The sequence below is a fragment of the Lactuca serriola genome, chromosome 5 (assembly GCF_051521515.1).
Source record: "Lactuca serriola cultivar US96UC23 chromosome 5, Lser_US96UC23_V15, whole genome shotgun sequence".
Classification (NCBI taxonomy): Eukaryota; Viridiplantae; Streptophyta; class Magnoliopsida; order Asterales; family Asteraceae; genus Lactuca; species Lactuca serriola.
Genome location: NC_136412.1, coordinates 301880316 through 301952404, shown reverse-complemented (window position 1 = coordinate 301952404; position 72089 = coordinate 301880316). Strand labels below are relative to the sequence as shown.

Here is a 72089-nt window from a genome sequence, read left to right as displayed (position 1 = left end):
CGGGAGTTGAATAAGCTAACAGTGAAGAACCATTATCCACTCCCAAGGATTGATGATTTTTTTGACCAGCTTGAGGGGGCATCTTGGTTTTCCAAGATTGATCTGCGTTCGTGTTACCATCAGATGAGGTTCAGAGAGGAGGATATGCAGAAAACGGCCTTTTAGAATCATTATGGTCATTATGACTTCGTGGTGATGACCTTCGGGCTCACCAACGCTCCAACATGGACCTCATGAACCGCGTATGTAGGCCGATGTTGGATCGGTCTATGCTTGTATTCATTGATGATATCATGTTCTATTCTAAGACACGGGAGCTGCATGAGGAGCACTTGTGAGAGGTTTTGGAGACTCTATGGAGGGAGAGACTTTTTGTGAAGTTCTCCAAGTGTGAGTTATGGTTGAGCGAGGTGCAGTTTCTGGGGCACCTTGTCAACCAGAACGGTATTCTGGTCGATCTGGCCAAGGTCGATGCCATGATGAGATGGGAGGTTTTGAGGTCTTCATCTGAGATTTGGAGTTTCCTTGGTTTAGCAGGTAACTATCGGAGATTCATTCAATATTTCTCCAAGATAATGGTTCCTCTGACTCGATTGACAAAGAAGACAATCACTTTTCGCTGGGGGCTTGAGCAATAGTCAGGTTTTGAGACCATGGTGTTGAGGACTTTTTGGTTTATTGTGATCCATCGGTCTCGGGTTTGGGGGCAGTTCTGATGCAGACGGGTTGCGTGATCGCTTACGCTTCGAGGCAGTTAAATCCTCATGAGGCGAATTATCTGATGCATGATTTGGAGCTAGGGGTTGTTGTAACATCCCAAAAATCATGACCAAAAATGTCATTTTTATTTATTAAAATAACCATAATTATCATAATCATTTCACCAAAAAACATAAGTCATAGTATCGAATCAGAGTATCTCATCAAAACTCATATCAATATGTCAGAGTAAAAACATCCCATGCTAAACAAATGATGTGTACACTGTAGTCATCCTGAGCTCTTCCCCTTGCTACCAGAGGTACCTGAAACTAAAACTGAAAACTGTAAGCATGAAGCTTAGTGAGTCTCCCCAAACTACCACATACCATACACATAATCATATTACTAGGAGATACGGGCCCAACCTAGACTCAAAGAGATATGGACCCAGACCACACTCCGTTGACTATGAGATACGGGCCCCGCCCACACTCGGCTACTATGAGATACTGGCCCCGCCCATACTCGGCTAACTATGAGATACGTAGCCCCGCCCACACTCAGATAACTATGAGATATGGGCCCTGTCCATACTCGACTAACTATGAGGTACGGTCCCCGCCCACACTCAGCTACTAAGCATACATACAATTGTCACACAGACCACAAGTATAGCCAAATCTATCAATCAGTCCTATATCCATATTCAAATAATGCTATGAGATACGGACCCCGCCCACACTCTACTATCTATGAGATACGGGCCTCGCCCACACTCGGCTACTAATCAATATAAATAACATATATGGGCCGGCCTTGGTGCCTTCGACCCGTTCAAACTAGAAGGAAACTCACTCACTGTCGGATGATAGCTGAAACGTCTCTGCCAAGAATCAGCTCTACTCACTCCCTGAACCAAAACAACCCCTTAGATACCATTCCATACTCATAACCCTTAAGGGTCAACTTTGGTCAAGTCAAAGTCAACGTCAAGTCAAAATCAATGCTTCGAGTTGACTCAACTCGTTGAGTTTACCCTTTAACTCGTCGAGTTCCCATGATTCACAGAATCGTGAAATCGCGATCTAACTTATCGAGTTTTCCTCCAACTCATCGAGTTCCTCCTTTTCAACAGAAACGAGACTTTACTAGTGCAACTCGTTGATTTCCCTTGTGGACTTGCCGAGTTCCATTAACACAATCGAGAATGTTCGACCAACCTCGTCGAGTTCCTCTATGAACTCACTGAGTCCTTGCATTTCTAGTTTATTCAGCCCTTTCCTTAGATCTAAGGTTCCATAATACATATCTATATTGTTCCCATGGCATATTCTTGTAAATTCGACAACTTTATGGCTTTGCATGCCTCAAATGGACCAAATCGCGAGATATAGCAACCTACTTCTAGGGACATGGTCTTTTCTTGGACAAGAACGGGTTTAAGCCCCTTTTATGAATCTAAGGACCAAATAAAAGTTTTTAGCATCAAAAACTATGGAGGTTATCAAGCTTCCAACAATGGGGTCAAAAAGACCCATAAAACAAGACTAAGAGGGATCTAAGCTGTGAATTATCAAGTTAGGGACTTTTTACCTGAGAAAGCTGCCAAAGATGGACGAGAACCCAGATCTAATTCTTCTCCTTAAGCTCAATGACTTCTAATTCTTCCAAATCCTTCACCAAGCATAAAAACACACAAAAATCCACTAAAGACCTCAAGTTTCTCACCAAGGAGCTCACAATATCATTTAGGGTTTCAGGGAGGCTGATGAGAGGTTGTGGGAAAAGGTTAAATCCTTTAAATAGGGTGCAAAACCCTGGAAATTAGTGTTTCATTCCATCCGATCTACTCATCGAGTTGAGGCCTCTCAACTCGTCGAGTAGGTCACTTAAATTACGCAGTTCTGACAATCTATACTCGACGAGTTTAGGGCTTCCAACTCGTTGAGTTGCTCTGTGAATATGAATAAATTATAATTGAAATGAGTACTAGGAACTAGGCGTTACACGTGTGGTTTTCTCCCTCAATATTTGGCGAGATTATCTTTATGAGGTCCGTTGTACTATTTAAACAGATCACAAGAGCTTGAGGCATCTGATGGATCAGCCGAATCAGAATATGTGGCAGTGTGGTGAAGGATTATGATTGTGAGATCCTGACCATTCGAGGAAGGCCAATGTGGTGGCCAATGCTTTTATCCGCAAGGTGGTTGTAGCTCCAATCATGGATATTTGGTTGAGGATGACCATGATTACTCCGCTTTTGGAGTGGATTCATGAGGCTCAGATTGAGGCTATGAAGGAAGAGTACCGGAAGAGTGAGTGCATAGTAGGTCAGGTGGCTTCCTTTGATTATGATAGTCGAGGGTTATTGACTCTTCATCGGAGAGTATGGGTTCCGTATTGGGGTGGTTTGTGAGAGGTTCTGATGGAGGAGGTGCACAAATCAAGGTTCTCCATTCATCCTAGGGCGAAAAAGATGTATAGAGATCTTTGCACTAATTATTTGTGGCCCTACATGAAGCGGGATGTAGCTTGGTATGTGGAAAGGTGCTTAAATTACAGGAAAGTCAAGGTTGAGCATCAGTAACCCTACGTCAAGATACAGTCGTTGGATATTCCCGTTCGGAGATGGGAGGAGATTTCCATGGATATCATAACGAAGTTGCCTCAGACTGCGCGCATAGTGGATTCGATTTGGGTTATCGTGGATCGATTGACTAAGAGCGTACACTTGATCCCAATTCGGGAGAGTATCTCTACGGAGAAGTTAGCGGAATTTTCGTATAACAACAACTATCACGCCAACATCGACCGTCCTCCTTTTTGAGATGATCTATGTGAGGAAATGTAGGACGCCGATTTATTGGGTTGAGGTTGGTTAGCGAGTCATGGGGAGTAACGAGGTGGTACTCAAGACTACGAAGTTGATTCAGCTAGTTCGAAGTAGACTCCATACAGCTCAGATTTGGCAAAAGTGTTATGCCAATAAGCGTCGATCAGATCTAGAGTTCCAGGTTGGGGACATGGTTCTCCTGAAGATGTCACCTTGGAAAGGTCTCATCCGATTCCTGAAGATGGGAAAATTGGGCCCCAGGTACATCGGTCCTCTTAAAGTTTTGGTTCGGGTGGGCTGGGTTGCTTATCACTTGGATCTTACTGAGTAGCTCAGTTAGATCCATAGCACATTCTAAATCTCTCAGTTGCAAAAATGTTAAGTGGATGACTCCGCAGTGGTACCATTGAAGGGTATTAAGGTGGATGATCGTCTGAATCACATGGAGAGAACGGTATTGATTCTTAACCAGAAGACAAGAACTTTGAGGAACAAGCTTGTTGAGTTGGTGAAAGTCTAGTGGCAGCATCACAAGGGTTCAAAATGGACGTAGGAGCCAGAGGACGAGATAAGGGAGCACTACCTAGCGTTATTTGAGGTAGCTGGCTTCGAGGACGAAGTCTGATTCAAGTATGAGAGAATTGTAACATTCAAGAATAAATTGGTATGTTTCCTTTAACCCTTTTATTTTAAACATTTCATTTTATGTTGGGCTTTGATACGAAATATAAGTTTGGTTTTAACAAAAATCGGCAATATAAGACTTTAAAAAATAACAAGTTTAGTTTTATTTCATGGATCCATTTATAGAGGTTATAATGATATTAAAACAACAATAGGATGTTTTAGAGATAACCTTTGAAGCCTTTGAACCCACTTGATTTTGGGGTGTTGATGAAGATGTAAGGATCAAAGAACATGATCTTCTCTACAAGTATCCACCATCAGGAGTAAGTCACTTGGAATGCTAGTTTCTTCTTGTATTCTTGAGTGTCTTAAGCCTTTAAGTGCTTAACTCAAATAAGCACTAAAGGAGACAACTCAAGAAGGCTTCTAAACCACCAAACTAGCTTCAAAAGAGAGAGAGGAAGAGGAGTAGAAAACCCATGGTTTTAGAGAGAAAGAAAGGAAAAAAGATTGTTTTCTATTAGCAAAAACACAAGCCTCATGCATCTCTTATATAGTACATGAATGGTAAGGCCTAACATTTAAAATACTCTAAAGTAATAGCTAGCCATTAGAAGCATGGGAGACAAAGCATGGTGGTTGAAAAGCAACTGATGTGCATGGAAGTACCCACTAATTTTAATATTTATAACCTAACAAACTTTGACTAACTATGCACTTATAAGCAGTGTACCTAGTCAGATTACAGTATAGCTTAGGTAAGTCGGGTGTCGATCACAGGGAACGGTGGTGAATTAATTTAAAATATTTGATTATAGGTTAAAGGACACATGAAAGGAATAAAGAAATGGTTATTGAATCTCAAACGAACAATTAATTAACAAATCTCGATAAACTAACAGGAAAACAAATCTCTTCAGGTACTTTGGTTTAGATAAATTACACCTTAAAAGCATAAACAATTGCATACACAAATTCATTTATTCATGTTCACCGATTCCTAAAATGATTAGATTCGCACTCATTATTACTAATCCTTTAGAAAACAAGTCAATTCGAACAATGATTAGTTGATTAAACTAACATGCTTCCTAGTGTTCAGTTCATATCAATCAAGACTTGTAATAATAGTTAATCAAATTGGTCGTTCAATTAACCTCTTGTTGATGGTCATCAAACAAGGCTCACACGTTAACTTATTTATTCCCAAGTTAATCCTAGTTTCGCATTCGCTATTTCTAGACTTATAATCTTGATGGTCATCAAAGTCATAAGACACAAGGAATCAAGCAGATGTTCATACAACTTAATTTAGTTGACAATTAACAGCAAATAAATATCATTTACACATAAGGATCTTTTAACAAGCTTGGCAAGATAAATTAAACATAAACAAACAAATCAATATAGCAATTAGTCCAATAATCAAGGTTTCATTCAATCATAAACACAAAGTAAAAGGTTTTTACACCTAAATCAGAAACTAAACACATAATAGTATCACAATGGAATGCTAAACATGGTCACGTTAACAACCCATATGATTACCGACACGTATCCACTCTCCAATCCTTCCGATCTTCGCTCCCGTTAGCTTAACGGCCTTCCGGTCGCCTTCTAGACCCTCAAAATGGCTTAACAGAAGTTAATTATCAACAAAATTAGGTTAGAAGTCGAATCCTCCCCTCTGGTTAGTTGATAATCGCTTTTTATAACCCTTGGAACCGACTTACGTACGCTGGGCGTAAGTCGGATTACGCTGGGCATACTTAGAAACTTGTCGCGAAGAGGTTACCCGGATGCAAGCAGTTACGCTGGGCGTAAGTCGTATTTGGCTATTACGCTAAACGTACATGTAAATTACGCGGGGCGTAATTGACTCTTCCAACATTTTTTTCTTTCTTTTAGCTTCTAAGTCCTAATTCCGCTCCAGTCTTTTCTTTTGTGCTCTATCGACAACTAATAGCTGCAAATCATAATTCAAAGCATTATAAGTACTTTTTAGTTCTAAAGAAAATAATAAAGGCTAAAATATTAAGATATAATGCATAAAAATATATATAAAAATACACCTATCAAAATACCCCACACTTAGCCTTTGCTTGCCCCCAAGCAAATTTACTTTTATTTTACCAGTATTGTACTAAACAATCCATTTTAAACTCAGCCATTATGTCAAGACCGCAACGCATGCATTTGTGTCTAGAATTTTCCTAAAGTACCCCCATACTTTAAATACTCACAATCTTCATAAACACTCGCCCACTTCTTTCGAACAATGCTCATTTTATGCATCCCTCCGAATCCATCTGCAGAAAACCTCCTAACCTCAAGGTGTTTTTGGTTGAGCAACCCAAGCATACATAGTCTAGAATTACAGTTTATGATACCACTATGGAGCTCTTTTGAATTCTTCACTTCCTTGATAATTTGATCTTTGATTTCTTTGAATTCACCACCTTGTTTGATTTGATTTATGGTACACCATCCTCGCCCCGCTCAAGTACATGCATCAACTCCAATAACTAAAGGCTCATCGGCCTCATATCATGAAACACCATCGATCTCGTAATCTCACGCGTCAACAACTGATAGGATCGACCTAATCGCGTAATAAAATGCCCTCCGCAAATCGGGCTATCCTCCTGAAGTCCCCTGGCCCTCCTACCCAAATAAGTGGCTAAAGCAACTGGAAGGTTCAGGTGCCTCCCTGGAGTAACAAGTGCCCATAAAAAATACAAGTCTGTCGAAGGCACTCTCTCACTGTTCTTATGGTGCGTGAGAGATATGGAAATCAAACGGTGCAGCAATCTGTATGTGGTAGACCGAATCATCCTCCCCGTGCTGTAGATGGTGTGTATACTCCCCCTGTAATCTCGGCCCAAAAGTGTTTTCATTGTAGTCATCTGGCCGGCCCGTTAGACAATCAGCAAGGAATGTCGGGAAGTGGACGCTCCTCGTCTCGTCTGCTGTATATATCCCAACTCGAGTGGCAAGCTCAATCACACTTCACTCCCGACTCACACCACCCAGTCTGAAGGAAAAGGCTGTCCTATCATCGGGTGTCTTCCTAGGGTCATAGGAAACTGTAGCATAAAACTCCAGCAAAAATTCGCGATACACAGGCTCCTGGATCTTGAACAGTCTTGCCTATCCCTGACATACGAACAAATGCACTCCACTCGCGTCCGAGTGCGTGTATTGCAAAAAATCCTAGATCAGCGCAGCAAGTCCAGTCTGGGTCGCCAATTCCCAGTCGAATGAAGGTGCTATGTCGATCTCCTTAGTGAGCAGCAGACTCAAATTGTTAATATATCGGGCCCGGGTTGCATTGTTTAGAGTTTGCGGGAATTGTAAGAAACGGTGATCGTTCACGTCCTCGGGGGGGTTGGTCCCTTGATTTCTTCGGGCCATAATCTGCACAAATAAACACCAAACACAAAACCCAACAAAATAATTCCAGCATTAACAGATTTTGACTAAAAAATAATGGTCCTTAGGCATGACTGTACGTTGGGCGTACATCCAACATACGTTGGGCGTACGTCCAGATTCTCGAAGCTGTTTTATGCTCGTTCAAAGGGCATAAGCTTCAGCAAAGTACGCAGGGCAATCAATAAACACAGTATAGTCAAATATGCGGGACCAACCCTAGGCGTATGTCCAAGACTGCGTATCACCTCCTGTCCTTCCTAAAGTCATAACCCATAACAAAGCTTTCAGATTAAGCACATACGCAGGCAGTAAACAATCCAGGGGTCAAACACATGGGGTCATACACAGACTAATCGTCTAGAACGCTATGCGTTCTTTCAAATCCTTAAATCTAAGGTTCATACACAAGTTTAAAGGCCAAATCGATTTCAAGGGTTTAGTCTATTGGTCTGAATCGGTGTATTTAAGCCATAATCAAACATACATTTGTCGACAGGCCAAAATTTGGGACAGTATTCGAGGCAATCAAAATACGAACACTAAGCTTGTCGTCCAGGAGACAAAATCGTTGATTAATTTACGAGATTAAGGTTAAATGAAATCAGAGGGCTTATTCTAACAATCGAAATCGATCTTATTGAAACATAATCAAACTCATATTCATGTGAAATCGACCCTCATTCAAGATGTAAATAAACCCTAGATTTCGACTAAGGCATAATGCAGTAAATGTCATGAAACTAATCACAAATTAAAGTAATATGGTATCCGATTAACATACCTTTATGTTGATTTCTACAAGAAAGGAAGAAAAATCGAAGCTTTGTGAAGAACTTGGCCGTCACAGCGTATGCGCAGGAAGAGAAGTTTGAAAGAATAACAAAAAGTCGAAGGGTAAAAAGATATAACATGTCGTCAATTTACGCTGGGCGTAAATTCACATGTACGCGGAGCGTACCTCCAATTCCGAGAAGGAGTCATCCGCGATCAAAGTTGAGTACGCTTCGCGTAATTTCATTTACGCTGGGCGTAATTTAACTGAATTTTTCCTTTTTCATATTTGAAATTCCTTTTTCCAACTAATAAATATGGGAAATTCAAAATATAAAAATTTCAATTGCCTCAACAACAACCATGACTTTCCGATGAGTGACATAAATTTTTTTTGAGACATCATGATCAATTATCTTTGTCGAGACCAAACAACATTAGCTGATTAAAACCCTTGCACACAAGAAATGGTTTGTGAAAACAACAACTTTCGGGACCCGTTAGAATATTTCCTTTGTTTTCTTCGTACCTTTAACTAAAAGTAGAACAAGAAGTGACCTTAACTAGTCAAGAACAGCAAGAGCTCGGTCTTCTACTTAACCACCACAATACGCCTTGCTATACTACGCCCCATGGATTAAGTTGGACAAATCAACAAAGTAGTAGGCTAAGCAGGTCAAGAATTCCCTAATCGCTTGCATTCTCGAAACTCATGCAAAAAGTAAAACCAAGCAATGTGTATGATCCCAAATTCTTGCAAATAACAACAAGAACCTTCCCGACAAGTGAAATGATATCATCAAAAATAAAAATAAAATAATACTAAAAAAAAATAACGAATAATCAAATAAACTAAATTAATTGAAAACCGTTCCCCGGCAACGGCGCCAAAAACTTGAGGTGCACGGAAGTACCCACTAATTTTAATATTTATAACATAACAAACTTAGACTAACTATGCACTTATAGGCAATGTACCTAGTCAGATTACAGTATAGCTTAGGTAAGTCGGGTGTTGATTACAGGGAACGGTGGTGAATTAGTTTAAAATATTTGATTATAGGTTAAAGGACACACGAAAGGAATAAAGAAATGGTTATTGAATCTCAAACGAACAATTAATTAACAAATCTCGATAAACTAACAGGAAAACAAATCTCTTCAGGTACTTTGGTTTAGATAAATTACACCTTAAAAGCATAGACAATTGCATACACAAATTCATTTATTCATGTTCACCGATTCCTAAAATGATTAAATTCGCACTCACTATTACTAATCTTTTAGCAAACAAGTCAATTCGAACAGTGATCAGTTGATTAAACTAACATGCTTCCTAGTGTTCAGTTCGTATCAATCAAGACTTGTAATAATAGTTAATCAAATTGGTCGTTCAATTAACCTCTTGTTGACGGTCATCAAACAAGGCTCACACGTTAACTTATTTATTCCCAAGTTAATCCTAGTTTCGCATTCGCTATTGCTAGACTTATAATCTTGATGGTCATCAAAGCCATAAGACACAAGTAATCAAGTAGATGTTCATACAACTTAATTTAGTTAACAATTAACAGCAAATAATTATCATTAACACATAAGGATCTTTTAACAAGCTTTGCAGGATAAATTAAACATAAACAAACAATTCAATATAGCAATTAGTCCAATAATCAAGGTTTCATTCAATCATAAACACAAAGTAAAAGGTTTTTACACCTAAATAAGAAACTAAACACATAATAGTATCACAATGGAATACTAAACATGGTCACGTTAACAATCCATATGATTACCGACACGTATCCGCTCTCCAATCCTTCCGATCTTCGCTCCCGTTAGCTTAACGACCTTCCGGTTGCCTTCTAGACCCTCAAAACGGCTTAACAGAAGTTAAATATCGACTAAATTAGGTTAGAATTCAAATCCTCCCCTCTGGTTAGCTGATAATCGCTTTTTATAATCCTTGGAACCGACTTACGTACGCTGGGTGTAAGTCGGATTACGCTGGGCGTACTTAGAAACTTGTCGCGAAGAGGTTACCCGGATGCAAGCAGTTACGCTGGGCGTAACCATAGATTACGTTGGGCGTAAGTCGTATTGGGCTATTAACCTAAACGTACATGTAAATTACGCGGGGCGTAATTGACTCTTCCAACATTTTTTTCTTTCTTTTAACTTCTAAGTCCTAATTCCGCTCCAGTCTTTTCTTTTGTGCTCTATCGACAACTAATAGTTGCAACTCATAATTCAAAGCATCTTAAGTACTTTTTAGTTCTAAAGAGAATAATAAAGGCTAAAATATTAAGATATAATGCATAAAATATATATATAAATACACCTATCAAAATACCCCATACTTAGCCTTTGCTTGCCCCCAAGCAAATTTACTTTTATTTTACCAGTATCGTACTAAACAATCCATTTTAAACTCAGCCATTATGTCAAGACCGCAACGCATGCATTTGTGTCTAGAATTTTCCTAAAGTACCCCCATACTTTAAATACTCACAATCTTCATAAACACTCGCCCACTTCTTTCGAACAATGCTCATTTTATGCATCCCTCCGAATCCATCTGCAAAAAACCTCCTAACCTCAAGGTGTTTTTGGTTGAGCAACCCAAGCATACATAGTCTAGAATTACAATTTATGATACCACTATGGAGCTCTTTTGAATTCTTCACTTCCTTGATAATTTGATCTTTGATTTCTTTGAATTCACCACCTTGTTTGATTTGATTTCTGGTACACCATCCTCGCCCCGCTCAAGTACACGCATCGACTCCAATAACTGAAGGCTCATCGGCCTCATATCATGAAACACCATCGATCTCGTAATCTCGCGCGTCAACAACTGATAAGATCGACCTAATCGCGTAATAAAATGCCCTCCGCAAATCGGGTTATCCTCCCGAAGTCCCCTGGCCCTCCTACCCAAATAAGTGGCTAAAGCAACTAAGAGGTTTAGGTGCCTCCCTGGAGTAACAAGTGCCCATAAAAAATACATGTCTGTCGAAGGCACTCTCTCACTGTTCTTATGGTGCGTGAGAGATATGGAAATCAAACGGTGCAACAATCTGTATGTGGTAGACCGAATCATCCTCACCCGTGCAGTAGATGGTGTGTACACTCCCCCTATAATCTCAGCCCAAAAGTGTTTTCATTGTAGTCATCTGACCGGCCCGTTAGACAATCATCAAGGAATGCCGGGAAGTGGACGCTCCTCGTCTCGTCTGCTGTATATATCCCAACTCGAGTGGCAAGCTCAATCACACTTCACTCCCGACTCACACCACCCAGTCTGAAGGAAAAGGCTGTCCTATCATCGGGTGTCTTCCTAGGGTCATAGGAAACTGTAGCATAAAACTCCAGCAAAAATTCGCGATACACAGGCTCCTGGATCTTGAACAGTCTTGCCTATCCCTGACATACGAACAAATGCACTCCACTCGCGTCCGAGTGCGTGTATTGCAAAAAATCCTAGATCAGCGCAGCAAGTCCAGTCTGGGTCGCCAATTCCCAGTCGAATGAAGGTGCTATGTCGATCTCCTTAGTGAGCAGCAGACTCAAATTGTTAATATATCGGGCCCGGGTTGCATTGTTTAGAGTTTGCGGGAATTGTAAGAAACGGTGATCGTTCACGTCCTCGGGGGGGTTGGTCCCTTGATTTCTTCGGGCCATAATCTGCACAAATAAACACCAAACACAAAACCCAACAAAATAATTCCAGCATTAACAGATTTTGACTAAAAAATAATGGTCCTTAGGCATGACTATACGCTGGGCGTACATCCAACATACGTTGGGCGTACGTCCAGATTCTCGAAGCTGTTTTCTGCTCGTTCAAAGGGCATAAGCTTCAGCAAAGTACGCAGGGCAATCAATAAACACAGTATAGTCAAATATGCGGGACCAACCCTAGGCGTATGTCCAAGAATGCGTATCACCTCCTGTCCTTCCTAAAGTCATAACCCATAACAAAGCTTTCAGATTAAGCACATACGCAGGCAGTAAACAATCCAGGGGTCAAACACATGGGGTCATACACAGACTAATCGTCTAGAACGCTATGCGTTCGTTCAAATCCTTAAATCTAAGGTTCATACACAAGTTTAAAGGCCAAATCGATTTCAAGGGTTTAGTCTATTGGTCTGAATCGGTGTATTTAAGCCATAATCAAACATACATTTGTCGACAGGCCAAAATTTGGGACAGTATTCGAGGCAATCAAAATACGAACACTAAGCTTGCCGTCCAGGAGACAAAATCGTTGATTAATTTACGAGATTAAGGTTAAATGAAATCAGAGGGCTTATTCTAACAATCGAAATCGATCTTATTGAAACATAATCAAACTCATATTCATGTGAAATCGACCCTCATTCAAGATGTAAATAAACCCTAGATTTCGACTAAGGCATAATGTAGTAAATGTCATGAAAATAATCACAAATTAAAGTAATATGGTATCCGATTAACATACCTTTATGTTGATTTCTACAAGAAAGGAAGAAAAATCGAAGCTTTGTGAAGAACTTGGCCGTCACAGCGTATGCGCAGGAAGAGAAGTTTGAAAGAATAACAAAAAGTCGAAGGGTAAAAAGATATAACCTGTCGTCGATTTACGCTGGGCGTAAATTCACATGTACGCGGAGCGTACCTCCAATTCCGAGAAGGAGTCATCCGCGATCAAAGTTGAGTACGCTTCGCGTAATTTCATTTACGCTGGGCGTAATTTAACTGAATTTTTCCTTTTTCTTATTTGAAATTCCTTTTTCCAACTAATAAATATGGGAAATTCAAAATATAAAAATTTCAATTGCCTCAACAACAGCCATGACTTTCCGATGAGTGACATAAATTTTTTTTGAGACATCATGATCAATTATCTTTGTTGAGACCAAACAACATTAGCTGATTAAAACCCTTGCACACAAGAAATGGTTTGTGAAAACAACAACTTTCGGGACCCGTTAGAATATTTCCTTTGTTTTCTTCGTACCTTTAACTAAAAGTAGAACAAGAAGTGACCTTAACTAGTCAAGAACAGCAAGAGCTCGGTCTTCTACTTAACCACCACAATACGCCTTGCTATACTACGCCCCATGGATTGAGTTGGACAAATCAACAAAGTAGTAGGCTAAGCAGGTCAAGAATTCCCTAATCGCTTGCATTCTCGAAACTCATGCAAAAAGTAAAACCAAGCAATGTGTATGATCCCAAATTCCTGCAAATAACAACAAGAACCTTCCCGACAAGTGAAATGATATCATCGAAAATAAAAATAAAATAATACTAAAAACAAATAACGAATAATCAAATAAACTAAATTAATTGAAAACCGTTCCCCGGCAATGGCGCCAAAAACTTGAGGTGCACGGAAGTACCCACTAATTTTAATATTTATAACCTAACAAACTTAGACTAACTATGCACTTATAGGCAATGTACCTAGTCAGATTACAGTATAGCTTAGGTAAGTCGGGTGTTGATTACAGGGAACGGTGGTGAATTAATTTAAAATATTTGATTATAGGTTAAAGGACACACGAAAGGAATAAAGAAATGGTTATTGATTGAATCTCAAACGAACAATTAATTAACAAATCTCGATAAACTAACAGGAAAACAAATCTCTTCAGGTACTTTGGTTTAGATAAATTACACCTTAAAACCCAACAGTGGTATCAGATCCTAGGGATGTTTTTTAGTGAATTTGATGCTTATTTGATTAATATTTGACTGAAAATCGGATTTTTTGGGGCTTTTCAATTGGACTCGCCGAGTCCAAGCCTGACTCGACGAGTCAGCGATTCTGACAGCTTTTATTCGCGATTTTCTTCCTGATTTGGTTGTAGATAATTACCTAAAACGTTTTATATTAATAAAATCCGATTTTTATCAATATTTGGAGTTTATCCTTGCCAAAATTGAAGATAATTGTCAAATTTAGATAATCTTTTGTTTTATTAGATAAATATTGATTATTTGTAATTTAGATTTGAATTATCTTATGAAAAAGTTTCAATTTCACCCTTTAGGTTTTATAGTTTAAATTTGAACTTACAAGTTTTGTTTTTGAAATTTTAAATAGTTAAACCCTAATGTTTTGAAAAGTTTCAAAACTTGCCCTCTAGTTTTGGAATTTAACTTTTTTGATTAAAAGTTTAATTTTGAAATATTTAAATTCTAAACCCTAATGTTTTGAAATGTTTCAAAACTTTCCCTCAAGTTTTGGAATTTAAAAGTTGATTAAAAGTTTAATTTTGAAATGTTATATTCTAAAACCCTAGTAATTTGAAAAGTTCAAATCACACCCTTATGGTTTTATTAATTAATTAAAGTGTATAATTAAAGGAGATTTAATAAACCCATATAGTTTTGGTTTACATTTAATTAAATTAAAAGTATAATTTACTAAATTGAACCACCTAGTATTTTAAAAGTGTAAAATACACCCTATACTATATATAACATTAAAAGTCTAATATTATATATATATATATATATATATATATATGTGTGTGTGTGTGTGTGTGTGTATGAGTAACCAGTCATTCTTACCGTTAGTAGGCCTCATTCACGAAGCTGGTATATAAGAGGTGTTTAAGGAAATTGCCTATAAAATGATGATTGAATGGGTATCCACTCTTACCCACCGCACTCTTGACTAGTGGAGGGTCGTTAGCCGAACGGGTAGGATAGGACAGAAACCTTCCATTATAAGTATAATGGCGTACAAAGTAACTAAATGCTTATACAAATTCCCAAATCATAGTTACTTTAGGCAAAATGTGAAATTGTATGCTAATCCATGGGATTACACTTCGTACCCTTGTCAAACGTTAGTGGAGCATGTGTGGTTAACAGACACACTAATTTGGAGATGACATTGGTAGCGAAGGGTGGCTTAATGTTTATCATAGATCAATGGAGCGTGTTTGGCTAACCGGAACATTGATTAGGTGATAGTAGCATTGGCTGCACCACGTGATTCGTATGGTTATTCACGCCTTGTTTGTGATCCTCGGCATCCCAGTCACAAATAGTAGGGCATAATTGAGATTAAACATGCCATTGAAAAGTTCAATGAATCTCAAAAAGATCTAGGAGTTTCAATTCATTTAAAACTTAAACTTCCTTTTCGTTTTTCATGGTGGAAATTGGTAAATCGTCATTTACCTACCTTCAAATATTCTGCGACTAGATTACGGCATCCCTCTTCTGGGTTGTAGAGTATTGTGTTGGATCCTAGCTTGATGTTTCATTTGGGTGTTACATCAAGAATTCTAATCAACTTAACTTGAATTTTCTCCCGTTTTGTAGATGTCAAACAACTATGGTTTTCCTAAATCCCTTGGAACAAGTTTTCCAAACGAAGATGATATTCCACGATATAATCAAGGAAAAAGAGATCATGCTTCACTTCCTCCACCTCCTCCAATTGTTCTCCCTAACCCACAAGTTCAAAGGCTTGAAAAGTTCAAGCTCACTCAAGCTCTATTGGCAATTAAGCATGAAGATGGAAAGTCAGTGTGTGCACACGTCTTAGAGATAAAGTCACTCATTGACAGGTTGGGTATGTTGGGTGTTGTCGTCCCCAAGGAGTTGGATGTTGACTGGGTTCTTCAGTCACTTCCTGAATCATATAGTGAGTTCGTTAGAGAGTACTATATGATGGACCACGACGTGACCCTCATTGATCTCACATATTTGCTTATAGCTGCTGAATCAACAATGATTTGGCATGCTGGTCAAGCAAATTTGTCTGGTGAATCAAACTCCCAAACTTCAATGGACACTGGCAACATTGGAAGTCCAGAAAGGACTAAGTCTGTGATTGTCCGATGTGCTGTGCCGAAGGAGTCCATTTGCTTTTATTGCCAAGAGAATGGGCATTGGAGACGAAGCTGCCCAATTTACCTGAGAGATCTATGATATGGGAGAGTCAAGACGTATGGCTCTACTTCAGGTAAAATCCATTATCTAACTCTTTTAAGTTCCTATTCTATATTCTTAATACATGATGTGATAAGATTACATTTTGATGTTTTGTAGGATCGAAGAAAAGAGAGGAATCTTAAGGGAAGAAGTGAGCTGAATCTAATCGTGAAGAAATGGATTTGATCGCAATGCTTGAAGATTAGATTCTTGAGCTACTACTTGGAGTTAGAATAGATTGCTAAGAAATATGTAATAACATAGTTTTTCAATTGAATTGCATTGTAAGGACAAATTTTTCCGCAATAAAATAAATTTTGATTTTATCTTATTTATTTATCCTTGCAATAGCGTGTATGAAAAATTGATGTTTGAAGATTTCTATTGTTAGCAATAATGGATTTGATTCTTAATTATGTTATTTGTGGAGATGTCAAGAATTTACCAAATAAGGAGAGTTTCTCATCGCCCAAGTTTCAATTGGACAGAAACTTGGAATCATGCAACTTGGTTGCGTGATGAATGAAAAACTTTCATATTTGGAAATTAGACTAATTCTTTGACAAAGTGTCAAGTGAGGGACTAGGAGATCGAGTACACTAGGTTGTGCGTTGATCAAGTCCACCACAAGATGGATAAGATATTAGTCATGATTTACTAAAGTTTAGTAAATATGATTATACTTATAAGATTAAGTGTAACTCTGAGTTGATTGAAAGAGTTTCAATCAATAGAAGAACGAATAAAGAAGAATCAAGTAGGCAGAAAGATAAAAGTTTCTCTATTCTAAGGAGAAGGGATAGTACCTTTTATTGTGTTTTATGAAAAGTCTTAATGATTAAGAACCATATCTCAATTGATCCTCTAAGTGAGTCGTAGTACATTTGTATTTCTAAAAGGAGGAATCGGGAATTGTGGAAATGGTTAAATCAAGAAGTCAATCATACTTCGTTCCAATATCGAATCTTAGAGTCATACTCCAAGATTGCGAATTGAGTGACACGTCTTTAGTAGGTTTATAACACTCAACAAATGTGGAATTTGGAAAAGTTTTCTTATTCTTGCACATTTGAAATTGGTAAGTTGTGTTGTCTTGGATAAGTCAAAGACCAACTAGAACCAATTATGTGAAGTGTTTTGTCTTGATAATAACTACACCAACTCTTGAATATTTGGTTGTCAAGAAATGTTTCTTGACGAGAGAACCTTATATGTCAAGGAGTCAGTGGGAGTTTTAATGATCTTGGAAAAGTTTCAAGAACAGATCAAGAATAAACCTTATCGATCACCACTAGCTCACGACTTGAGGTTTGCAACCTATCTTGTTGACATTATTTTGTTTATATTCCATTCCAATTGAGTTAATTATGTATGCGAGTTCTATGAGTTCTCATTTGAATGAATAAAGACAAAGCGCATTGATCGATGGAAGATACATTGATATGTAAGGACAAGTTGCTAAACTACTTGGAAGACATGGTGGGCACTCGTGTTACCATAAGGCTAGAAGTCAAGAAATTTCAATCCATATGAGTTTGGATTTGTCGCAAACTTGGTTTTGGCAAATTCACATGGATAGGAACTCATACACCATAAAATCTAAGTGTCATAAGATTCCCTCCTTCATGAAAATGACTATGAGGAAATGCATTCACTAATAGAGATTTTAAGAAGATAGCAATTGTGAAAATTGTATTCTCAAATTCGATTATGGTTACGGCATCCCTTTCCATAGTTCGAATTGTGAGATCTGGCAATTAGTCTAACATTTGGGACTTATTGATATAAGTTCTGAATTGTTTAGACACACATATGAGCTATCTAAGGCAAAGGTGTGTAAGTTTAAGAAGCTTAGATAAAGGCTTATGGAAGCATCTGGTATTAGAAATATGAACTTCAGAAATTCAATAGGCATTGTTTTCTAGAAATTCAGTTGTTTTCTGAATACATGTCAAAGCTAGTGGGAGCATAAGTGTTATGCTTATATGGTAATAATCATCATGATAGTGGGAGCATAAGTGTTATGCTTGTATGATTATTATGGCAAGTATTGCAGGTTAGCAATATTAATTATAGAAAAACAAATATTCAATTTGCAAAGTTGCATGGGTTGAAAAGTTGTTTTGCTATAATTAAGGGAGAGAATATTATACTTCGTTTCAAAATCTAAAGCTTAGATTGAGAAATTTTAATAAATTTAGTCAAAGGATACATAGTGTGTTCTTAAATTTCGATTATGATTACGACATCCCTCTTCATATTTCGAATTGTGAGAACGTGACACATAAAAATATTATGGTAGAAGATTGATAAAGTATCATATCTTTATGTAAGACGTTACGCATCGTGTCCCATATACTTCGGGTATAGGATCGATTGCAAATGCTATAATATTTGACAATTCTAAAATTTTCCAAATGTCTAGCGCATTAAGAGGGAAAAAGGACTAGAATCGGTTTTGACTAAAATAATTAAACAACTATCAAAGGACGATCCAAAGTTCGTTGAGGATTGGTCGCTTGTGAGTAATTGGAAGTATGGTATTGGATGGACCATATCGACATTATTATGAACAGATAAGATTCTACTAAGAATGAGTTGTCATATGGCAAATATGGAAGTGTTTCCATATTGGGAGTTGGATATTGAGAGTCTATGTCTAGATTAGAAAATTTTATGCGAGAAGGATGTTCAAAGGAATGTACTTTGAATGTGAGACTTCACGTCTATGGAATTGTCTTGTAACAATTTCTGATAGAGTACTTTGTAATTTCATTGGCCAAGTCTTGGTGACTTTTGTGCTATGACTTTGCAAAAGGATCATTGTAAAAAATGTTAGAATCTAGCATATTCTAATAGTGGCAAGAACCTTGTGTTCTAACACTAATGATAAGGATTGGGAATTGTGAAATGCGCATCATTGGAAAAGTTTTTCAATTGATCTATTTCACAAAGTAAGGACCATATGAAACATAGTGTGCATGCTTTGTGCATGGGACAACTATTGTTGTAATTTGAGAAATAAGTTGATTTTCTGAAATAGTAAACAATAAATAATGAGTAATCAATATAGTGGTTAAATAGAAGTGTTTTATTTAATCTCACAAGTTTGGGGGCATATAGGATTAACTATTATGGTTGTGCTTCAGTTTGCATGTTTTGACTTCCAGAATAACTGGGTTATTCGAACCTCCATAGTCGGTCATACGTTGGAAGTAAGTATGAAGGAAGACTGTCATGAAGAGTTTGTAGATTGTTTGAAGAGTTTAGACATAGCACAAGTTTGCTGCAGGGTTCATGAGTGATTTGATAAGATTAGAGTATTGGATTAAACCCACGCTCACTTGTATCACTTCATGGATTTATCACGAGTGATTAGTGAGACGATAATATTGTATATTCTTGAAACCGAGACGTGTTAGTTGTTATTTGTTGGCCGGTTGCACATTGATAATAACTAAACACACCAGTAACTTGGTGTTATAAAACTTATTGTTGTGTGTGATTCGATCAGTGAATGCAAGCAAGCATACGGATCAAAGTTTATCCATTCCTTTTACCCAAAGTGGGATAAAAGAGATATTTGTGGGCCTCTCGATGATTTAGTGATGACACCTAAGCGCTTGGCCAAGCCAGGACTAAGTTGATGTGTTCAATTGTAGTCTGTTGTCAGTCGTCATAAATCGGAAGTCGGGAAACAGTATAGAGAGAATGATTGAAACTTATGTCTTGTGTCTATACGATATCTTGAGAATGGAGGAATATACGATCCCTTATCTAAAGGACACGATATCTGATAAGATCAGAGTTGACAACGGTTTTTGAAAGCTACAATTGCTGATCAGGTTCTGAAGTCATACGGAAAATAGTTATTAGACTTATCCAAGTGGGAGACTGTTGGATTAGTGTCTAAGTCCATAACTATTTTGGTATGTACTTGACCCGATTATGAGCATGGTCCTTTTGGGTTGCCTTCACCATAGCAATATGTAGGATGAATTAAGGAGAGAAAGGTTTAAATATGATTTATTAATATATTATGAGAATAATATATTAAAAGAGAAATCATATTGTTTAATTAATATTAGTCAAGAATTAATTGATAATTAATTTTGTGGCTTAAAGAGATTAACTAAATGTAGGGGACTGGACTGCAATTGTTGGATAATTGAGTTAGTGGGCTAAGGAATGCTAAAGGAAACCCTAGCAGCCCAGAAGGTTCCATGGCTGCTTAGAGTTTAAGTTGTCCATTAGGGTTTTGACTGAAACCCTAGCAGCCCACACAAGTATATAAAGGACCCTTTAGGCCCCAAAAACGTGTGTAACTGAATCCTTAGGGTTTCTAGACGTTTTTAGGTGCCTCCTCTATTCTCCTTCTTCACCTAGTTGCTTAATGGTGTTTGTGACTCCATTAGAGGTGCAACACTTGAGGCACTAAGCTTTCTGACGCAAATCAAAGCAAGTAATTTATTGTTATTACTATATAACAATCAAAGGTAATTACTAAATCCTTATTTCAGTTCTTTTATGATAGATCTAGGGTTTATAGCTTTGGATATTCAATTGCATGTTCATTAGACAAACTAGATCCAAAAGCTATTAGGGTTTGCATGTACACCATAGGAATGATATATTAGTCAAAACACGATTCATTATAGACTGACATAGACAGTAGCTGACATATAGCAACGTGCTACTGCCCATAACAACATATGAAGGGTGCCATTTCATCAACAGCCAATTCCAGGAGCTCTAAGCTATAATTGTTACTAAAGGTGTGCTATGAATTATTCCCTTATCTCATACATCATGTTGAACGTGAGATATGGATCGCGATCAATCTCATTTAGTGTTCAACTTTTAGTAAGGCCCTAGATGTCTAACTCTCAAATAATAAGAGGGAAAAATCCCATCTCGACTACATACGCCCATAAATGTAGTTCATGTCATACCCATCGATGGCCCTTATAACTGCTTTTATGAAACATCGTTAAACCATGTCAAAGCACTACAATTCCTACACTTCTAGTCCCAAATATGTATCTCAGTTCTAAGAATACAAAGATCATCTTAACTACATACACCTATCAATTTAGTTCATGTCATACCCAACAATGGCCCTTATGACTGCCTTTTACGAAACAACGTTAAACCATGTCAAAGCACAACAATTCCTACACTTCAAGTCCCAAATATGTATCTCAGGTCTAAGAATACAAAGATACAACCTTGATCAAAACATCACTCTTGACTACGATCCATAAAGTGATTTTGATGCAGGTTAAGTCCAATACTTATTCTCTTAATCAAGTATCTATGAAGTTGGTAGCAGCTCTTGCTATTCTCATCTCCATGAGAATCCATCAATCCACTCATATTAGTCTTACCTCATAGATGTTCCCACAACTATGAACGACTATGGACATTAAGAATAACCTAGTTATTCAAGGAATTAAACATGCTAATATATAACACAACGATTATTTAATGAAAGACTCATATCCAATAAATCATTCATTATAATATATGTTGCTTGTACGGTTCCAATATCCAAATACTAAATTTTAATCAAATACATCTACTTGTATCAACAATGCCCTATAGCACCAGCTTGAGTTTCATGATTTAGTTAATGAAGTAGCTTTGTTAAGTAGATATGACAAACTTGATTTTTATAATCTTTGCAAATACAATCATTTTCGATTTTATATATAACTCAGGTATAAAGAAAAACTATTGAGAATGAATTAGATGCTTAAATATGACTTGGATAGCAATACTTGCGTAATAGGATTACTCATAGTCATAAGGAACTATACATTAAGCATCTTTGTAGGAGGTTCTCCAAACCACAATGTACTCTAACGGTGATGTGTAACTGTTATTAAAATCTACATGGAATCACTATCCGTGTAACTATCTCTTTATTCATAATGAGGACACGCCCGATTGTGATTGAGAGTCATCTCAATCTATTTGAAAATTTAGCACATGTGTAACAACTTTAAACATAACTTTCTTTCAAATACTCCACATATTAGGAATATTTCTCTAGTTTTCGTAAGTACTTTAGAATGCTCCTATAAGTCACACAATGATTTGTTCTCCGATTATACTGGTATCATTCGACATTCTCTAAGCATACGACGTATTTGGCCTTTATGCATAATCATGACATGTATGATTTCTCCAATTGCAACAGCATATGGAATACAATCATGTTATCTAGTTCAAAAACATTTGCACTTGGATTTTTCTCAAAATCATGTCATGTGGTATTTGACAAGATAACTCTCTCAGAGTCCTTTATCTTAAGTTACTTTAAGATCATTGACAGTTAGTGCAATATTACTTAATCCTTTAAGTTGCCATGATTTACCTATATAGATATGTATTCATAGAATTAGTATGTTGACTACATATAAGGCTAGGAATGTTACTGCGCTCCCACTAGCTTTGTTGAAAACACAAGAGTCATCTATATTCATAATTAAATCACAATATATAATTAACTTATAAGAAATAAGATTCTTACGTTGAGATGTTAGCTTAAATCGGAGAAGATTTTCAATCATGTATGTTTTCTCCCTTGAAAACTAGCTTACTCTTTATAGTCAAACTATATCAAGGAAGATTAATCAAGCCCATACTTGATAATCATTCATGAATTCGTCTCTATGTGTTTTATTAGTTTCTGATCAACTATTGAGCAGATTCAACAACAGTTGAAAACTTGCTAGTTCCAAACTATGATGCATTTAGCTTATGGATCTTTAGATCTTAAATCTCAAAATTGCTCCCACTTAGAAAAAGCACTTTCTAATCACTTGTCTTATGGAATGACAATTAGTAGGATTTGTAGAAACTTCATCTTAAATAGTCATTAGGATATTCTACATAAATGCAGTTAGTAGATGCTAGAGTGGTTAAGCTTATTGTCTAACATAAGCTCTATAACTCTATACCTTTTAGATAAGGATAAACCATTTAATCATTAGTCTAATATAAGTATCTAATCAACTTGTTTGGTTGGAAATATATATCCAATATATGTTTGTTGCAGTGAGCATAATTCCAAAATTTATAAAGTAAATTGATCTTCTAAAACATCATATAATAGACTTTAAGGTCTACGTTTTATCCTCTTCAAAAACTTGTACTATCGGCATTCAACCATGTGATCCTGTGCCACAAAAACCATACTAATGACAAGTGAGTATTTTTGTCGGAATGAGTTGTGAATCAATTCCGTAACTCCTAAGATGTTCCAAGAAGACATGGTTTACAAAAACCATTTTCTTTATCACAATGAAAGGTCAATGATCATCTCGTTAACTTGTATTTCAATCTTCACTATGAATCAATTTGAGCAAATCAAAGGTTTCAACAATAACAAATAAAAGTCGTCAGTGAAATTGACTAAGTATCTATCACCAAATCTATTCATGGATTGAAAATGATTACATACATCACTTATGTATAACTCTTTGTCAAGCCTTTTGTTCCTTAACTACTAATAGATAAAGACACTTGTGAATCATCTTCCCATATAAATACGATTCACATATATCAAATGAATTAAGCTCATTTGCCTTCAAAAATTCCATCCTTTTGAAGTTGGTATATGTATTTCTTATTTATATTGTCATGATGATTATGACATAGATAAGTTTCAATCAAATATCATTTGATTATATAGGTGTTATGATCAGAACTATTAATTTAATGAAAGATTATAGATTTACTTAATAAGTAACATTATGAGAAAATATTCTTTAACACATAATACATTGTTTCAGAAAATGAATGTGAACATCCATTAAACGATAAGTAAATCTATATTTATTCATATATTACAATGTTTACATGTCTCTATAAGGATATGTAAGAAACATCTATTGTTTAAATAAAAGACTAGAACAACACTTGTTATATCTACAACACGAAATACTATTCGTTTGTAATCAGTTGATTATTTCTTCCAATCATCAACACATAATATCAATTATTAGTGTCACATGAAGTATTACATACTCAAGTGAATGATGGAGAAATAAATAGTTCTATCATACAGATATCTGAAGTCATGTCCAAGTCAGACTTCTTCAGCTCGATGAGATGAGGGGAGTAATTCCTCCTTTAGTGTCCAGTTTCTTCCACAATAGAAGCAACACTAATTATTTGCTTCTTTCTTGATTTATGGGTTTATGTTGTATTTTCCTTAACTAAATTATAAGTCTATATGAGTGCACAATCTCTTAGACTTCCTTTTATTCAATGCTTGAACAGAATTTAAGCTTTTTCTAGTGTTTTGATTGAATATATGCTTTACTTGATGAGGCATCTGATATATTTCATAATTATCCAAGACTTTCTGCAAGTCATGGTTAATTTCTTCAGTATGATGTGAGACACATCAATATCATCACAATAATACTTCCATCAAAGTATCATGATCAGACTAATTGGTTGCAGAGGTTATTCAGGTATGGGATCTTTCAGTATATATAATTTCTAATTATCTTAAAGATAGAACCTCAAGATTTTATACCAGTTATACAAATTATAACCATCAAATGTTATTGTCTCTTGAAACTCAACAAGAGAGAGGTTTTGCAGGGCGTAAAATTATTAACAATTATCAACAGAATTTAACAAAGTTTCATTTAGTATTTTCAATATTTAGTCTTTAAATTAATACCTTTTATTGTTTCTTAAAACATTAATTTATTAAAGTTTAGGATCCAAGTAACGAAACAAGTAAATTGTTAGGTGACATTTATCCCATAAACTTAATCAACGCGGTAGGTGGCGATTATCAATTGCATATGATATATAACTCCTAGATTATGAGATCCTAAACAACTATTGCTTAGCTTGCCATGTTTATCCCATCTATGCCTCGTACCTCTTATGCTTAGGTGACCTTTATCACATAAGATTTCAATCAAGTAATCCTACTTGAAACAACATGTAACCAGTAACAAGGTGACCCTTTAAAAACCAGAAACTACAAAACTACCCCGAACATCAAAATCCAATCCTAGGCCCATGTGAACCCGTGACGCTAAAACCCTCAAATGATAACGAGTGTTCTTCAAAAGGACGAAAATGACTTGAATTTTTAGAAAAAGGTTTTATATATGTTTTACAATTATAGTTTATAAAAACATGGTTTCATGAATATTGCATGCATCCAATAATTCATGTACCATTTTGTAAAATTCATATCACTTGTTATGAGTTTCTTTTGGTGCCAAATAAAACTTCATTTTATTTGTAATTAACCGCGATCAATTATAAACTAAAATCCGATATTTTAAAGTTTAGTCGTAGATCAGTTTTAAGAACCGGTAATAGTCTTAATAAAACTTTATTTTATACTTAAGAATTGAGGTTTTGGATGAGTTATAAAATAACTATTTTAAACTTCCTTTTAACAATCAGAAAAAAAAAATTTAAAGAAAAAAAAAACTTATGACTTCAAGAGTTTGTAGAATAAACTCATTTTATTTTATAACTTCAATTTTATGCATCTTATGATAAAAGTTATATTTTGATAAACCAAAACTTGGATAATGATACTTATACTTAAATCTCATTTAGTATGTATAAAACATAATATCAACATGTTGCGTTATGTTTAAAACACCAATATCATATACTAAGTTTTGACGCGAAAAATAATCACTAGTTTCATTATATGTTGTTATAACGCTATAAACCGATTTTAGTCTTTTTAATAAAACCTCCTTATTTATTATAAAGACATGGAGTTTATATAAAGTTTAAAAATCTTTTAAACCATTTCAAATATTTTAAAGTTGGGTATTTATATGTTTTACAATAAAACTATTTTTTCTACAAAAAATAGAGTTTTAACCAGTAAACCGGTAACCGGTAAAATATTTTTATAAATATCCATTTAGAAACATCTTATGCTATCTTTAGATATTTTTTACTCAAACTCCAAGTGATATTATCTTATGAAAAAATGTTATTTGACATGTAAAAATCATTTTTACACATAAAACATAACATACATTTAACATAAAATAAACATCACAAGCATGCATTATAATGTGTATAAACCAAGTCATGTCTAGTAATAATTTCTATGAGCGATCACAAGAATTATTTGCCAAGTCAACTCTTGTTTGCAAAAGGACTTCAAATCTTCATGTTGTGAAAGTTGCAACACTTAAAACATTAAGACTATAATTAATCCCAAAACCAAAAGTGGAAGCTTATGGTTTGGCTTATGGTCTTAAATGGTTAAGTCATCTTCAAGGAGGTCATTTATTTATCTTGTTATATTTCAAAGGAATACAGGTAGTCTAACTAAAATATTACATCAAGTCAACAAATGAAAAAAATACATATTTATCTATTACATCTTTTGAATAAATAAATATCAACCAAACACAACACAAATGTCCAAATGACTTGTTTATACTCAACAACATATCAAATATTACAACAAACAACTTTTTTTTTCTAATACAACTTTTATATAACCAAAATGCATGAAAAATGGTTATATATAAAAATAAACAATTTTAACCAAGAATTTGTCAAAGAAGACAAATATAGATTTTTATTAACCAAAAGAAAGCCATGCTTGTTTTCCAAAAACCAAGAATTATCAAACATAAAAATCAATCTAACATATAAAAGATGGCTCTAATACCACTTTTGGGCTTTGATACGAAATATAAGTTTGTTTTTCACAAAAACTGGCAACGGAAGACTTTAAAAAATAACAAGTTTATTTTTAGTTCATAACAAAACCAAACCATCATGGATCCATTTATAGAGGTTATAATGATATTAAAATAACCATATGATGTTTTAGAGATAACCTTTGAAGTATTTGAACCCACTTGATTTTGGGGTGTTGATGAAGGTGTAAAGATCAAATAATATGATCTTCTCTACAAGTATCCACCATCAAGAGTAAGGCACTTGAAATGGTAGTTCCTTCTTGTATTCTTGAGTGTATTAAGCCTTTAAGTTCTTAACTCCAATAAGCACTAAACGATACAACTCAATAAGACTTCCAAACCACCAAACTAACTTCAAGAGAGAGAGAGAGAGAGAAGAAGAAGAGGAGTAGAAAACCCACGATTTTAAAGAGAAAGAAAGGAAGAAGAGAGTGTTTTCTCTTAGCAAAAAGGCAAGGCTCATGCATCTCTTATATAGTCCATGAATGGTAAGGCTTAACCATTAAAATACTCTAAAGTAATGGCTAGCCTTTAGAAGCATGGGAGACAAAGCATGGTGGTTGAAAAACAACCCTCATATTTTAATATTTTTGGTCATACCTCTTGAAAGGAGGAGAATTCTTTATTTTTTATAAACTCCAAGTTTATAAAATATAAACTTTGTCTTTAGGTAAAAGACTAAAGAATCCAACTAGTCCAAAATATTGTGCACGCCTTATTAATTCATACCATATGAAATAATAACTAGTTATACTCTCTTATAATTATTATTTTCATAAAACAATAACTATTCACTAATTAAAATACAAGAATCGATATTATTTATTAATAATCATATTAATAAAAATATACAAAATGTTCCAACTTGATAAAGGTGTGACACTATAGGATCATATATTATTAGTAATATCACTCCATGATGATTCTTGGGGATATAGATCCAACACTTTGGTCCCTAGCTTAGTACACGGGGGGTACCCTATGGGTACGCTTAGCATACTAGCTCTAATCTGGATCGTGGATGCACCCATGTACGTTGGGCGTACGTGGGAGAACGTGGGGGTATACCCTAGCCAACTTGAAACCCTAATTTTTAGCGTTTTACCCCTATATAATCTCATTAAGTCCCAAGAGCTTAGCCTCTTACAGACCTCCATATCTCCTAAACCTTAATTTTGACCCTTTGATACCACTTTTTTGCTCTTGAGCTCTTGTGAAGAATATTGGTGTTTTTTATACATTTTGAAGTAATAGAAGGATATTGAAGACTCATTTCTTGGAGTGAAGCTTAGAGATCCAAAATTATCACCTTTTTTGCAAGCTATTGAAGGTATAAAGTTCTGAGCTTGACAAATCCTTTTGTAGATCTAGTATGGGTTGATTTATGATTTATTTTGGCCCCTTTTGTTTGGTACTTGTGAGTAAAGGTTATTCCAGAAGTTTAGCCTCTAGATTTGGACGTTTTAGAGGTCCCTAATGCTTAAACATGTCACCTTTATGGGTTTTTTGCATCCATGAAAAATTGATGTCTCATTTTATGGAGCTAAGATGCTACATTTTGGACTTTGGAGAATTTTTAGCCATGTAAAGGCTTAAAGCCTTTGACTTTATTGATTAGGACCTTAATCTGTAGATATCTTAAGAATGGGATAGTAAGTTCTGAAGTGATTAAGTCATTTGGCCAAAGAGTTGGGAGCAGGTCAGTATGCAGGGCGTACTCCTGGGTACGCTAAGCATAATGGCTGCGAGTCTGTGTCTACATTAATCGTGTACGTAGGGCGTATGAGCTTGGTACACCGAGCATATGCTAGTCTGGGCCGAAGAGATTGTGGCTTTGCATTTTTAGGCCATGCTTTAGACTATTAAGATTGGGTTAATGACCTAGAAAGGTAACCAAATTTGGTCTTCTTTCACATTTAGGTAACCATGTTTTTCCGTTCACATTTAACCATTGAAGTTGTTTGACCTGTACAAAATAAGGTAATATGACTGGTAATTACGATAATGTTACCTTATTATGAACATTTCAAACAAGTTTATTGATCAAATGTGTACGAAATAAAACATGGTTACCTAAATATGGACAAAAACCAAAGTTTCTTACCTATTTTGGTAATACTGGACAAGAACCATCTCAGGGACTGTGCCCTAGAATCAGGCTCTGACACTCACAAAGAATTAGGTTAGGCTTTGTCTAACCCAGTTCAGTCCCGACTAGTCATGGGCTAGGCTGTGTTGCTAGGTCTTTAAAGCACATACAATCTAGCCCATTAAGCGTATACAACCTAAACCCTAACTAGTTGGGCCTGAACTGGGTTGGCCCAAGACTTGACTATCTCCTCATACACAAAGACCGGACAACCCAATTTCATTTCACATCAATGGATCTTATGACTACTTTTACTTAAAATAAAGAACCCAATATTACCAAAATGGGTAAGGAACTTTGGTTTTGGTCCATATTTAGGTAACCGTGTTTTTTCGTACACATTTGACCATTAAACTTGTTTGACCTGTTCATAATAGGGTAATTTTACCACTTATTACCACTCATATTACCTTATTATGAACATGTTAAACAAGTTCAATGGTCAAATTTGTACGAAAAAAACATGATTACCTTAATGTGAACAAATACCAAAGTTCGTTACATTTCTAGTTCATTAACCCATTAATATTTGGGATTTGTAGGGCCATTAGACTTCTGAGTTTGGAATTGCTTGTACTTTTGGGCTTCCATGGATTTAGGCCCATGATGGGTTTTGGGACCAATTTGGAAGATTAGGCCATATTGGGCTTTGGGTTGCCATTTAGGATTTGGGCCTTGGCTTTGGGTCAAGTTAGAAAAATGGTAAAATGGTCTTTTACCCTGTTTATGGGCTAAGTAGCTTAGACTTTTGGTTATGGGTTGAGATCCAATTAATAATTAGATATTATTTTGATGATGATAGCGCAGGGACTTTCTGGACCAGCAAGCATAGATTTATTTGTGTATTTCTGCGGCTAAAGGTGAGTTTCCTCACTATGTTTAGCGGGTCTAACGCACCAATGTTGGCCCATATTTTGTTATGTTAGGATGCTATATGTCTGCATGTCTCTTGCGTGTGTTATGTGCTTGTATGCTTACCGGGGGGGGGGGGGGGGGGGGGGAATGATGGGCAGGGCCCTTTATGTGTTTATTATGTATGGTATGTGGTGTTTTGAGGAACTCACTAAGCTTTATGCTTACGATTTTCAATTTATGTTTCAGGTACTTCTAGTTCGAATGGGAAGAGCCTGGGATGATTTTAGTGCACACACTACCTCATTTTCGCATTTTATGATTACTTTGACGTTTCATGATGTATTTGATACACTTTGTTCCACCATGGTTTCAGGATGATGTTTTTGATAATAGTTTTATTAATGTAAAAAATGAAAATCTTTGGTCTTATTTTTGGGACGTTACAAGTTGGTATCAGAGCCTAAGTTTGAAGGATTTAGACATACTCTCGGGTGTGTTTGAACTCAAACTGAGGGTTTGTTAAAAAAATTCAAAAAGAATTGTTTTATAAAAAGGTTTTCTGATAAAAGAAAGGGTGTGGTGCATGCAATTGGCCGAGATCAAGTAAGTTTTCCAAAAATATCCATACATGTTTTATGATATGCTTTGATTTATGAATCTGTGAATCGTATGCTAGCTAGGGCTAAGGATCTGCTTAAGATTTGCATGTTAGAATGATAGGGGAGATGCCTTCATATGCCTACTGTATGAGCTTGTAGACTTGCATGTTAATGTTGATCAGTTAGTGATAGGATGGCCAGATTAGGTTATACTTGATTCCGATTACTCAATGCTCGAATGTTGCTTGCTTTGTGCTTTTTAGGAATTCTTTTTAAATTCAGTTAACTAGTAAGCGAATATGATAAGTTACATATTATAGAAACTAAATAATTTTAGAAGGTTAGGTTTTAACCATATTGCGCAGCTCTTGTTTGAGTCTAACTGTTGTAGTTTGAGACCTTTCATTCGAACAATTATCTGGTGTCAATGATATGTAATTGTATTCGTGAACTATTTAGAGGGTGTTGGTAAGGGTTCCTTCTGTAGATGATGGCGGAGAGTGGTATGGTATTTGCCCTAGGAGAAACTAAGAAGAGATTTAGTGTGGGGTTCCTTGTCTTCTGGAGGATTATTTGAATGGATAAGGAGTAACTTGGAGGATTCAACGCGAATCTTGAGGAAAGTACGGATAGATGTGGAAGGTAGTATGGGCCCGTACAACTGGAAGCAGAGGATCCATACTCGAGTCAAGGAGAACTGCGATGAAACCAGAAAGCTTGTAGAGTATGAGACTCCTCGATATATATATATATATATATATATATATATATATATATATATATATGTGTGTGTGTGTGTGTGTGTGTGTGTGTGTGTGTGGGTTTCACTCAGGTCGATTTTGGTCGGTAAAGTAGAGGTGTGGTAAGACCACGGGCTGTAACCATGGCGGAATTGAATCGTAAGACTATGGGGTGGCAATATCATTCACTGGATTGGTAGATAGTATGAAAGTGTTGTAAGACTATGAGGTAGCCGTAGCATTCACTTTGATATTAGACAGTTGTGGAAATATTCACTAGGATATTAGACAGTTGTAGATTGTATGGAAGTGTTGTAAGACTATGAGGTAGTCGTAGCATTCACTAGGATTCGCTAGGATATTAGCAATATCATTCACTGGATCTTCACATTAAGGTAATCATGTTTCTTTTGTACATATTTGACCATTAAACTTGTTTAACCTGTTCATAATAAGGTAATATAACTGGTAATAAGCGGTAACATTACCCTATTATGAACCGGTCAAACAAGTTTAATGGTCAGATGCGTACGAAAAAAACATGGTTACCTAAATATGGACAAAAACCAAAGGTCCTTACCCATTTTGGTAATATTGGGTTCTTTATGTTAAGTACAAGTAGTCATAAGATCCATTGATGTGACATGAAATTGGGTTGTCTAGTCTTTGTGTATGAGGAGATAGTCAGGTCTTGGGCCAACCCATTTCAGGCCCAACTAGTTAGGGTTTAGGTTGTATACGCTTAATGAGCTAGATTGTATGTGCTTTAAAGACCTAGCAACACAGCCTAGCCCATTCTAGTCGGGACTGAACTGGGTTAGATCAAGCCTAACCAAATTCATCATTGAGTATCGGAGCCTGATTCCAAGGCATAGTCCCTGAGACGGTTCTTGTCCAGTATTACCAAAACGGGTAAGAAACTTTGTTTTTATTCCATATTTAGGTAACCATGTTTTTTCATACACATTTGACCAGTAAACTTGTTTGACATGTTCATAATAAGGTAATGTTACTATAATTAACAGTTGTAACGCCCTGCTCCAAATTATTCATTTATGGAATTTCAGAGGCCAAGGCTAGGGGCGTTTTAGTCCTTAATTAAATTTAGAGGTATTATTCAAGAAGTTTTTGGGCCGGAGTGTGTTGTTAGAATCGTACGATTTCTCGCCGCCTTTACGTGGATATAAAGTTCATCAGAAACGGATCTAGAATGAAGGATTTTGACACTTTAAGATTTGGCAAGAATGGCCCTTATAGAGAAAAGTTTGAATGGAAGGCCATGCATGCATGTTGGGGCACGCGTGGGTACACCCAACATAAGTTGGGTTACGTCCAACGTGATGTGGCAACTTGGTCGCGGGTGTTCAAGGCGTACACCCAACGTACGTGAGGTACGCCTAGCGTACGCTAAAGATCATAAAACCATATTTTTGGGTTAAGCACTATATAAAGGACATTATGGTTCCAACCCTAGCCCCCACATCAGCCTCCCCAACCTCAAAAGAAACCCTAGAACGTACCTACCTTCATTTTATGAGATCTTGACCTTGGAAAACCCATTTTGGTGGTTTAAAGCTTGGAAGCAAAGAGAAGAAGGTTGGCAAGGAGGAACCTTGGAAGCCAGAGCTTGTAGATTTGGGATAAGTGCTTCATTTCGGACCTCTACAAGGTAAAAAGTCTTAAGCTTGATGATTAACCTCTTAGATATCCTTAGTACAAGTTTATGGACCTTTTTGGTCCCAAGATTGGGACTTTATGACTTAAGCTCGTTTCTAAGACCAGGGTTGCCTCCCTTAGAGTCATATGAGTCCCATAAGCAGTAAAGTTCCAACCTTTATGGTTCTATTAATCCCATGCATGAGATCCAGTCCCTTTTTATGGAAGTAGAAGATTATTTTGGGGTTTTGAGTTGGTTTGGGCCATATAAAGTAACCAAGTCAGTGACTTTATGGCTTAAGACATGGAATAAGGTTTGGATCTGAGTTTGCAGCTTTTGAATCGAGTTATTAAGCACTTAAAAGAAAGGTGACTTAACAAGGTATTACGCTAAGCGTACGTGTAGGTATGCCCAGCGTACTCGTCACCAAGCTTGTACGCTAAGCGTACATTAGAGTACGCCCCGCGTAAAGCAGCCAGTGGGGCTTTGTGCATTTTGGGCCTCGGTGTGGGCTATGGTTTGGATTTTGGGCCTTTGAGCCATAGTGGGCCATCAGAAGTCAGTTAGATTAGGGGCCAAGAACATTCTTTGGGCCTTGGTTATGACCCACACCATAGCATTGGGAGGGGGGTAAAATAGTCATTTTACCCATAGAAGGATCCTTATTCTGATTTAGTGTTTTAATAGGTCATGATAGCCGGGAGCAGTCGGAACAGCAGTCAGGTATTTCTTGCTCAGGCCTTCAGCACTCAGTTCTTCGAGGTGAGTTTTCCTTCCAATAGGAATGGGTCTACGGCCACAATGCCGACCCGTCTATTTAGCAGTAGTTTTCGGACCTCGGTCCAATGCAGTAGTTCAGTGTGCTTGATGTCTTTGTTATTCAAGCATGTTTTTGTGTTATGTGTTCTGAACTCCGGTTCGATACAGTATGCAGTATATGTGATCATGCTAGTTGATATGTTTATGCTATGTTATGTTCAGTTAGTCCGGGCTTCGGCCCGATGCAGTTAGTCGGACTTCAGTCCGATGCAGGGGGCAAGGCCCTAGTTAGTCAGGGCTTCGGCCTGATGCAGTTAGCCGGACTTCGGTCCGATGCAGGGGGCAAGGCCCCAGTTAGTCCGGGCTTCGGCCCGATGCAGTTAACCGGACTTCGGTCCGATACAGGGGGCAAGGCCCCAGTTAGTCCGGGCTTCGGCCCGATGTAGTTTCCGGACATCGGTCCGATGTAGTGGGCAAGGCCCAGTATGTGCTTTATAAGTTACTATATGGTATGTGGTAGTTTGGGGGAGCTCACTAAGCTTTGTGCTTACAGTTTCAGTTTTGGTTCCAGGTACTTCCGGTAGCAGAGGGAAGAGCTAGGGATGATCGCATGGCACGCACCATATTTAGTTAGCCTGGGATGTTTCACTCTGATAATGGGATTACGTTATGAATTAATACTCTGATTTATGTTAAGAATTATGCTATGTTTTGACAATCATAGTTTAAGTAATGTTATTCAAACGAAATTTATTAGACTGCGTTTTTGGTTTGTTAGAAGTTGGTATCAGAGCCTTGGTTTGAGGGATTCAGGCATACTCTCGGGTGTGTCTGAACTCAAACTAAGGAAATTGTATAAGGTTTTCAAAAGAAAAATATTTTCGAAAAGAAACTTAAAAAGAAAAAAAAAAGAGTTTTGAAAAAGTGAAAAGGGTGTGGTGAATGCAACCAATAGAGCTCAAGTAAGTACTCCCAAATTACTCATACAAGTTTATGCTATGATTATCAGTTTCAGTTTCAGTAAAAAAAACATGCTAGAACAGGACTAAGGATCTAGGAGGATGCCTTATGTTCCTGTTATATGTGTTTCAGCTTTATGAGAATTGCATGCTAGTGTTGAGTAGATAGTAGTAGGATAGCCTGTTTAGGTTATGCCTGATAGTATGAGCTTAGCATTGTATGCTAGTACATATTCTTGTTATGTGAATATGATTGCTTGATTATGTTATGGTTAGAATTTCCTTTGTCTGAATGTTGCTTGCTCTGTGCATTGTGGGATTTTGTAACACCTGTAGATAAGGGCTAGCCAATTTAGAGACAATAATCATCAAAAATGACTTTTTGATGGAAGATTATTTAGAAGGATTAATCTTAACTAAGTTGTAGTGTATGTTACGAGGTTTCCGAATATATAAAGAATGTCGAAATCCGAGTTATAACGAAGAAGTTATGACATGTCGAAGTTTCGCGACAGAACCGGCACAACACAACGCGACGTAAATAGTGAATTTACGTTAGAGCGATATTTATCCAAAACAATTTAAATGAGAATTGAAGATCTCATCTATAGTAGTGCAACGACGGAAAGACAGACGAAAACGGACGTCAGACGAAGGAGTTATGAGTTTATAACGGAGTTTTCCTGTCCCGGCCTACTAAAAATAATATATAAGTAATATAATTATAATATATTGGAAATAAAGTCAAAATTAGCCAATGGAGTCTAAACGAGAGTTGTAGAGCATAATCCCACATTCGCGTCGATATAAAGAATGTCGAAAACGGAGTTCGTATGCGAAAGTTATGAATTTCTGAAGTTCGGGGCGCGAAACCCCAAAACTGTCAGATACCACGACATGGCAAGCAGTGCCACGACGTGGCAAGTCTTCTGACACCACCGGGAGTCCCCCAGATGCAACTTGTGATGACGCATGCAGTGACGACCAAGCCCACGGCGTGGAAAAAGGTGCCACGACGTGGAAAGGGCCAATTTTGCCCTATAAATAGATTTGAAGGGCCAACCGAGTTTGGTTGCTCATTCTCTCATCTCTCTCCCGTTTTACCTCGATTTACGTGCAAGAAATATCCCGAAGCCCCTGTACCAACCCCGAGACCCAAAGCGAGTCCCGAAGCCCCGAAGATCCCGAGAAGAAAAGAGTTTCCGAGCCGAAGCTCTGCCCGCGAGGAGTCCGGTTTTTGTGAAGATCTTCCAGATCTACCGAAGAATACTACTTCTACAAGCCGTAGTGTTGTCTGATCATCTTCTGATCAAGTGAGTGTATAGTCCCTTTCATAACACGATTTTAATACAAGTATTGTGTGAGTGTATTAAGTATATGTTTTGCGTGAGTATGTGATCACTTTCTTCTAACATATATATGATGTATTTGCTATGAAATACGTGCTATGTGTTTATACTTTGTTTGTTTACTTGAGATGGATGTTGAATGAATGTTTTATACGAGTTTTTAAATAGTTTAAGCTGTATATGTAATTTATATCTACAAATATGTTGGGTAGAACATGGGTAGATGAAATAGTTGGTGTGTGATGAAATAATGTGATAAGAGATAGGTGAGGATATAATGGTGAGGATAATTAGGTGATGATAGATAGGTTATGAATTACGAGTCCAGACGATGTTGTGGCTACATATTCATGTGATGATAGTCTAACCCTTATTATGAATTACGAGTCCAGGCGATGTTGTGGCTACGTACTCATGCGATGATAGACTAACCCTTATTATGAATTACAAGTCCAGGCGATGTTGTGGCAATGTATTCATGCGATGATAGACTAACCCTTATTATGAATTACGAGTCCAGGCGATGTTGTAGCTATGTATTCATGCGATGATAGTCTAACCCTTATTATGATTTACGAGTCCAGGCGATGTTGTGGCTGCGTAATCATGCGATGATACCCTAACCCTTACTAGACACATATTGAGGGAGTGATCCCCGAATTAGTATTGTCTATGCAATGTAGGCGATGATCCTTTGGAAAAGTTCTTAGGAACAAGCATATAAGGATATAAGATGTAAGGAGATGAGAGGTAAATATGATATAGGATATGACCCTTAGGATAATATCTTTAGGGAAGATTAAAAGAAGATAATGGGGATGGGTAATTGGGTTGATTGTTTGATGATTTAATATAATAATTATATTATTGTGGGTTGAAAACTCTATATGCTCACCAGGCTCCGAAGCCTGACCCACTCAGTTTTCTTTGCATTACAGGTAATGGCACAAGAGTATAAGTTGGTGGACTTGACGAGAGGTTTGGATTATAGATCAGTAGTTATAAATAACTGTTGTAAGGTCTATTTTGTTCTGTTTATGCTTTTGGTCTGTATTGAACATGACATCCCGAGATTTTGTTATATAATGAAAATACATTTCTTTAAAGAAATGCTTTGATAAACTCTTATCATATTTTGTTTTGGGAACAAATTCCACAACCGTTTTCTTTAAACGATCACTCTGATTTATAAAACAAAGCATAAACAAATCGGTCTTTTCTGGCCGTGAAATTGGGGATGTCACATATTTTGAGTGATGGGAGTTAGCTATTAGGTGAATACGTTAAGTCACATGTAATCAGGGTTGAATAATCTCAGAGTATTAGATTTGACCTGATTGCGTAGCTCTCGTCTGAGTCTTAACCGTTGTAGGGATGAGTCCCTTACTCGAAGGATTATTTGGGCGTCGTTGCATGTGATGGTATTCAGGTGATGGCTAATTGGCATTACAAGGAGGCCTTCAGCAATTGAGGACTGGTTTGGATAGAGTCAGAGATTTCCCTAGGGCAAGCCTAGGATGAGAGTAGCAGAGATTAGTAGCAGTAGAAGGGACTTGGTTGAGTTAAGGTAACTCTTGAGGAAAGTACGGATAAATGTGGAAGGTAGCATGGGCCCGTACTACCAAAAGCAGATGATCCGTACTCGATTCAAGAGGGGCCAAGAAGAAACCAGGGAATGGTGGAGTATGTGAGAGATCCCTTAGTAGCAATGAGTATTCTGACAATTAGTGTGATATGTTTTCAGCATGGTGACGTTGCGCGAGATATTAGTTGGAAGTTTAGGTGCCGGGGAGGGATCTGGCTCAGGCTTTGGAGCCGGACAGCTTGATGATCAGATGAGGGATTTCATTTCCGCAGAGATTACGCGCAACATCATTGATCAGACTCCAGTAGTTTTCGGTTCGGTTAGAGAGGCCATCGTGGAGCTTATGGGCAGTCATCTTGAGGTCTTTAGGGCCGGGATAGTTGCCGGACAGTTTGGGGCTCGTCTAGAGCCCGATTCTTATGAAGTCCAAGGATCCATCAGGGAGGGAGATCCCATTGTTAGCTCATTCCAGCAGGGGATGGCGGTGGGTGGGGCACCTTGTCTCCAGGAAGGACCTCTGCATGATTGGATAGTTAAGGAGGTTTTGCAAGCCATTCGCGAGGACCTGCCCGACATCATCGTGAGGGTCACTGATAGGTTGACCGCAAAGCTCCAGGATCAGACTGCGGTTGTTCAGATGATGGATGGGGTCGGCGGAGTAACGCAGGAGCAAGAGATTGGCAGGGAGTCAGAAAGGAAAAGGAAAATGGATGAGACTTAGGTAGCCTCAGGTTCGGGCAAGAGGCCCAAGGGGTCGGATTTGAAATCGAGGAATTACCAGAGCCGCAATCGATGCGGGAAGTGTGGGAGGACGCACGCAGGTGCGTGTAGGAGTGGTAGTGGCGGTGATTCTTGCTGCTTCAAGTGCAGCCGGATTGGTCATTTCAGTAGAGATTGTACTGCTACCATCGCCCAGGGGATTGACCTGATATGTTTCCATTACAGTCGGAGAGGCCACAAGAAGGCCCATTGTCCGAGTTTGTATGCAGCAGGGCAGGTGATAGCTCCTGCCCCTGTGACATCATGAACCACCAACGTATGTGGGGGCCGGGCAAGGGCGCCCACGGCTCGGAGTAGAGTGTACCGGTTGATTTCAGCACTGGTTCGAGCAGTGCCGGGTGTTGGAGGTATGTGTCTTTACCTTCCTGTCAATTATTATTCATGATATTATTATTATGTTACTGCATCGATTTTAGTAGGTCCGCATATTGGAAAGTATTATAGCCTACTCGCGATTGAGTCTTATGCCATCTGCATACCTTGGAATTAGAATGGTAAATTGGAGGTCGTCCCCTCTAGAGCAGGGTACTTCGGATGCAGTAACTGTAGCATGTATGTGTAAGATTCAGTAGTGCCTCACTATTTTCGGGAGGTGTCATTCGGGTATTGATCAATTATATCCTCAATAGTGACAATCTAGAGCTTCTAGTGGGGTTGCTAGCGGACGGTAAGGAAGTAGGTTGGAAATGTTCACCCTAAGTACAGGTTCTCAGGATGCGATTGCTAAAGCAAATGCAGTTAAGGATTGAGGGGTGCTCGACTAGTTAGCAAGAATGGTTCAGATCTAGTAAAGGTTAGTGGGAGCGCCAGTAGAGATGAACGTTGGCGGTCAGCAGGTCGCCTTTTTATGATTGGAAGGATGGGGAATCCTTTTCAATATGTGAGATGTAAGGAGCTAGCCGGATCAAAGTGGGGGAGAACCCTTCAAGCATTCAAAATTGGCAGCATGTTAAATTTAGAAAGGTTTGGTAATCTTCGAATGGTAAGGAAAAGAAGCCGATGGGTTGAGTGGATTCAGGAGATGGGGGTTTGGAAACTCCCAAACGATGGTTTCATGAACTTGGATTAATAGAAGGTTGGTTTGAGATCCAAGCCGAAGAATTCCTCGACGGAACGCTAGTGTATCAAGGATATAATACGTCGAGGTTGATGCATCATTTGATGACTGAGGGCTGGTTTTGGGCAATCAAGGTGAGGAATCGCTAGCAGGAGTAGGGGTAGTCAAGACGTCCTCGGTATAGTAGTTAGTAAGCAGCCAGATAGTAGTAGAGTGTTGTAAGTCTGTGGGGGTGGCCGTAACATTCACTAGCAGCCAGATAGTAGTAGAGTGTTGTAAGTCTGCGGGGGTAGCCGTGGCATTCACTAGCAGTCAAATAGTAGTAGAGTGTTGTAAGTCTACGAGGGTAGCCATAGCATTCATTAGCAGCCAGAAAGTGGTAGAGAGTTGTAGGTCTGCGGGTGTAGCCGTAGCATTCTTCAGATTGGTTAGTAGCATGAGCGCGTCGTTTGGACGCAGGAGGAACAGTAGTACCCACCAGCTCGGGAGCAGCAGTGAGGATATGGGAATCCACGGGTTGGATTCGGAATTCCCAAATGGTTTTTGTTGAACCAGCGATTCAACAGTTGGATCGTCACTATAGTTATGAGGTCAAGGAAGCAGTGGACCGCTTAGGTTCTTGTATGTTAAGGGCTACCGTTGGTTTTGGAACCATCGCTTCTAGTCTTGGTTTGATGATGTCAAGATTCGACGTATGGACCCAGTCGGTTGGATCAGGAAGTTGTTAGGGACACAGTGACAAGATGACTAGTGGGGAACTAGTTCTAGAAAAGGACTTCATTCAGAAGTTGTGTGAGAGGTTAAGTAAGGAGTCCTTGGAGCTCTACAGTTGAGTTGGAACTCGGTGTCACATATAACCGACGAATGGTTTGAAACCAGGAAGGTCTCGAGATACTTTGGGAGACAGTTCAGTGTTTCATGTAGTTTAGTGTTTCGGGTAGTTTCAGTGTTATAGTCAGTATTAGTTTTGTGATGGATATGCACGTGGATGCGACCATGTCGTTCAAGTTGTCGGGTGATGCTACGTGGCTCACCGTGGAATCAGGTAATCTCGGAGCAGTTGTGTTGTCTATGTTGCGTAGTTCTTGTAGAGTCTTGTCCATAGCAGAGTGAGATCTGCTTCTCGTTGGATTGTTTGACTTCTCGCGCAGAGTGGAGGTTTCAGTACTGGAGCATCGTATGTGGAACTATTTTGAGTAGTGGTGTGATGGCCGGCGCTGGGAGTGGCCGGAATTGCAGCTCATCAGAGAATTGAAGGATATTGGAAAGGTTTGTTGCTTAGGGAAAGTTGCCTTGGAAAGGCCAATGGTGGTGCAGGGTAAAAGGATAAACCCCTTATGTACCAGTTGTAAGTGTACTAGGAGTACCGGTGGGATTCCCGGTTAGGTAAAAGTGTTGTACTGGAGGATGGTAATGATCAGATTATTCGGGAGAAGACACTTTCAAGAATTCGACCGGATGGGCAAAGTGCATAGTCAGTGGCAAGCTGCAAGGTGTTGTGTGATAGTTGGTCGTAGCGGACTTCGAGGACGAAGTCTAGTTTAAGTGGGGGAGACTTGTAACTCCCTGTTCTAAAATATTAATTTATGGAATTTCAGAGGCCAAGGCCAGGGGCGTTTTAGTCCTTTATTAAATTTAGAGGTATTATTCGAGAAGTTTTCGGGCCGGAGTGTGTTGTTAGAAGCGTAGGATTTCTCGCTACCTTTCCGTGGATATAAAGTTCATCAGAAACGGATCTAGAATGAAGGAGTTTTGACACTTTGAAGATTTGGCAAGAATGGCCCTTATAGAGAAAAGTTTGCATGGAAGGGCATGCATGCATGTTGGGGCATGCGTGGGTACGCCCAACGTAAGCTGGGTTACGCCCAGCGTAATGTGTCAACTTGGTCACGGGTGTTCAAGGTGTACGCCCAGCGTACGCTAAAGATCATAAAACCCTATTTTTGGGTTAAGCACTACATAAAGGACATTATAGTTCCAACCCTAGCCCCCATATCAGCCTCCCCAACCTCAGAAGAAACCCTAGAACGTCCCTACCTTCATTTTATGAAATCTTGACCTTGGAAAACCCATTTTGGTGGTTTAAATCTTGGAAGCAAAGAGAAGAAGGTTGGCAAGGAGGAACCTTGGAAGCTAGAGCTTGTAGATCTGGGATAAGTGCTTTATTTCGGACCTCTGCAAGGTAAAAAGTCTTGAGCTTGATGATTAACCTCTTAGATCTCCTTAGTACAAGTTTATGGACCTTTTTGGTCACAAGATTGGGACTTTATGACTTAAGCTCGTTTCTAAGACCAGGGTTGCCTCCCTTAGAATCATATGAGTCCCATAAGAAGTAAAGTTCCAACCTTTATGGTTCTATTAATCCCATGCATGAGATCTAGTCCCTTTTTATGGAAATAGAAGATTACTTTGGGAGTTTGAGTTGGTTTGGGTCATATAAAGTCACCAAGTCAATGACTTTATGGCTTAAGACATGGAATAAGGTTTGGATATGAGTTTGTAGCTTCTGAATCGAGTTATTTAGCACTTAAAAGAAAGTTGACTTAACAAGGTATTACACTGAGCGTACGTGTGGGTACACCCAGCGTACTTGTCACCAAGCCTGTACGCTAAGTGTACATTAGAGTACGCCCCACGTAAAGCAACCATTGGGGCTTTGTGCATTTTGGGCCTCGGTGTGGGCTATGGTTTGGATTTTAGGCCTTTGAGCCATAGTGGGACATCAGAAGTCAGTTAGATTATGGGCCAAGAACATTCTTTGGGCCTTGGTTATGACCCATGATGTGTGTAAAACCAACTAGTTTTAATCCTACTATCTTAGACACAAAATAAACACACGAAAGGCAGTGTACCTATCGATTAGTAATATAGTTCAAGCAAGTAGGGTATCGAACACAGGGAACGGTAAACAATTAAAATAAATGCTAATATTATATAAATAAAACAAATAACAAAAAGGGGGTTTTCTCTATTTTTACAAGACTAGGAACTTAATTAGAATAACCAACACACAAATTAACTAACTAGCAACTAAAACAATTAATTACCAACTAAATTCAATAGTAAAGAGAACTTCTGTTTAGGTACGACTCATTTGTTCCCATGGATGATTTTAATGTATCGGATTAATTCTTCATTGGCTACCGATTAAGATAATTAGGTTCACGTTCGCTATTCCTAATTCTTAGAAAACAAATTAACTGAAGCAATGGCTAGTTGTCTAAATTAACGGGTTTCCTAGATTATTGATTCGGGTTAAGTAAGACTTGTAGTGGTTAACTAAATTGGCCCTTCAATTAACCTCTTGCTGATGTTCATCAAACAAGCCCACACATTAACTTACCTATCTTCTAGTTAATTCTAGTTTCACATTCGTTATTCCTAGACATACAACTATGTGGTCACAATAAATCATATGAAATTAATAACTAAGAGATGTTCATACAACTTAATTACTGATTTATTAACAGAAGAATAGTTATTGTCAACACATAAGGTTCTTTAACAAGCTTAACTAAACATAATTACCAATTAAAATTAATCCTACTCAAATAATCAATCCATGTTCACAAAATTGTCTACCCTAACAGAAGAATAAGTTTTTAGCTCATGATTGCAGTAAACATAAACTCAAAAACAAAATCAAAGTATGTAAACATGATTCAAATCAAAAAGTTACTAAGAATAAACCAAAATTGTCTTGATTCTCTTCACAATTGAATGTAGGATTGATTCTTCAATTCCTCACGACCTAGCAGCACTTCCAATCGTTTCTCAGCCTCCTAGGGTTTCTCTCCATGCTAGGGTATCGATCTGAAAGTCCCTTTATATAGATTTTCACAAAACAGAGGCTACTCGGCGAGTCCAGTGACCTACTCGCCGAGTACATCGCTTAAAACCCGTTTACGGCAAGTCAGCGCGTCCAGAATCGCGAAAGTTCGATACAACTCGCCGAGTAATCGACCCTACTCGCCGAGTACGTTTCGAATCAGCATTTTCTCAAAACACGAAAGTCGTCCGAAATTGTGTCTACTTTTCAGAACATTTTGAATCTCGTCAATCGGAGTTACGGTTCATGAGATATGGCCAAAACACTGACGAGGGGTCAAGCTGTCCAGCAACATCCTTCTTTCTTCAAAGTCCAAGATCCAAGCGTCCAATCGCCAATTCCGCTTCCTTTTCCATCCGATCATGTAATTGTTGCTGAAAAATGAAATTATAAACTAATTAAGTACCTTTTGTTCATTAAATGAGATAAAATCAACATAAAGTATTAAGATAATGCATGAATTTTATAACTAAATATGCCCATATCAACCCACACCATAGCATTGGGAGGGGGGGTAAAATAGTCATTTTACCCATAGAAGGATCCTTATTCTGATTTAGTGTTTTAATCGGTCATGATAGTCGGGAGCAGTCAGAACAACAGTCAGGGATTTCTTGCTCAGGCCTTCAGCACTCAGTTCTTCGAGGCGAGTTTTCCTTCCAGTAGGAACGGGTCTGCGTCCACAATGCCGACCCGTCTAGTTAGCAGTAGTTTCCGGACCTCGGTCCGATGCAGTAGTTCAGTGTGCTTGATGTCTTTGTGATTCAAGCATGTTTTTGTGTTATGTGTTCTGAACTCCGGTTCGATACAGTATGCAGTATATGTGATCATGCTAGTTGATATGTTTATGCTATGTTATGTTCAGTTAGTCCGGGCTTCGGCCCGATGCAGTTAGTCGAACTTCAGTCCGATGCAGGGGGCAAGGCCCCAGTTAGTCCGGGCTTCGGCCCGATGTAGTTAGCCGGACTTCGGTCTGATGCAGGGGGCAAGGCCCCAGTTAGTCCGGGCTTCGGCCCGATGCAGTTATCCGGACTTCAGTCCGATGCAGGGGCAAGGCCCCAGTTAGTCCGGGCTTTGGCCCGATGCAGTTTCCGTACTTCGGTCCGATGCAGGGGGCAAGGCCCCGGTTAGTCCGGATTTCGATCCGATGCAGTGGGCAAGGCCCAGTATGTGCTTTATAAGTTATTGTATGGTATGTGGTAGTTTGGGGGAGCTCACTAAGCTTTTTGCTTACAGTTTCAGTTTAAGTTTTAGGTACTTCCGGTAGCGGAGGGAAGAGCTCGGGATGATTGCATGACACGCACCATATTTAGTCAGCCTAGGATGTTTCACTCTGATAATGAGATTATGTTATGAATTAATACTCTGATTTATGTTAAGAATTATGTTATGTTTTGATAATCATAGTTTAAGTAATGTTATTCAAACAAAATTTTTTAGACTGCGTTTTTGGGTTGTTACACCAGTCATATTACCTTATATATATATATATATATATATATATATATATATATATATATATATATATATATATAAGGTGAGGTTCAATAGAGAACCATAATTAACAAGGAACCAATGAATTAATCGTGAGCGTCGGAATTCATAATGATCAACGGGCAAGGAAATAGATGTACATTTTTACATTGGACGTACACACATCGAATTATACCAAAAAATCCACCTCCTTACCAAAGAACTCACCTCTTTTTTTTCGTTTAAAATATTTTTTAGACCACATTTTTTATAAAAAAAAGTTGAATATACTGTTGTTCTCGATTTTTCGTCCTTTTTCGATAGAGATCCATGTTGATATATAAAATACAAAGTTTTTTTTCGAAAAAAACTCACTTCATTTTGTTAGTTTTTTCAATATTTAAGTTTATTTTTATAAAAAAATAGTTATACCAAAAAATATTAATTTTTTATACTCTATTAATAAACATCAACACGGACTAAAAAAAACCTCGAACAGTGTAGATTCACACTGTAAATCTAAACTGTAAATATTTCAATTTTTAACATTCACAATGTGAAAAAGCTCGATCAGTTCAGATTCACATTGTGAATCTCATGGTTGTCAAAACCGTGATCCTGATCGTAGGATTGAACAATACTATGATCCTATGAATGAAAAACAATCCGGATCGTAAACGGGTCGTATTTGAGGTAGGATCATAGGTATGATCGTAAGATTGTAGGTAGGATCGTAGGATCGAGATCCAATCCGATCCTACCTTCCCTTGACTCTTTTTTAAAACCATTTTATGTCTTGTACCTTTTACCAATTTACCATTTATCATTTTTTGTTGTAACTTATGACTAATATTTTGAAGTTTTTATAATTTTTGAACGAAAAATTGAATGTTTGAAATATTTTTCATGATTAAAAATTAAAAATTAAAATTATATTTTATTTTGTGAGATCTTAGGATCCCGATCCCGATTTTACGATTCTGATCTTGCAAACCCAAAAACGATCTTACGTAGGATCCCGATCTAGACAACCTTAGTGAATATGACTTACTATTACGCACACTGTGAATCTGAGAAAGTTAACAAAAAAAAAACTATCAGTGTAGATTCACACTGTGAATCTAAACTGTAAATATATTTTAATTTTTAACATTCACAATGTAAAAAAGCTTGATCAGTTCATATTCACATTGTAAATCTGTCTTACTATTATGCACATTGTGAATCTAAGAAAGTTCACAATGTGAATCTGAACAGGTTCACAATATGAATCTGAACGGGTTTACAATGTGAATCTGAACTGAAATATTTTTTTTTTTACATGAATATGAATCTATGTTTAAAAAGTACAAAAAAGTATGAATTTTGATATATTTATTAATTTTTTTCTATAAAAAAATAGACCTTAACTTTTCAACAAAAAAAAAAATAAATGAGTTTTTTTTTTTTAAATGTTTGTTTTTTTATATATATCATCATGGATCTCTATGGAAAGAGAATGAAAAATCATGAACAACGGTATATTCGTTTTTTTTTTCAATAAAAAACATGGCCTAAACAAAATTTAAACGAAAAAAATGAAGTGAGTTTTGTTATAATCTGGTGCATGTGTGTCCATTGTAAAAATGTACAACCCTTCCTTTTGTCATTGATCGCTTTAAATTTCGATGTTTTGGATTGGTTCATTGGTTCCTTGATTAATAATAGCTTTTTATTGAACTATATATATATATATATATATATATATATATATATATATATATATATATATATATATATATATATATATATATATATATATATGACCATTAATCGACAAAAAGCTAAATTTCATGTGGAGAAAAAGGGAAGGTTAAGATGTGAAAAGAAATTGTAAGAAGGAAAAAGACGGTGATATACCAAAGGCAGAGAAGAGTTTAAAAGCTTTTGGCCCATATACCTCTGAAATTCATAATAAAAATAATAAAAACAAACAAGAAAAAAAGAATATGAATGAGCAAAAAAAAAAAAGAGCTTTGAAAGTCCACAAAGTGCGACAAGCGTGTAATATCATACAATAGCTTTTATCCCACTTTGGATTCAATATATTATATTAATTAATCTTTTTCATTATTTTAATTAAATATAATTTCTTAAGGTTATCTCTCCTGAGCTTTAAAGAAGGGTCCCATCGTTACTTTTTATTAGGGAAATCCATTGAATAATTCATATATTTAAACATAATAATTATTAAATATTCATTTTTATATTACTAGATAAAAAGGCACCCATATTATTTTTTTTTAAATATTAAATATAATATTAATACTTTGAAATTGGTAGAGAATAAGATATTATTTTATATAATGGTAGTGGCACACGACATGTTCACTCATGCTTGCCAATGGTTTTAACAATAATTAACTAATTAACAATATATATATATATATATATATATATATATATATATATATATATATATATATATATATATATATAACAATGAATTGTTTAATATTTATGGAATTTTCTAGGAGAATGAGTTCTGATGCCACGTCATAACCCTATTTATTCAAAGGATACGGTTCTCATCATGGGCTCGAACAGCGGAAGTTTGTATTTTTATATTGAGAAAATGCAAGAAATAGGAAATGTATGGCAAACATAATATTTAACAGGCCATATACGTAAGACTGAATGGAGCGAGTTAGATACAACCATGGTAACGCTGAGATGCATAGCAAACACCGTCTCAGATCTTTGGCATGCCGAGATTTTGTACAAACCATGACACCCCGGATTTCTCTTTTATCCTCTCATCCCATTAATGGATTTCCTTTTAATTTTATTTGTCTTTAAATTAAAAAAAAAAAAAAAAAAAAAAAAAAAAAAAAAAAAAAAAATTCTTTTGACTTCATATATATATATATATATATATATATATATATATATATATATATATATATATATATATATATATATATATATATATATATATATATGACCATCTTTAGGAATAATGTCGGTTTGCCGGTCATTTTATCCCGACACATGTAGGTAATGGATCATGACGAAAACCTCATTGACCTAACTTATATGCTCATTGCTGCTGAATCAGAAATGATTTGGCAAAGCAATGGAGTATATTTTTTGGAAAAGTCAACCAACCATGCTTCCGAGGACGTTCTAGGAGAACTGACCTGCGTTTGCTGCTAAGTGAAAGGGCGTTGGATACAAGTCTGCCCTAAGAGCCTGAAGAGTCTAGAAGATGGGAGAGTCAAAGAGTATGACTGTGCTTCAGGTAAAATCCACTATCTAACTCCATTAAGTTCCTATTCGTTGATTCTTAATACATGATGTGATAAGATTGCATTTGAATGTTTTGCAGGATCAGTGAAAAGAGAGGAAGCTTGATGAAAGAGCAAGATGAATCTAATCACGAAGAAATGGATCTCGATCGTATGGATTTGAAGATTAGATTTTGAGCTTAGAAAGTTATGATAGAGTTGTTAGGAATTTTTCTTTTTGGCTACATAGTTTTTCAGTTGATTTTGCATTGTAAGGACAAATATTTTCCGCTGCTTTTATGAATAAAATAAATTTTAGTTTGACTCATTTATTTATTTATTTATTTTCCTTGCAATGAAATCATTATGAAAAATTGATGTTCGTATATTTCTACAACGAGTGGATGTGATTCTTAATTATGATAATTGTGGAAATGTCAAGAATTTACCAAATAGGGAGAGTTTCTCATCGCTCAAGTTTCAATTGGACAGAAACTTGGAATCATGCAACTTGGTTGCACGATGAATGAGAAATTTCATATTTGGAAATTAGACTAATTCGTTGACAAAGTGTCAAGTGAAGGACTAGGAGATCGAGTACACAAAGTTGTGTGTTGATCAAGTCCACCACAAGGGTAACAAAGATATTCGTCATGATTTACTAAATGATTAGTAAATATGATTATACTTATAAGATTAAGTGTAGTTCTGAATTGATTAAAAAAATGTTTAAATCAATAGTAGAACGAATAAAAGAATCAAGTAGGCAGAAAGATAAAAGTTTCTCTATTCTAAGAAGAAGGGAGAGTACCTTTTATACTTTATGATATGTCTTAATGATTAAGAACCATATTTCAATTGATCCTCTAAAATAAGTCTTAGTACAAGTGTATGTATAAGAAGAGGAATCAAGAATTGAAGAAATGGTTAAATCAAGAAGTCAATCATACTTCATTCCAAAACAAGTCTTAGAGTTAAGATTGTAATACTGAGTGACAAGTTTTAAGAAGGTTTATAACATTCATCAAATGTAGAATTTGGAAAAAGGCTTTCCTATTCTCGCACATTTGAAATTGGAAAGTTGTGATGTCTTGGATAAGACAAAAATCAACTAGGACCAATTTTATGAAATGTTTTGTCTTAATAAAGGCTACACTAACTCTTGAATATTTGTTTGTCAAGAATTGTTTATTGACAAGAGAATCTTATATGTCAAGGAGTCAGTGGGAGTCTTAATGGTCTTGAAAGGTTTCAAGAACAAATCAAGAATAAACCTTATCGATCATCACTAGCACATGAGTAGAGGTTTACAACATATCGTGTTGACATTACCTTGTTTCTGTTCCGTTCCAATTGAGTTAATTATGCATGTAAGCCTATGAGTTCTCATTTGAATGCATAAAAGGCAAGGACCTTGATCAATGAAAAGTACATTGATAGGAAAGGGTGAGCGGCTTAACTACTTGGAAGACATGGTGGGCAGCTGTGTTACCATAAGGAAAGAAATCAAGATTGAGAAAGTTCGGTCCATATGAGTTTGAATTTGTTATAAACTTTGGTTTTAACAAATTCACATGGATAGGAACACATACACCATTAAAATCTAAGTGCATAAGATTCCCTCCTTCATGAAAATGACTGTGAGGAAATACTTTCACTAAGGAAGATTTTAATGAGATAGTGATTGTGAAAATTGTATTCTCGAATTCGATTGTGGTTACGGTATCCCTTTCCATGATTCGAATTATGAGATTTGGCAATTAGTCTAAATTGTTTAAGACACACATATAAACTATCTAAGGCAAAGGTGTATAAGTTTAAGAAGCCTTGATAAAAGATTATCAAAGCATTGGGTATTAGAAATATGAACTTAAAGAAATTCAATAGGCATTGTTTTTCTGAAAGTTAAGCTGTTTCTGAATACATGTCAAAGCTAGTGGGAGCATAAGTGTTATGTTTGTAATAATCATCGTGATAGTGGGAGCATAAATGTTATGCTTGTATGATTATTAAGGCAAGTATTGCAAGTTAGCAATATTAATTATAGAAAACAAGAGTCATACTTTGCAAAGTTGTAAGGGTTGAATAGTAGTTTTGCTATAATTAAGGGAGAGAATATTATGCTTCATTTCAAATCTAAAGGCTTAGGTTGTGGAATGTTAATAAACTTAGTCAAGGATACATAGTGTGTTCTTAAATTTCAATTATGATTACGTCATTCCTCTTCATAATTCGAATTGTGAGAATGTAGCACATAAAATATTATGGCAGAAGATTGATAAAGTATCAAATATTTATGTAAGACATTATGCATCGTGTCCCATACGCTTCAGGTTTAGGATCGATTGCAAATGCTATAATATTTGACCATTCTAAAATTTTCCAAACGTCTAGCGCATTTAGAGGGAAAAGGACAAGAATCGGTTTGACTAAGATAATTAAACAACTATTAAAGGACAATCCAAAGTTCGCCGATGATTGGTCGCTTGTGAGTAATTGGAAGTATAGTATTGGATGGACCATATTAACATTATTATGAATAGAAAAGATTCTATCAAGAATGAGTTGTCATATGGAAAAATATGGAAATGTTTCCATATTGGGAATTGGATATTGAGAATCAATGTCTAGATTAGAAACTTTTATGCAAAAGGATGTTCAAAGGAATGTACTTTGAGTGAGAGACATCACATCTAAGGAATTGTCTTGTAACAATCTCCGATAGAGGACTTTGTAATTTCATTGGCAATAGTCATTGTGACTTTAGTGCAGTGACATTATGAAAGGATCATTTCATAAAATGTTAGAATCTAACATATTCTATAAGTGGCAAGAATTTGATATTCTTTCACTTATGAAAAAAGGATTAGGAGTTGTGAAATGAGTATGATTGGAAATGTGTTCATTTGATCTATTTCACAAAGTAAGAACCATAAGTAAACATTGTGTGCATGCTAAGAGCATGGGACAAGTGTAGTAATAATTCAAGTAAGAAGTTGATTACCTGAAACAACAAATAATGAGTAATCGATATGGTGATCAATAAAAGGTGTTTTATTTATACTCAAAGGTTTGAGGCCATATGAGATTAGTATTATTCTTGTGTTTCACTTTGCATGTTTTGACTTCCTGAATAATTTAATTGGTTAAGAACAGTCAAATTATTCGAACAGGCCACAGCCGTTCATATGTTGGAAGCAGGTATGAATGAAGACTGTCGTGAATTGGTGTGTGGATTGTCTAAAGAGTATTAGACGTAAGCAAATGTTTGCTGCAACGTTCATGAGTGCTTATGAATATGATTTAAGCATTGGATTAAACCCATGCTCACTTGGCTCACTTCATGGATTTTATCACGACTGATTGGTGAGACGATAACATCTTATATTCTTGAAACCGAGATATGTGAGTTGTATCTTGCAAATCAGTTGCACATTGATAATATGTAAATGCACCAGTAACTTGGTGTTATAAAACATATTGTTGTGTGTGATTCGGTGAGTGAGTGCAAGCAAGCATTGAGTCAAATTTTATCCGTTCCTTTTATCCAAAGTAGGATAAAAGCGATATATGTGGGCCCCTCAATGATTTAGTGATGGAACCTAAGTGCTTGGCCAAGCCGGGACTAAATTGATGTGTTCAATTATAGTCTGTTGTCAATCGTCATAAATCTGAATTCGGGAAACAGCACATAGACAGAGAGAATAATTTAGATACATGTCTCAGTCTATACGATATCTAGAATGGAGGAATATATGATCCCTTATCTAAAGGACACGCGTATCTGATAAGATCAGAGTTGACAACGGCTTTGGAAAGCTACGATTGCAGATCAGGATCTGAAGTCGTACGCAGAATAGTTATTAGACTTATCCAAGTGGGAGACTGTTGGATTAGTGTCTAAGTCCATAACTATTTTGGTATGTACTTGACCCGATGGTGCATGGTCCTTTTGGGTTGCCTTCACCAAAGCAACTTGATAGGATGAATTATGGAGAGAAAGGATTAAATATGATTTATTAATATATTATGAGAATAATATATTAAAGGAGAAATCATATTGCTTAATTAATATTAGTCAAGAATTAATAAGAATTAAGTTTGTGACTAAAAGAGATTAATTAAACTTAAGGGACTGGAATTGTAATTATAAGATAATTGCAATTGGGCCATGGATTACCTTATAATATAAGGTTGGACGAATTCTATGGGGAAGCCCATTAGAAATCGTCCAAGGCTTGTTAAGGAAGGAGTCCATGGGTTGCTTAGGGCTTAAACATCCAAATTAGGGTTTCCTTGTTAGATAACCCTAATAGCCTCACTATTTAAAGGACCCTTATGGCTCAAAAACGTGGTGAACTAATTGATTAGGGTTTCCACACGTTTTGGGCAGCCTCCTTCTCTTCTCTTCTTCATCCTCTTGCTCTTGGTGTTTGTGAACCATTAGAGGAGTGACATTTGTGACTCTAAGCTTTCTAAAGTCATTACAAGGAGGATTTGAGATTGTTATTGCTACATAACAATCAAGGTATGATCTAAACCCTAATTTATATGTTATGTTGATTATCATATACTAGATCTAGGGTTTATAGTCTTGGATGAATTGCATGTACAATAGAGAAACCTAGATCCAAGCATTAGGGTTTGTATGAGCACATAGGATGTTCTTATGGCTAAAACCCATCAAGAATAGAGGTCATTCTCTTACGGAGTCATGCTCTACATGGTCAGAGGCTACATGCCATTCCTATCTAACCTTCTGCCAATGACATAGAATAGAAGTCATTCTCTTACGAGACATGTTCTACATGGCCAGAGGCTACATACCAGTACCACCGTGAATCTAAGTCCTTTCACTGATCACATGGTCAAAGGTATAATTTTGCTATTAAAAATAGCGAATAAAAATAACACGGGAAAATAACTCAGAATAATAACACTGAAAAGCATATAGCACATATAACACATAACATACAATTGTTCCTATATATTGAACTCACCTTAAAATAATCAGGGGTTAAAATAGTAATTTAAGCAGCATATCGGCTCCAAATATGGCTTTATTCGTTGAAAACCGGGAGAATTAGCTAAAAAACGGACTCTAAAAAGGTAGAGCTTCAAAACCGAAAAGATAAATTCTCCGGGCTTCACGACAATTCGGGGCGTGTTTCGGGTGTTAAAATTGACACCGGGGCTTCGGGTAATGTCAAAATAGTCAAAATATGGAAAAATGGGTGAAAAGTGTCAATTTTCTAAATTTTCTCGGAAGATCTCGCAGCCCTCCCTTTTATAGGGCCGAGGTTCAGACCGGAGAGGCAAGTGGCAGCAGCAGCGAAGACCACGCGGCGCAAAGGCGAGGCTCAGATGCGAGGGTCGGAACAGCTGGCGTGAGGTTCGGACGACGTTGCACACGCGTCGCTCCTCGGACGCACCACGGCTTCAGAAGCAAGGAGTCACTGCGACACGCGTCGGACACCTACTGGACCGAGCTTGGAACCGGGAAGAACGCGACACATGGCTGCTGACTCACCGAAATCAGCCTTATCCTTGCGAGATTCCTCGGAAAATGAGCCCAAATCTTCTAAAATCCATATCTTTCGCATACGAGCTCCGTTTTTGACGTTCTTTATATGCACGCGTAGCTAATATTATGCTCTACAACTTTCGTTTAGACTTCGTCGGCTAATTTTGACTTTAATTTTAATATTATTATTTTTAACAGATCGGGATAGGAAAATCCGTTAAAAATTCATAACTTCTTCATCCGACATCCGTTTCAGACTTTTTACCGTTGTACTACTAATGACGAGACCTTCAAATCTCGTTTAGGTTGTGTCGGCTAAAAATTACTCGATCTAAAATTCGAGTTTTTAGTTGTCTACTGCTAAGCTGAAACTTGTAAAAATCATAGCTTCCTCATACGAAGTCAGATTTTGGCGTTCTTTTTATCGAACTTCTCGGTTTAACGAATACTACGATTTTCATGTAGATCACTAAGGCTAAAAAGTAGGTTATCAAAAACTCACTTTTTACGTCATTCGGCACCGTGGCGGTTTTGTCGCAGATCTTCAATTGGTCATAACTTCTTCGTTATAACTCGGATTTCGACGAGGTTTTCGCCTAAACACTTCTAACGAGATTCTATACAATATCAAATAATAAAATTTTACTTATTTCAAATTTTATATTTTCGCTAAATTTTCATTATTTCGCTATTAATTGGAATCTCATAAGACTTCCAATATTTTATGAGTGATTCTAAACATAGTTTTACTTCATTTCTAGTAAAAACTATCTGTTAGAACTTAAAACTCAATTTTATTCACTTTTAATAATAACAATACACAATTTCAGAACGTGTATGTTACATGTGGCGATCTATTTACCATGACGTGGCCGCTTTTTGATGATAAACCCTAATCGTGGGTTTGTGCCCCTATTTAAGGAATGTGATGGCTAGGGTTGCCCACCATCATCTCTTAAAGCAAAAACTATCATCCATTGCTAACTCCTGAGCTTTTGTTGTGTTTGGTGGTATTCTGGAGAAGAAGAAGGTACCCTTGAGCTTTGTTTCAGCAAGCAACTCATCCCATCCACCTGGTGCATGATTTATGGACTTTTGAAAGCCCTCAAGATCCGACTTTTATGATAATTGTCTCTAAATCTAGACGTTTTGTCCCTTTATCTTCATGGTGTGAGAATTTGGAAGGTTGAATCCTATAAATTTGGCAAGTTTATGGATCTTTGTGGTTATGCTAGTGTCATATGCTCCAGATATGAGGATCTTTGGAGTTTTGGTTCCATGCTCGAGATTTGATTTCCTTATTGCCATGTTTTTGACCTAAAATGGAAGGGACATGCATTGGACATGCATGTCCATAAAACTATGACTTTTATGTCCCATTAGGTGTAGGAAATCCTTTTGGAAAGTTTGCAAGAATAACTCTAGTGATTAGGTGCTTAATGGGTGTTTGCATACCTTTATTTATCTCTAAGGATTTAGGGTTTGGGATCTTGCCTTATTAAGGTTTATTAATGGATAAAGTTGGAAACTTTATCCATCAAGCCCATGGGAAGGGCCAGATATGAGTTTTGGAGCTCTTGGAGTTGTATGAAAATGTCTTAATAGGTTAAGATGTCCAGACCAGTCCCCACGTCATGGCCTTATATCGCCACAACGTGACGACTAGGTAAGAACCCGTCTGATTCGTCATTTTACTGCCACGACGTGGCGACCAAATGAATGTTGACCTTTGACTTTTGACCAATGACTGTTGACTTTGACCAATTTTGACTTTTGTTAAATAGAGTAATGTGAGTTGTAGATTGAGGCTTGGCCCCTGTTTGTTGTTTAGGTGACTTGTAGAGCCGGTATTTGGAGCAATAATCAGTTTAGCTATCTTCTAAACTTTGAGTTGAGTTTTCCTTAATGTACTCGTGGGTCAAAGGCACCAATGCCAGCCCACCAGGTTGAGTTATATATCCTTATGTATAGGATGTTGCTATGCTATAGTGTTCTGTTAGATTGGTAAATTTGCATGATTCCCTGTACTTGTTGGTTATTGTTATCTGTTGCATATGTCGACATAGTGTGGTTGGGTTGAGGTTTTATGGATCTGTTTTGTAAGCCAACAAACCCGGGGCAATCCAATCTGATAACTGTGGGTCGGGACAATCCAGTATGATGATTGTGGGCTGAGTGTAATCCAATCAGATTGTAGACCGGAGGATAATCCATTCCGATAACTGTCGACCAAGTATGAATATTTGTGTATGTTTTGTTGTGTGAGGTATTTTGGGGGAACTCACTAAGCTTTGGCTTACAGTTTGGTTTTGTTATTACAGTTTGGTTTTTATCATGATTTTTTGGATGTTACATTGTGTGTTAGTTTCTTATTTATATGGATCTATGAAGTTGGTTTAACTTGTGTTTGATTTATCAATACCTAGCATGTTAAAAGTTTTAGTCTTTATTGCTTAAATTTAAGTTAAGTGTAGTTGAATGGACATTTTAATTGCATTAACTTGTCTACCTAGTTGTTTATGATCCTTAAAGTGTTAGAGTATTGATTCACCGAATCCTAGATTAGGTAATAAAGATAATAACTTTAACTGTGTTAGAAAACATAATTTGATCATAATTGTGTTTGGTTATTTTTCTTGATTATATTTAATAAATCTTAGATATATTTTACATAACCCAATAATCTTAAATAATCAATTTAGTGTCCGCTTGTGTATGACCATTGTATAGTTGTTCATAAATTGGTGAAAATATTAGGAGATCGAATCAAGACTTCTAATAACCTTAATATTAGTAACCAACCGAATTAATTTGTGTCTTAAAACTAACCATAAGAAAAAGGGGGATTCAAAGCTAAACGAAAGTGTATTTATTCTCTTGATAACAATCGTCTTAGTTAGTTGTTTGCTTAATTGTTTAACTAATTGAAGTACTTAAGTTAATCTGAACTTACAAAATCAGATAAAACCCCCTATTTTAGTTATTTTTTTAGATTATTTTTTAGTAGTTATTTTATTAGATAAATTCCATTCCCTGAGTTTTATACCCAACTTACTTTATTATATTATAAACTGACTAGGTACACCGCCTGTAAATACATAAATGGATAAATTTTGTTAGGTTACAAATTTAAAACAGTGTTAGGTATATCCGTACACATCATGTATTGGGAAAAGTGAATATACCCTTATGGGTATATAAGCTTAGGTACCCAAACCCACCAAAATAGATCGTTTGGTTTGGTATATTCATTGTAATGTTCTTAACCTTTAATCTCTAACTTGATTTATTTTCAAGATTTTCAAATTTCACTATTATCGTCCTCTTGCATCATTTTTTTTGTCGAACACCTACTAGGCTATATATATTATAGTTGAAAATGAAAATTATGTAAGAAGAAAATAAATGTGAAATTTATAAAAATTGTGGAAGTAAATCAAGTTAGAAGTTGAATTATAAGAATATTGGACAATTACAATGTATATATATGATACAAAACGACGTAGTATGATGAGTTTTGGTACCTAAGCTTATATACCCTTAAGGGTATATTCACTTTTCCATATATATATATATATATATATATATATATATATATATATATATATATATATATATATATATATATATAGGATCATATGTTACCTATAATTATTATGTTATTGTGGTACTATTGCAATTCTTATTATAATTTCATATTTGCACTTCTATTACTCTATGTTAGTTCAAGAATGTTTGTATAATAATTATACAAATATATATATATATTCTGTAAAAAAAGATATATGTATTTTTTTAAATACCTAAAATTAAAATGACATTCTTTCAAGAATGTATCCTATAAAAATATGTAATTTTGCTCTTTTAATTTTTTTTTCTAGAAATGCACATTGTCTCGACATAGCGACGTCTCTATAGTTCTTTTCAAGGTTCTAAAAAGCTCGTCATGGCTCCGCCATGGCGCGCCACAACTCCAAGGCTTGCACCTGCCGCCAAGCTTTGCCAAAACGCCGCCTTAATTCATATATGTGTATAAAAATGAATAATAGTTGAAAATACATATAAAAATAATAATTATAAAGAAAATTGCCGTCATAAGTCACGCCTTACAAATGTCATGACTCGCCAAGGCTCGACAAAGCTTGAGGCTTGACATTGCCGCCAAGTCACGTCTTACGTTATTTAGAACCTTGGTTCTTTCTCACCTTTCAATGTCCACTCCTTCACCGGTCATCTTCCTCTTCTCCCTTCCGGCGTCGTCCATAAAGGTCGGCATCATCGTCTAGAAGATGTCCATAGTCGCCGCCAACCACCTCTCCATCACATCAAATGTCCCACCGACCACCTTCCTTCTCACGCTGCTCCTATTCATTGCTTCTTCCTAGACCAGGCTCTTCTATGTATAGCAGGTTTGTTGAAATTGTTTCTGAAAATAACTAGAATTATTGAAATTGTTTCTGAAATTGCTAAAATGGCTTTATGTTTGTTTCTAATCATATAGTTTTCTTTAATAGCTGAAATCGTTTACGAAATAGCTAAAATCGAATTTTTATAAATTGTATGGGTTGCTATCTATTATTGAGAATTTATTGTCATTCAACCATTAGGATGCACTTTATATGTTCGATACAATGTCTCTTTTTTAGCAGTGTAATTTCATTGTCTTTGTTTTGCTTTCTTTCTCTAATTTCCCTTGTGATGCATTCAAGAAATATTCAACGAATAAAGAAGGTATTGATGTATGTATAATATATTATCTCCATTTATTTATTTCAATTTATGTAATTTCTTGAATCATGTTTAGTGTTCATTTTACGATCACTAAATGATTTTAAAAAAAAAACCTATTTTAACCCCAAATTTTAAATTTTTTTTCATGGTTTTTGAGTATAAAAAGACAATTTTACATTAAATTTCATGACGAATTTCAAATCTCCGGTTGATGTTTCTTTATTCCATTCGGTTGAGATTGATCTGTTTTGGTGGATCCTTCATCGTCTATTCGATTGGTTGGTGGGAGTATAACTTCCTTTTATGAAGTTCAATGTTCTTAAATGAATCATGTTTAGTTCAATGTTCTCACGAAATCTAAATATAGTTTTTTACAAACATTTTGATATGATTTGACGGCTTACATCACAACTTGTCATTACAAGTACAACCCGAGTTTCTCGGGTTCCCCTCGGTCTATTCAATGGGTTCGTGGGAGTTAGTTTTCCTTTTACGAAAATCATAATATAAAATGTTGTATTTTGCATCTGCATTGAGGTAACTAATATTGGTTTTTGTTTTGGTTTTCGGATCTGAATTCAGTAACGAATTTTGGTTTTTGTTCGGGTTAACACACAACTCAACTACAAAGACCAAAGTTATATACAACACACAACTCTATGACAAAGAAAATTGGAGATTTCTAATTACATGATTCATGGATTTCAAAAATACAAAAGTCATTCGTTGATTTGCTCTGTTTGAAGATTTTTCTCGAAATAAAAAAACAATGGAACCTTTTCATCACCGACCATCTTCGCCTTAACCCTTCTCCACCCGTAACTCAAAAAAAACCACCTCTTTCCTCCATCTCCTTCACCTTATTCCTCCATTCATCATCATCAAAAACTCGACCATTAAACGTCTTCCATACCCACGAGACCCAACTCCATTTCACCACCCTTATTACTCCCTTCACAGCTTACACAATCACCAACCCCCCACTATCGTCCCCTGCTATTTACCTGCACAACACCACCAAGTACCACCCTCCTCCATTCATCAGCCACCACCGTGACAACCTTATTCCACCCTTGAACCTCCTTTACCCTCAATCCTTTTGAACTCCGCCTAAACCCCACTCCACCCTCCATTACAGCCTCCGTTATCCGCCAAATCACCCACACAAACAGCCACCACCGAACCACCTTATATCACCATACACCTCACCATTCATCCTCTTTCACCCTTTCCTGATTCCAGCTTCCACACACCACACAATCATCCACAACTTTTGAGCCTCCACGCACGACGACCGACCTTTGAGCCTCCATACAACCTTCATTTTCATCGTCGTTTCCTGGGATCGTTTGAAAAATATAGACCTGCTATCGATTGTGAAGAAGGAGGGTTAGAGATCGATTGCAAGGAGGGGGGGGGGGGGGGGGGGGGGGGAGAGAGAGAGAGAGAGAGAGAGAGAGAGAGAGAGAGAGAGAGGTTGTGATCGAATCAAAAAGAAAAGGAGGTTGATTTGCCCCATTTTGAGCAGAGAAAAGAAGACTGTGATAAGAAGAGGGTACCTCGATTTTTTTTGTGTAGAATCTGATTAAGAACGTGAGGAAGAAAGATGAGGGATTCCGACTTCTGTTGCTGATACGGGATACGCACAAAGGGATAGAGGGGTGTTGGGCTAACTACATGTCATTATGGGCCTGTGATATTTTTTATTGGCCTGGTAATTTCTTTTGAGGGCTATACAATTCACGAAGACAACTGATTCGGGGAGTATTTCACTATTTCTTGTGGTTTTGTTATTATTTTACTTAACTTGAATTATTCCTATAAGTTAAACAAAATATGTTTGTTGAACTAATTATGCTTATTTTTGTTCGATTAACTGTTATGGGGTAATTCATTTTTATGGGTTTAGTTGACTTGGGTTAGTGATGATTTTAATATGTTAAGTTAATTGATATAAAGTGTGGTAGTTGTTTGATGTTTAAATCATTAAATGTGTGTTTAATGTAAAAATTGCTTACTAAAATTAGATTAATTGACAATGTTTATTATTTGGCCAATAATAGATGTTAAATATTAATTTGGATTTCATTTTGTAATTAATTGCAACTTTTGAGTTAGATAGAAGTTTTAGTTGGGAAATCATTTGAACATGAATGTATGATGTCGTGATCCTATTTAGAATCAACATAGGCGTGTGTTGATGCATTTTTAATAATATAACTAAACTTTGTGCTTTTTAATTTTATGAACTACATAGAGATATGAATGAATGTTTTTAAATCGAATCATGAGACCAAAAGGTAATTGATAACTTTAAATGGTGTTAGCAAATTTATTACCACTTCATTTGTGTTAATTACTTAATTGCATTGACAAAATTGCAAAAATGGTTCCTGTGGTATGCATTTTTTGAAGGTTTTAGTCCAAAACCCGACATTTTTGGTTTCGTAGTCCTTTTGACCATGTTTGCTTGTGATTTTGGTCCATCGGAAAACTGAAAAGACTAAATGCCCTTTCTTATATACTTTTTATGTTTTTTCATTTTAATTTAAAGGAAAAAGAAAAGAGTTAATTAATTTGGGTCTACCTCTCTCTCTCTCTCTCTCTCTCTCTCAAACACACACATACAAACATGACCATTAAAGAAAAAATCAAACTACAAACAAGATATGAGAAAAATCAATTGGAACGTTCAATGGAAGCTCTAGTATTCGATTGCAATGGTGTTATTCTCGAATCCGAAGATCTACACTTCCAGCCTTACAATCTTGCAATGTCCATTTCCATCTCTTCTCTGGACCTCTCAATTGGGATAGTGAGTTCTATGAACTCGTCCTGAGAGCTAGAGGACATGCTTTTCAGATGACGGCTGAGGAGGCCATAGCGGCGTCGGACTTAGTTGCTGGTATGTATCTATTTATTGTTTTGTCTGATTATTTTACATTATGCTTTTGAATCATGTTTATGTTAGGTACTTTTCTTGTGAACTCTTTGCCTGCATTAGTGCTATTTGACTCGGGTGCGAGTCCCTGTTGTGAATGTTTTCAGCGATTATAGGTTGGAAAATTTGGGGGTTTTTTGTCGTAAAAGCCCTCAATAAATTTGGGGGTTTTTTGTCGTAAAAGCCCTCAATTTTCCACGAAATGTTCTGTTATGCCCAAAATCGAATTTTTTGTGCGATAATGCCTCAAATACCGGATAAATTGTGCAGCTTTGCCCCTCAGCCGGGTTTGACGTTCTAGGGCCGGTTACAACTTAACTGAGTGGAGTGAAGAGGGTGAGTTGGAGTTGACGTGGCTTGCCCATGTCAACCACGTCAGCGCTGCTTCATTGATGGGAAAAACACAAAGCTAAAACGAAATGTTGCTGCCAATAAGAATCGAACCCGGGTCTCGCAAACAAAGGGCAAGAGCTTCTTCCACCAAGCTGCAATGACTTTTGTGCTACAACTCCTAGCTTTATACATCTAATGTGTATTTTCGTGAAATAATTAAATAATAAATATCATTATTATTATTATTATTATTATTATTATTATTATTATTATTATTATTATTATTAATGCTGGAATAATTAAATAATATACACATTTGTACGTTTTACTTATTTATTTATACGTCGAATGTTTTTATACGAAATTCTACACATAAAAACGTTATATATGTTTTTATACGCATAGATGAGTTTTTATATGTATTCATATGTAAATATATTTTTATTAATATTTATATATAAATGTATTTTTATAAATAATAATAATAATAATAATAATAATAATAATAATAATTATAAATAATAATAATAATAATAATAATAAATAATAATAATAATAATAATAATAATAATAATAATAATAATAATAATATGACAAAATTGCAAATATGGTCCCTGTGGTATGCATTTTTTGGGGTTTCAGTCCAAACCTCGACTTTTTTGGAATCATGGTCCTTTGGGCCTAGTTTGTACGCAAAATTGGTCCCCCCCGACTTAACTGCTGTTAATTTTTTGCTATTAACCTCCTCATGTGCATCTCACATAAGGGTATATTTGTCTTTTCACTTCTAAAGGACCATTTTTGCACCTAAAAAAAAAATATATTTTTTAAAATAATACCTTTTTCTTTATTTTAATAATGAAAAAAATAAAAGATCTCTCTCTCTTTCTCTCTCTCTCTCTCTCTCTCTCTCTCTCTCTCTCTCTCTCTCTCTCCCACCGTAAAAGCCCTTTCTTCTTTCATTCCTTCACAATGAATCTTTAATGGCTTCTTCCCCAGAACACTCTTCCTCAGAACACTATGTAGATTTGAAGCTGAAAGATTTCCCCAAGTTGTCGATCTCTTATGGGTCAAAAAGAGATCAATTTTTTTCTTGAATTCTCCCATATTCGAAGTAGCTTGTATGTCGTTTTTGAGTTCTATTACAACCAAGTTGTCGCAACCCCAAATCCATTTCCTCAACACCACCATCAAAGAAATTAGGATTCTTTAGAACATATCAAAAATTAGGCCTCATCACTTTCTCTCAAGCATTTCTTCAAGAACATAAAACAGAGTAAGAAAACCATTCCTTGTGTAACACCCAAAGTTTTGAAGGCCAAGAAAGGAAAGAAAACCTTAATTTTAAGGGGCGACTCGGCGAGTCCAAGGAGGAACTCGACGAGTCCGAGCGGGATCCGAGTCGGCCAAGGTGACTCGGCGAGTCTGGTCTGTGCAAGGAAAACCCTAAATTCGAGACTTGGAGCCTTTATAAACGCCTTAACCTCCTTCCTAGGGTCCCTTTACTGCCTCTTGCACCCAGAGCATCGAACCCCAAACCCCATAGTTGCCCATTTAAGCTCCCAAGCCATATTGAGTGATTTAAAGGAAGAAGAAGAAGGGGAAATCATTGAGGCTTCAAGAAGTGGTCTTGGATCTGAATATTTGGGGAACATTTCTGAGTATCTGAAGGTAATAAGTTGTTTCTCTCTTTTAGACCTTCTATGGTTGTGAGATTTGGGGCTTTTAAGCCATGGTTTGCCACCCAAGTGAGCTAGAAGCCGGATCTGGAGTTGCTACTTCAGATCCAAGTGTGTTATGAGCTGGGGAAGCATAAAGTATCAGCCCTTGAGTCGATTTTGGTGCCCCTTTGGCCTTAAACCCTAGTTTATGGTGGATTATGCCTAGATCTCCTTCTCTACACGTAGAGTTTGCAACTTTACGTGGGGAATAGGCTTGGGAAGGGTAGATCTACAGTTTGGAGTCCATGCATGACTCAAAAGTCCTCTGCATGCAAGTAGATCCGAATGGACTCGGGGAGTCCTTCGAGTGGACTCGGCCAGTAGCATGAAGATAAGGAGGAACTCGACGAGTGGGATGAACAGCTCGTCGAGTCGGATAAAGATGGGCATGAACTCGGCGAGTTGGATGAACAACTTGGCGAGTTGGATGAAGATTGCCTTGTGCTCGGCGAGTCTGTTCTTAGACTCGGCGAGTTAGGTCGCGTAGTCCCAAACCCTTCGAGTTAAGACTCGAGTCAACGAGTCGAGCAAGGACTCAGTGAGTTGGACAGGACAGGATTCGGGAATCAGTAAACTCGGCGAGTCAGGGGCTGACTCGACGAGTCAAGTCGCGATTAAAAGGACTTTGAGCATAAGAATTCGGCGAGTCAGTAAGCGGACTCGGCGAGTAGGGTTGACCTGGAAGGTTGAATTTGACCAGGACTTTGACTTTGACAAGAGTTGACTTAGTTGACCTTTGAAGGTCAGTTAGACTAAGTGTTATGTTGATATTGGTAGCTCGGGGAGCTAGTGGAGCAGCAGTTCAGAGTCAGTGGTCAGGTAGCGGTCAAAGGAATTAGCAGCAGCAGTTCAACAATATCAGGTGAGTTTCCCTTTGTGTGAATGGGTCTAAGGCCACAATGCCGGCCCATGTAGTTATGAGTAGAAGACCCGGGGGTTAGCCTTAGGCACAATATGCTAGTATGATATTCGGGACGAGGTCCAATGATAAAGGGCGGGTGACCAAGGAATGGTTTAAATGATAGTTTATACTTGTTGTCTGTGTGATACTTGTATGTGCCTGGTAGGGAGGTGAGTGTGGGCGAGGTCCCGTACCTCACCAATAGCAGAGTGTGGATGGTGTTCCATATCTCAGTAGCAGCAGATCAGGGGCGAGGCCCAAGTTAGGGAAGGAGTGAGGGTGGTTTGGGCCCGTATCTCACTATCAGCAGGAGTATGGATGGGGTTCTATGACTCATCAGTAGCAGGACATGGGTGGGGCCCAGTGATAGGCGAGGCCTTAGAACAAGATCTGTTAGTATGTATTTAGCTTATGTGATGTGATGTGATATGTTTATGTGCTATTATATGTTAGTGGGCGGGGCCCTGTGACAGGCGAGGCCTAAGTGAAACAGATCTGTATCCGAGCGGGGCTCGAAGCCAGGCGGGGCCTGGAGGTGCGGGGCCGTTGTAGCGGGCGAGGCCCGAGGTAGGGGGCGAGGCCCAGGATAGGGGGCGTGGCCCAGTATGTGCAGTATGTGGTTATGCATGGTATGTGGTAGGGTGGGGAACTCACTAAGCTTCGTGCTTACGGTTTTCAGTTTTGGTTTCAGGTACTTCCGGTAGCGGAGGGAGGAGCTCGGGATGATCGCATGGCACACACACACCATAGTTTAGACAGCCTGGGAATGTTTACTCTGATAGCGAACATGTATTTTGGAAACTAATACTCTGTTTATGTTTTGAAATGATGAATCTGCTTAAAGTAATGGTTATTTAAAAGAACATTTTAGTCTTGAATTTTGGGACGTTACAAGTTGGTATCAGAGCCTTGGTTTTAGGGATTCGGGCATGCTCTCGGGTGTGCCTGAACTCAAACTGAGGGGTCGGATGAAAAGTTTTCAAAAATGAAAAGACAGTTTCGTAAAAAGATTTTTGAGAACTAAAAACAGTTTTAGAAAAGCCAAAGAATTCAGAAAGAAAAAGAACTTTGAAAAGAGAAAAGGGTGTGGTGCATGTAATCAACCGAGCTCAAGTAAGTACCCCAAAATACCCATACAAGTTTATGTTATGATTATCAGTTGATAGAACAGCATGCTAGATTAGGACTAAGGATCTAGGAATGATGCCTTATGTGCCTATTATATGTGTTTGAGCTGCATGATAGTGCTGATTAGACAGTAGTAGGATAGCCTGTTTAGGTTATGCCTGAGTTTATGAGTTTGTGTTACATGCTAGTTCAGATTCTTGTTGTTTGGATATGATTACTTGAGTATGTTGTGGTTAGATTTTCCCCTTGTCCGAATGCTGCTTGCTTTGTGCATTGTGGGATTTTGAGTGATGGGAGTTAGCCATTAGGTGGATACGTCACGTCACATGTGATCAGGGTTGAATAATCTCAGAGTGTTGGATTTGGCCCTATTGCGCAGCTCTTGTTTGAGTCCAACCGTTGTAGGGACGAGTCTTTTACTTGAAGGATTATCTGAGCCTCGTCACATGTGATGGTATCCAGGTGATGGCTAATTGGCATCACAAGGAGACCTTCAGCAGCTGAGGAATGATTGAGTTGAGTCAGAGGTTTCCCTAGGGTAAGCCTAGGATGAGATAGTGCTGGGAGCAGTAGTAGTGGATAAGGGACCTGGTGGAGTCAAAGCAATTCCTAAGGAAAGTACGGATAGATGTGGAAGGTAGTATGGGCCCGTACTACTGAAAGCAGAGGATCCGTACTTGATTCGGGAAGGGCCAAGACAAGACCAGGAACCTAGTAGGGAGTGTGTTTGGTCTCGCAGCAGTGATGAGTTTTCTGATAGTGGATGTATTATATTTTCAGTATGGTGACGTTGTGAGAGAGACCAACGGGCGGATCAGACGCCAGAGAGGGATCAGGCTCGGGTTCAGGGGCCGAGCAGCTCGAGGAGCGAATGAGGGAGTTGATATCCGCCGAGGTTACGCGCAGTATTTTGAGTCAGACTCCTGTGATCTTTGGCACGGTCAAGGAGGGTATATTGGAGATTTTGGATGAGAGGCTGGGATCCTTACGTACTGAGATGATGGCTTTGATGGGAGTGTGTACCTTGACATTTCGGGAGTTCAGGGCTTGCGGGGCACCAGATTATCATGGGGCTAGGGACCCCATCGCTAACAGCTGGTTGGCTGATGTTGCCAATGCATTCCGTACGAGCCGGTGTCCTGAGGGGGACAAGGTCAGACTCGCTTCCTGTCTTCTGAAGGACAGAGCGAGGGATTGGTGGGAGGAGATTGGTCATGCTCTGGGGGATGATGCCGCGTTGGACGCGATGACTTGGAGCGATTTCTCAGCCAGGTTCAGGGCGGAGTTTTCGCCAATTATTGAGGTGCAGCAGTTGGCACGGGAGTTTCAGGATTTGATGCAGACCACTGAGACTGTGGCGGAGATCACCGCCAAGTTCAGGGAGAGGGCTCTTCTTGTACCGCAGTATGTCGCGGATGAGGAGATGAAGAAGGCTCGATACCATGAGATGTTGAGGGATGACATCAGGGAGTTCGTGAGCAGATCCAACTGTAAGACACTGGAAGATATGATTTCTCGGGCTAGAGAGAGGGAAATTGATTTGGAGCAGATCCGGAAGAGGAAGCCAGATGAGGTTAAGGTAGCTGCAGGTTCGGGCAAAAGGCCCAAGGGATCGGATTCGAGGTCGAGGGATTATCAGGACCGCAGCCGGTGCGGGAAGTGTGGCAGGGCGCACGGGGGTGTGTGCAGGAGTGGTAGCGGTGGCGAGTCTGGCTGTTTCAAGTGCGGTCGGACTGGTCATTTCACCAGGGATTGTACTGTTACCACCATGCAGGGATCCGACTTGATATGTTTTCACTGCAACCAGTGGGGCCACAAGAAGGCCCAGTGTCCTAGTTTGCTTTCGGCAGGACAGGTGATGGCGCCCGCCCCTGCAACCTTGAGGATCACAGATGGCCGTCAGGGCCGGGTAGAGGCGCCTGTAGCAGGGAGCAGGGATTTTCAGATGACTACCTTGGAGGCACGAGCAGCGCCGGGCATTGCAGGTATGTGACTTCCGTTTTCAGTTCTTTTATGTTTGCATGATTATATTGTTATGGTTATGCATCAATTTTTGGTATGAGTATTGTATTATGGTGTGGCTTGCTTGTGATTATGTTATACACCATCTGCATACCTTGGTTATTTGTATGGTAGTTAGGGGAAGTGCTCAATGAAAGAAGGTTTAAAAGGATGCAGTAATTGTAGCATGCTTGGAAGGGAATTGGTACGTCTCGCTAGTTCGGAGTGGCAGGGCGTTAGAAAGGGAATGGTTAGATCCCTAACCATGGCAGGCTTGGGTTCGTTAGCAGATGGATTATGGAATGGCAACTAAGATCGGAATCTCTTTTGGAGTATTGAGCATCAAGGGGTAAGCGGGATCGAAGTGGGGGAGAACCCTCCGAGTGTGCCCAGGTAGGAGCACGCAGACCCATAATGAGTATGTGACATCCGAGAAGGAAAAGAAGTAGTTCAGCGTTTGATGGATTGAGAATTTAGGGTTGGGAGTTTGAGAAACTCCCCGTCAGTTAGTGCGTGTGATGGAAATGGTTAGTGTGTAGTTGGGAATTCGGGTTGTGGTCGCCCGAAGGTCTCGAGGGAGTCAGAATGAGGATCTAGAGAGCTTATGACACGTGGGTGCCTTTGTTCTAGCAGTCAGTGGTAGAAGTGTTGTAAGACTACGGGGCAGCCATATCATTCACTAGCAGTTAGCAATGGATGGTGATGTAAGACTACGGGTAAGCCGTAGCATTCCTTAGTAGCTTCGTTAGCGGAGTTGGGGCGAGGCCCTTATCTCCTAGTGATCTGATAGGGATCAGGGATGGGTAGTGGATGAGAATAATAGGGAGTTTGTAAGTATAGCCCTAGAGAGGTGAGACCTTGGGAGAGGCCGCTCCAGGATATACTTGGGTGAGACCCGTGGGCGAGGCCCGTATGAGATTAGCAGTGTAGGTGAGACCTGAGAGCAGGGTTGCTTAGTAGTATGGTTGGTTGGGACCCGTGGGCGAGGCCCGTGAGTTTTAGCAGCACAGGTGGGACCTGGTAAGGACCTTAGTGTCAAGATAGATGATCGAGGACCCCAGAATTGTAGCGCCTGAATGGCATGATAGATTGAGCAGTTATAGGTGGTCGAAGTTCCTTAGAAAGTCGCTGGGAGCGGCTAGGGTTGTGTTGGGTCAGCGACTGGTGGGAGCCGGTAATCCAGGTATTGATAGCTTGGTGGGGACCCGGGGTGGTCTTAGTTCATCAGGAAGTCAGATGAGGAATAGCAGGATTGCCAGTCAGTGGCAGTGCGAGTATGCAGCATATGGTGGAATTCAGTTAGTTGATCGTGTGGTGCTAGACACCAAATTGTAGTAGAAAGAAATGCCCAGTGGATACTGGCGATAATGACCCGTAATGGAAGTAGCGGGAGTAAAAGAATTGGTGAAGATAGGGTCTTCACAGTAGCAGAGGAAATAGTTGGTTATGGAGCATTACCATGGGGAGGCAAGGAAATCGCGCAAGGAAGGAAGTGGAGAACCCCTATGGGTTCAGCGCAGTAATCAGAGGGTACCAGAAGGATTGTTGGTTGAGTAAGTTGTGTTTCACGGATGTTCAGGGTTAGGGTTGACCCGAGATGATTATCTGCAAAGACTAATGTTGGTCGGAATGAACAAGCGAGAGGCCAGCGAGGGTAGGCAGCTGGTGTTGGAATAATTGGTTGGGTATTAGAGGCAGATCGCAGGCGGTGGGCCATAGCAAACTTCGAGGACGAAGTTTAGTTTAAGTGGGGGAGAGTTGTAACACCCAAAGTTTTGAAGGCCAAGAAAGGAAAGAAAACCTTAATTTTAAGGGGCGACTCGGCGAGTCCAAGGAGGAACTCGGCGAGTCCTAGCGGGATCCGAGTCGGGGAGTAAGTGACCGACTCGGCGAGTCGGCCAAGGTGACTCGGCGAGTCTGGTCTGTGCGAGGAAAACCCTAAATTCGGGACTTGGAGCCTTTATAAACGCCTTAACCTCCTTCCTAGGGTCCCTTTACTGCCTCTTGCACCCAGAGCATCGAGCCCCAAACCCCATAGTTGCCCATTCAAGCTCCCAAGCCATATTGAGTGATTTGAAGGAAGAAGAAGAAGGGGAAATCATTGAGGCTTCAAGAAGTGGTCTTGGATCTGAAGATTTGGGGAACATTTCTGAGTATCTGAAGGTAATAAGTTGTTTCTCTCTTTTAGACCTTCTATGGTTGTGAGATTTGGGGCTTTTAAGCCATGGTTTGCCACGCAAGTGAGCTAGAAGCCGGATCTGGAGTTGCTAATTCAGATCCAAGTGTGTTATGAGCTGGGGAAGCATAAAGTATCAACCCTTGAGTCGATTTTGGTGCCCCTTTGGCCTTAAACCCTAGTTTATGGTGGATTATGCCTAGATCTCCTTCTCTACACGTAAAGTTTGCAACTTTACATGGGGAATAGGCTTGGGAAGGGTAGATCTACAGTTTGGAGTCCATGCATGACTCAAAAGTCCTCTGCATGCAAGTAGATCCGAATGGACTCGGGGAGTCCTTCGAGTGGACTCGGCCAGTAGCATGAAGATAAGGAGGAACTCGACGAGTGGGATGAACAGCTCGTCGAGTCGGATAAAGATGGGCATGAACTCGGCGAGTTGGATGAACAACTTGGCGAGTTGGATGAAGATTGCCTTGTGCTCGGCGAGTCTGTTCTTAGACTCGGCGAGTTAGGTCGCGTAGTCCCAAACCCTTCGAGTTAAGACTCGAGTCAACGAGTCGAGCAAGGACTCAGTGAGTTGGACAGGACAGGATTCGGGAATCAGTAAACTCGGCGAGTCAGGGGCTGACTCGGCGAGTCAAGTCGCGATTAAAAGGACTTTGAGCATAAGAACTCGGCGAGTCAGTAAGTGGACTCAGCAAGTAGGGTTGACCTGGAAGGTTGACTTTGACTTTGACAAGAGTTGACTTAGTTGACCTTTGAAGGTCAGTTAGACTAAGTGTTATGTTGATATTGGTAGCTCGGGGAGCTAGTAGAGCAGCAGTTCGGAGTCAGTGGTCAGGTAGCGGTCAAAGGAATTAGCAGCAGCAGTTCAGCAGTATCAGGTGAGTTTCCCTGTGTGTGAATGGGTCTAAGGCCACAATGCCGGCCCATGTAGTTATGAGTAGAAGACCCGGGGGTTAGCCTTAGGCACAGTATGCTAGTATGATATTCGGGACGAGGTCCAATGATAGAGGGCGGGTGCCCAAGGAATGGTTTAAATGATAGTTTATACTTGTTGTCTGTGTGATACTTGTATGTGCCTGGTAGGGAGGTGAGTGTGGGCGAGGTCCCGTACCTCACCAATAGCAGAGTGTGGATGGTGTTCTATATCTCAGTAGCAGCAGATCAGGGGCGAGGCCCAAGTTAGGGAAGGAGTGAGGGTGGGCTGGGCCCGTATCTCACTATCAGCAGGAGTATGGACGGGGTTCCATGACTCATCAGTAGCAGGACATGGGTGGGGCCCAGTGATAGGCGAGGCCTTAGAACAAGATCCGTTAGTATGTATTAGCTTATGTGATGTGATGTGATATGTTTATGTGCTATTATATGTTAGTGGGCGGGGCCCTGTGACAGGCGAGGCCTAAGTGAAACAGATCTGTATCTGAGCGGGGCTCGAAGCCAGGCGGGGCCTGGAGCGGCGGGGCCGTTGTAGCGGGCGAGGCCCGAGGTAGGGGGCGAGGCCCAGGATAGGGGGCGTGGCCCAGTATGTGCAGTATGTGGTTATGCATGGTATGTGGTAGGGTGGGGAACTCACTAAGCTTCGTGCTTACGGTTTTCAGTTTTGGTTTCAGGTACTTCCGGTAGCGGAGGGAGGAGCTCGGGATGATCGCATGGCACACACACACCATAGTTTAGACAGCCTGGGAATGTTTACTCTGATAGCGAACATGTATTTTGGAAACTAATACTCTGTTTATGTTTTGAAATGATGAATCTGCTTAAAGTAATGGTTATTTAAAAGAAATTTTTAGTCTTGAATTTTGGGACGTTACACCTTGCTCTTCCCTTTAAACTCAAAATCGCATGAAATTTCTAAGGCTAAAAAGCCCCAAAAATTGCTTCTGAAGGTTTGTAGGCTTACTCCCATGGTGGTGTGACTTTATCATTCCATATACCCTGATGGTTTGTAGGCTGAGTTCCAGGTCTTGAACATGGAATAAGCAAATAACGAGCATATTGGAATAACAACTCAATCAATGAAGGATCTTCATCTGTATTGAAAGATTTCACCCTCTCTGATGTTGCCACCATGTTTTCTGTCACATCTTTTGAATCTGTTTTCGAAAGATCAGTCGAGACACGATAAAAAAGCTTCTGGTAAACATCCAAGTGACAAGCGTAAAGTTGTTCATAGGAAAAACCCTTGACCGAATTTAAAGTATTCAAAGCTTCAGATGTAGGGAATTTTCGTAGAATCTGAAGGCTAGTGTAATTTCTTCATATTGGGTTTTTGATTGATTGAACTTCTATGAGTGTTCGCAGGTGATGTGGTGAAGAAATGAAGCTGGAGTAGCACCTGGTGAGATCGATTCCCAATTGTGGGGAAGGTTGTGGGGAGAGAGAGAGAGAGAGAGAGAGAGAGAGATCTTTTATTTTTTCATTATTAAAATAAATAAAAAGGTATTACTTTTTAAAGGTGCAAAAATGGTCCTTTAGAAGTGAAAAGACAAATATACCCTCATATGAGATGCACATGAGGAGGTTAATAACAAAAA

The 72089-nt window shown here is 38.0% G+C and overlaps 1 long non-coding RNA gene across 1 annotated transcript; it reads right to left on the bottom strand.

The window, feature by feature from the left end:
* Window positions 1-58967: 58967 nt before the first annotated feature.
* LOC145054777 (uncharacterized) lies at window positions 58968-60087 on the bottom strand. The gene is made up of 2 exons (XR_013684921.1): window positions 59908-60087; window positions 58968-59712 (listed from the first exon to the last, which is right to left on the bottom strand). It is a non-coding gene; the product is annotated as an uncharacterized LOC145054777 (long non-coding RNA).
* Window positions 60088-72089: the final 12002 nt, after the last annotated feature.